Source organism: Gorilla gorilla, chromosome 2, assembly GCF_029281585.2.
Source record: "Gorilla gorilla gorilla isolate KB3781 chromosome 2, NHGRI_mGorGor1-v2.1_pri, whole genome shotgun sequence".
Taxonomy (NCBI): domain Eukaryota; kingdom Metazoa; phylum Chordata; class Mammalia; order Primates; family Hominidae; genus Gorilla; species Gorilla gorilla.
The window spans coordinates 179229684-179301772 of NC_086017.1; positions in this window are offsets into that span (position 1 = coordinate 179229684).

Genomic DNA, 72089 nt, shown 5'->3' on the forward strand with positions numbered 1-72089 from the left:
ACACTTAGGTTGTTTCTATAACTTGGCTATTCTGAATAATGCTGTTATGAACATGGGAGTGTGGATATCACTACAAGGTGCTGATTTCACTTCCTATGGGTATATACACAGCAGAGGGATTGCTTGGTCATGTGATTCTATATTCAATTTTTTGAGGAACTTCTATATTGTTTTCTATAATGGCTGTACCAATTTACATTCACATCAACAGTGCACAGACGTTCCCTTTTTTCCACACCCTTGCCAATATGTATTATCTCTTGTCTTTTTGATCATAGCTATCCTAACAGGTGTGAGGTGATATCTCATTATGATTTTGATTGGCATTCCCTGATGATAAGAGATGTCAAGCACCTTTTTATATGTGTGTTGGCTGTTTTTGCGTCTTTTTTGGGAAAATGTCTTTTCAGGTTCTTTGCATATTAAATTCTATTATCTGTGTGTGTGTGTGTGTGTGTGTGTGTGAGAGAGAGAGAGAGAGAGAGAGAGAGAGAGATTGAGCTGTGTGAATTCCCTATGTCTTTATTAATCTTTTATCAGATATACTGTTTGAAAATAGTTCCTCCTGATCAATAGGCTGACTTTTCCTTTTGTTGATTGTTTCCTTTGCTGTACAGAAGCTTTTCAGTTTGATGTAGTTCAAAGAAGTTTAATGTTCTTTCATGATATAAACTCTAAATAAAATATAGCTAGAAATTTTTTCTTCAACATACTAAAGGCCATTTATGAAAATCACACAGCTAATCTAATCAACAGGAAAAACTGAAAGCTTTTCTTTTAAAATCAGGGACCAGGCAAGGAGGCAAGGGTGCCAATTCTTGCCACTTCTATTCAACAAAGGGCTGAAATATTAGCAAGAACAATAAGACAGGGAAAAAAAAAGACATCCAAATTGGAAAGGAAAAAGTAAAACTATCCCTTTTTGTCAATGACACATGTAGAAAACCCTAAAAGTAGCAGGATGCAGAATCAACATACAAAAAAATTGAATTTCTTTTCATTAATAATAATCTGTCCATAAAATAAATCAAGTAAATAATCTCACTTGCAATAGCATCAAAAAATTAAGATGCTTAGAAATAAATTTAACCAAGGAAGTGCAATATCTGCATGCTAAAAGCTGTAAAATATTGATGAAAGAAGTTTAAGAAGACACACAAAAATAGAAAGATACCCTATGCTCGTGGACAGGAAGTATTAATATTGTTAAAATGTCCATACTACCTAAAGCATTATACAGATTCAAAGCAACCTCTATCAAAATTTCAAGTGCATTTTTCATAGAAATAAAAAAATCAATTCTAAAATTTGTATGAAACCACAAAAGGCCCTGAAAACAATTTCCATGAAGAAAAACAAAGATGGAATCATCATACTTTCTGATTTCAAATTATATTACTAAGCTATAGTAACCAAAACAGTATGATATTGACATTAAAACAGACACACAGACCAAATGGACGGAATAGAGAGGCCGGAAATAAACCCTAGCATACATGGGCAACTAATTTTTGACAAGGTCTGCAAGAAGACAAAATGGGGAAAGAATAATTTTTTCAATAAATGCTGTTTAGAAAACTGGATATTCACATGCAAAAGAAAGAAACTAGACCCTTACCTCACACCATACACAAAAATCAGCCCCAAACAAGTTAAGGACATAAATGTAAGCCCTGAAACCATAAAACTACTAGAAGAAAACATAGGAAAATCTCTGTGATATTGGCCTTGCAACCATGTTTTGGATATTATATTAAAAGTTCAGGCAACAAAAGCAAAAATAAGCAAATGGACTACCTTTTCATGGCTTTTGACTTTCTTCAAGTTTTAAATGCAACCCTGTGTATTATGCCAATGACATGCTCAGGCCTTAGGCTCTATGGAGCTTCTCAAGGTCCTTATTTGATTTTTTTTCTACCTCATGGTCCTTACACAGTCTGCTCTTTTTGCCTAGAACACTCTTTTCTTCTCCTGTTTTCTTTTTTCTTACATTCCTTTCAGGTCTCATTTTAAATTTTATTTGCATTCTGGATGAGTTTGCCTTAGTTCTGAGATATTTATACTCCTCTCATTTTTAGCACGTATTATGTATATATATATATTAATACTTTGTAAAATTATTGGGCTAGTGCCTTACTTTTTTCCTTGGGTGTCGCCGACCTCAATACCTGGTGGACTGAACAAAGGATGATGAATGTGGGAATGAAGATAAAGACAAAAGAGTATATTTGGAAGAAGGGGGTCAGGGAGCTCCTTGCTTCTGGTGAACAAAGGCCCTGAGCTTTTTCAGCCTTCTGTATTTATTAGGTGAAAGAGATAGCAAGAAGGGGGGTGATTGTAGGTCAGCAGTTTGACTAACAGCAGGCTTGCAAGACTGCATTCTTTGAACAATAGGCTCTAGATATCCCAGTAGATAACCTCAAGAAGCATGGCACCAGGGGGTGATTACCTTCAGCAAACCTTCTGGCAGCTGGGGCAGATGTGATTTTGCCCACATCCTCCATTCATAATAAACAGTTTGCTGTTTGATCATATAGACTCCAGTGGAATGTTGAGTTGGTCACGATTCCTTTGCCAGCCCTTTACACTTGGGTACAACTTAATGGAGGCATGTTTGAGAGGTATGGGGGAGGAGTAGAGAGCTGTGGAGCCACTCTAGCACTGTGATCCCATCTCTATTGTCACCCTTATCACAGTATTATAATAGTCTTTTTAACATAATGCTTGTTTACTATTAGATTGTTTGTGTCAAGCACTGAATACTTATATTCCGGCTCTGGCTATTCCCATACTCTAGCAGCTGACAGTCTAGAATCTAGTCATCTATTCACTAAAAGTCATTAACATTTCAAACCAGCATATGCAAAATACCAAACCAATTAACAATTGCCATAGACCTTACTGTCTATTATTGTAGCCATAAGCCACCTGTTGCTATGAGCATTTGAAATGTGACTAGTCTGAATTGAGATTTGTCATAAATACAAAATATACACCAGACATTAGAATGAAAAAAAGATGAGGCCCATTCCAAGATGGCTGAATAGGAAGAGCTCTGGTCTGCAGCTCCCAGGGTGATCGACGCAGAAGATGGGTGATTTCTGCATTTCCAACTGAGGTACCTGGTTCATCTCATTGGGACTTGTCAGAAAGTGGGTGCAGCCCATGGAGGGTGAGCCAAAGGGCGGGGCATCACCTCACTGGGGAAGTGCAAGGGGTCAGGGGATTTCCCTTTCCTAGCCAAGGGAAGCTGTGACAGACCATACCGGGAGAATCAGGACACTGCCACCTAAACACTGCGCTTTTCCAGTGGTCTTAGCAAACAGCACACCAGGAGATTATATCCCACGTATGGCTCAGCAGGCCCCACGCCCATGGAGCCTTGCTCACTGCTAGTCCGAGATCGAACTGCGAGGTGGCAAGCCTGGCTAGGGGAGGGGTGTCTGCCATTGCTGAGGCTTGAGTAGATAAACAAAGCGGCCAGGAAGTTCGAACTGGGTGGAACCCATGGCAGCTCAAGGAGACCCACCTGCCTCTGTAGACTCCACCTCTGGGGGCAGGACATAGCTGAACAAAAGGCAGCAGAATCTTCCACAGACTTAAACGTCCCTGTCTGACAGCTCTGAAGAGAGCAGTGGTTCTCCCAGCATGGTGTTTGAGCTCTGAGAATGGACAGACCACCTCCTCAAGTGGGTCCCTGATCCCTGTGTAGCCTAACTTGGAGATACCTCCCAGTAGGGGCCGACTGACACCTCATACAGCTGGGTGCCCCTCTGAGATGAAGCTTCCAGAGGAAGGATCAGGCAGCAATATTTGCTGTTCTGCAATATTTGCTGTTCTTCAGCCTCTACTGGTGAAACCCAGGAAAACAGGGTCTGGAGTGGACCTCCAACAAACTCCAACAGACATGCAGCTGAGGGACCTGACTGTTAGAAGGAAAACTTACAAACAGAAAGGAATATCATAAACATCAACAAAAAGGACATCCACAACAAAACCTCATCTGTGGGTCACCATCATCAAAGACCAAAGGTAGATAAAACCACAAAGATGGGGAGAAACCGGAGCAGAAAAGCTGAAAATTCTAAAAACCAGAGCACCCTTTCTCCTCCAAAGGATCGCAACTCCTCACCAGCAACAGAACAAAGCAGGACAGAGAATGACTTTGATGAGTTGACAGAAGTAGGCTTCAGAAAGTTGGTAATAACAAATTTCTCTGAGCTAAAGGAGAATGTTCGAACCCATCGCAAGGAAGCTAAAAACCTTGAAAAAAGATTAGATGAAAGGCTAAGTAGAGGCCGGGCACGGTGGCTCACGCCTGTAATCCCAACACTTTGGGAAGCCGAGGCGGGCGGATCACGAGGTCAGGAGATCGAGACCATCCTGGCTAACACGGTGAAACCCCATCTCTACTAAAAATACAAAAAATTAGCCGGGCGTGGTAGTGGGCGCCTGTAGTCCCAGCTACTAGGGAGGCTGAGGCAGGAGAATGGCGTGAACCCGGGAGGTGGAGTTTGCAGTGAGCCGAGATCGCGCCACTGCACTCCAGACTGGGCGACAAAGCAAGACTCTGTCTCAAAAAAAAAAAAAAAAAAAGAAAGGCTAAGTAGAGTGAACAATGTAGAGAAGACCTTAAATGACCTGATGGAGCTGAAAACCATGGCACGAGAACTATGTGACACAGGCACAAGCTTCAGTAGCCGATTCCTTCAAGTGGAAGAAAGAGTATTGGTGATTGAAGTTCAACTTAATGAAATTAAGTGAGAAGAGAAGTTTAGAGAAAAAGGAGTAAAAAGAAACGAACAAAGCCTCCAAGAAATATGGGACTATGTGAAAAGACCAAATCTACATTTTATTGGTGTACCAGAAAGTGTTGGAGAGAATGGAACCAAGCTGGAAAACACTCTTCAGGATATTATCTGGAGAATTTCCCCAACCTAGCAAGGCAGGCCAACATTCAAATTCAGGAAATACAGAGAATGCCACAAAGATACTCATCAAGAAGAGCAACTCCAAGACACATAATTGTCAGATTCACCAAGGTTGAAATGAAGGAAAAAATGCTAAGGGCAGCCAGAGAGAAAGGTGGGGTTACCCGCAAAGGGAAGCCCATCAGACTAACAGCAGATCTCTCAGCAGAAACCCTACAAGCCAGAAGAGAATGGGGGCCAATATTCCACATTCTTAAAGAAAAGAATTTTCAACCCAGAATTTCATATCCAGCCAAACTAAGCTTCATAAGTGAAGGAGAAATAAAATCCTCCACAGACAAGCAAATGCTTAGAGATTTTGTCACCACCAGGCCTGAAGGAAGAGCTCCTGAAGGAAGCACTAGACATGGAAAGGAATAACTGGTACCAGACACTGCAAAAACATGCCAAATTGCAAAGACCATCGATGCGAGGAAGAAACTTCATTAACTAATGAGCAAAATAACCAGCTAACATCATAATGACAGGATCAAATTCACACATAACAATATTAACTTTAAATGTAAATGGGTTAAATGCCCCCAATTTAAAGACACAGACTAGCAAATTGGATAAAGAGTCAAGACTCATCAGTGTGCTGTATTCAGGAGACCCATCTTACGTGCAGAGACACATAGAGGCTCAAAATAAAGGGATGAAGGAAGATTTACCAAGCAAATGGAAAACAAAAAAAAGCAGGGGTTGCATTCCTAGTCTCTGATAAAATAGAGTTTAAGCCAACAAAGATCGAAAGAGACAAAGAAGGCCATTACATGATGGTAAAGGGATCAATTCAACAAGAAGAGCTAACTATCCTAAACATATATGCACCCAATACAGGAGCACCCAGATACATAAAGCAAGTCCTGAGAGACCTGCAGAGACTTAGACTCACACACAATAATAATTGGAGACTTTAACACCCCACTGTCAATATCAGACAGATCAACGAGACAGAAGGCTAATAAGGATATCCAGGACTTGAACTCAGCTCTGCACCAAGCAGACCTAATAGACCTCTACAGAACTCTCCACCCCAAATCAACAGAATATACATTCTTCTCAGCACCACATCGCACTTATTCCAAAGTTGACCACATAGTTGGAAGTAAAGCACTCCTCAGCAAATGTAAAAGAATAGAAATCACAACAAACTGTCTCTCAGACCACAGTGCAATCAAATTAGAACTCAGGATTAAGAAACTCACTCAAAACCGCACAAGTACGTGGAAACTGAACAACCTGCTCCTGAATGACTACTGGGTAAATAAGAAAATGAAGGCAGAAATAAAGATGTTCTTTGAAACCAACGAGAACAAAGACACAATGTACCAGAATCTCTGGGACACATTTAAAGCAGTGTGTAGAGGGAAATTTACAGCACTAAATGCCCACAAGAGAAAGCAGGAAAGATCTAAAATTGACACCCTAAAATCACAATTAAAAGAACTAGAGAAGCAAGAGCAAACACATTCAAAAGCTAGCAGAAGGCAAGAAATAACTAAGATCAGAGCCGAACTGAAGGAGATAGAGACACAAAAATCCCTTCAAAAAATCAGTAAATCCAGGAGCTGGTTTTTGAAAAGATCAACACAATTGATAGACTATTAGCAAGACTAATAAAGAAGAAAAGAGAGAAGAATCAAATAGATGCAATAAAAAATGATAAAGGGGATATCATCACCGATCCCACAGAAACACAAACTACCATCAGAGAATACTCTAAACACCTCTACACAAATAAACTAGAAAATCTAGAAGAAATGGATAAATTCCTGGACACATACACCCTTCCAAGACTAAACCAGGAAGAAGTTGAATCCCTGAGTAGACCAGTAACAGGCTCTGAAATTGAGGCAATAATTAATAGCCTACCAACTAAAAAAAAGTCCAGGACCAGACAGATTCATAGCCAAATTCTACAAGAGGTACAAAGAGGAGCTGGTACCATTCCTTCTGAAACTATTCCAATCAACAGAAAAAGAGAGAATCCTCCCTAACTCATTTTATGAGGCCAGCATCATCCTGATACCAAAGCCTGGCACAGACACAACAGAAAAAGAATTTCAGAACAATATCCCTGATAAACATCAATGCAAAAATCTTCAGTAAAATACTGGCAAACCGAATCCAGCAATACATCAAAAAACTTATCCACCAAGATCAAGATGACTTCATCCCTGGGATGCAAGGCTGGTTCAACATATGCAAATCAATAAACATAATCCATCACATAAACAGAACCAAAGACAAAAACCACATGATTATCTCAATAGATACAGAAAATGCCTTTGACAAAATTCAACAGCCCTTCATGCTAAAAACTCTGAATAAACTAGCTATTGATGGAATGTATCTCCAAATAATAAGAGCTATTTATGATAAACCCACAGCCAGTATCATACTGAATGGGCAAAAAATGGAGGGATTCCCTTTGAAAACTGGCACAAGACAGGGATGCCCTCTCTCACCACTCCTATTCAACATAGTGTTGGAAGTTCTGGCCAGGGCAATCAGGCAAGAGAAAGAAATAAAGGGTATTCAATTAGGAAAAGAGGAAGTCAAATTGTCCCTGTTTGCAGACAACATGATTGTATATTTAGAAAACCCCATCATCTCAGCCCAAAATCTCCTTAAGATGATAAGCAACTTCAACAAAGTCTCAGGATATAAAATCAATGTGCCAAAATCACAAGCATTCTTATACACCAATAACAGACAGAGAGCCAAATCATGAGTGAACTCCCATTCACAATTGCTACAAAGAGAATAAAATACCTAGGAATCCAACTTACAAGGGATGTGAAAGACCTCTTCGAGGAGAACTACAAAACACTTCTCAGCAAAATAAAAGAGGACACAAACAAATGGAAGAAAATTCCATGCTCATAGATAGGAAGAATCAATGTCGTGAAAATGGCCACACTGCCCAAGGTAATTTATGCATTCAATGCCATCCCCATCAAGCTATCAATGGCTTTCTTCACAGAATTGGAAAAAACTACTTTAAAGTTCATATGGAACCAAAAAAGAGCCTGCATTGCCAAGACAATCCTAAGCCAAAAGAACAAAGCTGGAGGCATCACGCTGCCTGACTTCAAACTATACTACAAGGCTACAGTAACCCAAAACAGCATTGTACTGGTACCAAAACAGAGATATAGACCAATGGAACAGAACAGAGGCCTCAGAAATTATGCCACACATCTACATCTACAACCATCTGATCTTTAACAAACCTGACAAAAACAAGCAGTGGGGAAAGGATTCCCTGTTTAATAAATGATGCTGGGAAAACTGGCTAGCCATATGTAGAAAGCTGAAACTGGATCCCTTCCTTACACCTTATACAAAAATTAATTCAAGATGGATTAAAGACTTAAATGTTAGACCTAAAACCATAAAAACCCTGGAAGAAAACCTAGGCAGTACCACTCAGGACATAGGCATGAGCAAAGACTTCATGACTAAAACACCAAAAGCAATGGCAACAAAAGCCAAAATAGGCAAATGGGATCTAGTTAAACTAAAGAGCTTCTGCACAGCAAAAGAAACTACCATCAGAGTGAACAGGCAACCTACAGAATGGGAGAAAATTTTTGCAATCTACCCATCTGACAAAGGGCTAATATCCAGAATCCACAATGAACTTAAACAAATTTACAAGAAAAAATCAAACAACCCCATTACGAAGTGGGCAAAGGATATGAATAGACACTTCTCAAAAGAAGACATTTATGCAGCCAACAGACACATGATAAAATGGTCATCAGAGAAATGCAAATCGAAACCACAATGAGATACCATCTCACACCAGTTAGAATGGCAATCATTAAAAAGTCAGGAAACAACAGGTGCTGGAGAGGATGTGGAGAAATAGGAATGCTTTTACCCTGTTGGTGGGAGTGTAAACTAGTTCAACCATTGTGGAAGACAGTGTGGCGATTCCTCAAGGATCTAGAACTAGAAATACCATTTCACCCAGCAATCCCATTACTGGGTATATACCCAAAGGATTATAAATCATGCTACTATAAAGACACATGCACACATATGTTTATTGTGGCACTATTCGCAATAGCAAAGACTTGGAACCAACCCAAATGTCCATCAATGATAGACTGGATTAACAAAATGTGGCACATATACACCATGGAATACTATGCAGCCATAAAAAAGGATGGGTTCATGTCCTGTGTAGGGACATGGATGAAGCTGGAAACCATCATTCTGAGCAAACTATCGCAAGGACAGAAAACTAAACACTGCATGTTTTCACTCATAGGTGGGAATTGAACATTGAGAACACCTGGACATGGGGTGGGGAACATCACACACCAGGGCCTGTCATGGGGTGGGGGGATTGGGGAGGGATAGCATTAGGAGAAATACTTAATGTAAATGATGAATTAATGAGTGCAGCACACCAACGTGGCACGTGTATACATGTGTAACAAACCTGCACGTTGTGCATATATATCCTAGAACTTAAAGTATAATAAAAAAAGTCGCTCAATAAAAAAGAGATGTAAAAACATCTCATTAATGTTAATTTCATATTTAAATAATATTTTGGGTAAAATATAACCTAAAATTTCATTTATTAAGTTTTACTTTTATAATGTGGTTTCTAAGAGTGTTAAATTCAATTCCTGTTCTACATTTGTGGCTTACATTTTATTTCTATTTAACAGGGCTGCTATAGAATTTCAGAGGAAGTGTTTTTGTGGGTAATGCTTAGGTACTCTTAATGAGTACTGAAGTGAAGCTGAAATGCAGTCACCAAAGAAAGTTGGGAAAAACATTCTAGGCTTGTGTTAATTAGTTAACACAAATCAAACATAGAGATGCTTGAGCCTACAAAAGGAACATTGCATACTTATATGTCCAGTGATGAGGGGTCATGGCCAGAAGAAATTGTCTAGAAAGTTTCTGAGTAAACAGAGAAAGTCTTAGAGTAGATAGTGGAGAAAAGAGTGTGGAAGTTCTGTGGCAAGTTTTAATGTGATATGGTTTGGCTGTGTCCTCACCCAAATCTCATCTTGAATTGTAGCTCCCATAATTTCTACGTGTCATGGGAGGTAATTCAATCATCGGGGTGGGTCTTTCCCATGCCGTTCTTGGGATAGTGAGTAAGTCTCACGAGATCTGATGGTTTTATAAAGGGGAGTTCCCCTGCACACGCTCTCTTTCCTGCCTTCTGCCATAATTGTGTGGCTTCCCAGTCACGTGGAACTGTGAGTCAAAACTCTTTGATTTATAAACTACCCAGTGTTTATAAATGTTCTTCTTTATTACAAAACGTTATGTATTAGTTCATTCTCATGCTGCTAATAAAGAAGAACATTTATTTTCCATGGTTAAAGATAGCAGTCAAGGAGAAAGGCATGAAGAGAAGCAGTTAAAGAGTTGAAATGCAAAGGAATACCAGTATCAACTGTAAGGAGGTTTAATTGCAAGGGTGAAAGCTGCAAGGATGAAAACAGTCCAGAATGAATAAATTGACATGAGTAAGAGAAAGTGATTCAGGACTAAATCTGTAATAGGATCACTTTTATTTAGTGTTAGTTGTGCAGTGTTGATGGAAGATGAGAAAATAGTTGGCTGTGTATGGCTTTCAATGTCAGACTAAAGACTTTGGATATAGAGTGGGGGAATTTGAAGGGTTTGAGTAGAAGAATGTCAAGGGATTTAAAATACCCTTTACAAAGATTCATCTGAAGGTAATGTAAATGAGTCTATTGATCAAGGTGGAGTTAGGGGACAAGAGACAAAATATCAAGTGTTTATGTAATAACTCAAAATTAGATAATATAGATAAGAGACAACTGAAGTAGGAGAAAAAAGAGGTTTATGAGGTAAACTGAAAAAGTTCACGAAGTTTAGGTATGAGATATGTATTGTAAACAGATAAAGGATCAAAGAAGACTGCAAGGTTTTGATCAAAATTTATTGAGAGCACAACAACAGAAACACAGGATTTAGGAGAGAGATCTTTTTTAGAGGAAAAAATAAATTCGTTATTAGACAAGTTGAATTTGAGATACTTGCTCAGGGTGTTCAAATGGAGATTCTCCATGGGCAGTCGGGAATGTCACATAGGATGAAAGTCAACAAAAGAGCAGATTAAAATTTTGAAAGCATCTACAGAGACCTAGTGAAAATGGATGGATCACAGTGAGAGAGAAGTTCAAGAGTGTAGCAGAAGGTCTTAGGTAAAAGCTATAATTATGGAAGCAGAGGAAGTGAGGCTAAAAAGAGAATCCAAAAGGATGGCAAGACAAGGTATCACAGAATGCAGACGATGGGGCTTGCCAGCCTTGAAAGACAGTCAAACTTGAGGTCAATTTATCGCATGTGACCATCACTTTAGAGAGTTTAGTTTCAATACAGTGGAGAGGGGATATCTGGGGGGAAATTTTGATAGTAGCCCCCAAACATCCCCAATTAAAAAATTATTCTGAGTATATCATCCATGATATACTAACTCCTCCATAACTCTATTTATTTATTTATTCCCATAAAGATTTGAGGGAATCCTCTACTTGTAATTTGAATATATACCATCATTGCAGGACATTCAAGGGCAATGTGCATCAATAGGGATGATGCTGGCAGCAAAATGAGATCAGAATTGGGGGTCCAGAGACTGTACTGTAGTCTCAGATCTATCATTAATTGAATAGACGATCTTGAGGAAGCTGCTCAATTTCTCTGGGCCTAAATTTGTTTATCTAAAACAGTGTGGGTTTGGACAGTATGCCAGATTTAGTGCTTCTAAATTTATCTTTAATTTGTTTCTTTATGGTATGCTTTTTTCTTAAAAATTTTGAAAAGCAAATTTTTGTTATTCTAAAAACCTTAAAACCAGGTATATTTTTCAATATTATTATACCTTTCTCAACAAACCCCTCACTGCCTATTTTATATCAAATTCTTTATCCCTATTCCCTGTAAGAGATGGGAAGCCACTTATTTATTTTATTTTTGAGACAGTTTCACTCTTTCGCCCAGGCTGGAGTGCAGTGGCACAATCTCAGATCACTGTAACTTCTGCCTCCTGGGTTCAAGCCATTCTCTTGCCTCAGCCACTCGAGTAGCTGAGATTACAGGTGCCCGCCACCATGCCTGGCTAAGTTTTTGGATTTTTAGTAGAGACAGAGTCTCACCATGTTGGCCAGGCTGGTCTCAAACTCCTGACCTCAGGGGATCCACCTGCCTCAGCCTCCCAAAGTGCTGGGATTACAGGCATGAGCCACCGTGCCCGGCTGGAAGCAACTTATTTTGATAATCATTTTGTGGCCAGAAGAGGTAATGCATGAGAATAAAGGATGGCATACATCTATAAATATAAATTGAAATGCTCCGCCATTTATAAATCATGTCAGAACGAAATTCTGCTTATCGGTTCAAGCAATGCCTCAGAATATTGAAGATGCATATACAGAGTTAAAACTAGAGAGCTGAAATATTGTAACAGGATGTGGAAGAGGAGCAAGACATGTTATTAATAAAAACTCACTATTTTTAGAACTTGCTTAGGGCATAGTCATGTCTCCCAATAATATATAAAAGTTCCTAAAATATTATTAGCTTCTGAATCTTGTAGCATGTGAATGAATTATCCACTTAAAAATAATAAGAACAGAAAATAAAAAGAAAAATATAATATTAGTATGTTTTATTTTTAATTTTTGAATATTAACTAATACAACTTTTCAAGCTGATCATTATATTCTTACAAGATAATTTTTAAAATTATAACCATATTTTAATAAATATATATTTCAAAGTTGGGCTTTAGGAAACCAAGATAGAAATAGGAAGCTTATGTAACAATACAGATGATGGAACCATAGCTAGTACACATGTAAATTATATAGACATCACAGAGAACACAGTTATATAACTACTTCTCGGATAACTGGTGTTATGAAATTCTGCCATGATTCTGCGGCAGTTCTGATTTTTGTCAACATTGTTTTATAATCAAGAAGCTGTAGTTTTTTAACAGTCTTTCCTTTTGATGCATTTTATGTGCAGAATGTTCTTATTATTCCCTACCCTCAAATTAGTTTCCCATCCAATTATTTTTTAATAAAAAGGAAATTAACATTTTAGAAATTTCACTAGGACTAAAATGTTAGGAATGTGTCAGTTTTTATCATGAACCAAATGGATGCACATATTCCAGTCAGTATTTTTACTTCAATGCCTCGTTGGTGTTAATGCATTCAATGAATGCCACCAAGTACATTAGTAAGGTCAATTTATATAACAGCTGTACTTTATAGTCAATAGATCAATATTAGTTACTAGATAAACCTTCCAAGTCCTCAAAATTAAAAAGTTTCCTCTTGTGATATTGCAAAAGCACATTTCTCTCGAGACTCAATGGCTTTAAATAGTTTTAAAAGCTGGGTCTGTTTTTGTTGCTAGTTTATATTTTAAAATTGGTTAATTTCTTAACAATTACAGTTGAGTGGGAAGTTTTCTTTGCTTAAACAGATTGAGAATCGTTTTAAGAGAAGACATTAAGTCTCTTACATTTGCTTTTGCATATTTCAAACATGGCTCTTAATTTGTTTGGCTCCTAACGTCACATGAGGATTTCAGAAAGGAATATGTTTGTTTGCCAAATCTCACTTTTGTAGTGAAAATATGCAGGGAGCAAAATAATTATATACAATTGCACTTTGATTAGCTGCACAGTTGGAAGTTTATGTAAATATAAAAGAGAGGGATATATTTTTAAAAGTGTTCTATGTTAGTTACACATAGTTAGTCAAATATTGTTTATTAGTTCCTCTTTTTTTTTTCCTTTTCCTTTTTGGGACGGAGTTTCACTCTTGTTGCCCAGGCTGGAGTACAGCGGCATGATCTCAGCTCAATGAAATCTCTGCCTCCCAGGTTCAAGCAATTCTCCTGCCTCAGCCTCATGAGTAGCTGGGATTACAGGTGTGCACCACCACTCCCAGCTAATTTTTTGTATTTTTAGTAGAGACAGGGTTTCATTATGTTGACCGGGCTGGTCTTGAACTCCCGACCTCAGGTGATCCACCTGCCTTAGCCTCCCAAAGTGCAGGGATTACAGGCATGAGCCACTGTGCCCAGCCTATTAGTTCCTCTTTAACCTGGCATTCCTCTAAATAAAGATGTCTGTATGTTGGCAGTAGTGAGATAACTCACGTTAAACGATATTTATTGTGCTGACCCCAGAAAACATTTAAGATTTTAAAATACTTTCTTACTTATCAAAGAAAGATTACATTTTATTTTCCAAATCATTTCAGTATTCAGGAAATGCTAATTTTTCGATAATATTTAATCTATATACTCTATCAATGATAATCACTTCTTTATTAAAATACCTTACTCCTAGGCCATGTTAAAAGAAAACATAATTTGCAATCATTTTGCAATTTCAAGTCTTCTTTACAGCATATTTAGAATTTCTTCACATACTAAGACTAGTTATTATAGAATGTGACTTTTAGTTTCCTTTTACTCATATATTCTGTGAAAATATAAAGACAAAATTAAAAAAAATTTAGATAGCTTTCTGTTTAGGAAAGGTCACAATGTTAAAATGTTGCCAAGTTAACTGAACCCCTTAACAGTATCATTATTAAAGATCTTCTTTCTTCTAATACAGGAACTTATAATTAAATAAGAAATAATTGGACATTCTTTGGTGTGAAAAATAGACTCTGAAAATTTAAATAGAGCTATGTTTTTTCCCTTTATAGTCCAATAAGAGGAACATATTGGGTTCAGTATTAAAAGTAGGTGATATAATTAATGAATTTATATAAACTGGGATATAAAAAGAATCTCATAGCATAGTGAGATGTAAATTAAGCCAATAGGCTACATTTTCTATTCTGTTTTGTTTAGAAATGAATAAGTAAATGAGTCGAACTTTAGGTTAACTAAATTTGTTGTATTAAATCAACCATCTTTCAAGACCCTGAATAAATTTTTCCCACTAACCTGCTTCACTTACCAAGTGCTCAGAGTTTCAATGGAATCATGGGTCAAAAGAGTAATGGCAACTCAAGGATTAGAATTTTCAGTGAAGAAGCCAGGGGTAGATCTCAGGCTACTGTAGGTTTTGTACTTTGAGCTACCTAATGGGGCAGACATTCTTCCCCAAATATACAAAAGAAAGGAAAGTACATACCATGTTCCATCTGGCTGGTATCCACGGGAAATGTAAACCAAGCCCACAGGCTAGTAACAAGCCTGACAAACTTGTTTGAGTCCCAGGATTTACTCTTTCAATGAAAACTATTAAACGATGGAATGTATCTTTGGCACAATATATGCATTTCTACTTCATTTTGTTCTGGCTTATTATTTATTATATGACTTTAAGCTTGATTTGAACTTGAACAGGATCAAATCTGGAGGCTCATAACCCATATATTCACCTACTATGTACTCACAAAAATTAAAAATTAAAAAAATAAAATTAGAGTAAAATTATCTCAAAATAAAAATATCTGAAGGTTCTTTCAAAGTTTGAGGAGATGGGACTAACTAGAGTCATATATAATTACATAGTATCACATAGTCATACAGTATCCACTAACAGATTCAAATCCCAGCTCTGTCAAAACTAGGTCTGGCAAGTATAACCTTCTGACTCTCAGGTTCTCATCTGTGAAATGAGATTTGTAACACCTTCCACAGAGTGTTACTGGATATTTACGACTCAAATATATTTGAAACACTTGGCAGATACTAGGAACTCAAAAAGATTTTTTGGGGACATCTTTTATCTTTTTTCCCTTTTTCCTTCTTAAAGTGACACAATACTCCTAATAATGTTAGATTTTCTGGTTTGGGGATTTTTTCTGCTTGCTGATCCTTATCTTTTTCTTCTTTTCTGAAGCTGAGTCCTATACTTGCTATTATTTTAGGTTGGGGCTGTCTTTTCTGCATTCTAACAACTCCCTAGGAGTTTAACATTTGTCACTAAAAAGCAATTGGCTTGCGGAAGAACTGATATGTTAGTGTCAGGAAAGGAGTTCTGCATCCTATTGTTAAAAGTATTTTTTGTATGTGCTAACGTTTATGCTGCACTGAGTTTCAATTCATATATTCTAGCTGGAGTATCTTTTTGTTATGAATTTTAACGCCAGAATTTTACTTTTTCTGAAATGGTACACATACTACGTATTTTCAACGTTATCACAGAGCAGTTGTGACATGCGAAGGTAGGAAAAGATGTTACTAGACAAATGACAAGTTAATTTTTTTCTTTCTTCTAATTTTGTCTCTTGGCTTATGAAACCTACATTTGCTTTCTCAATCTAAGGAAATACATCTTCTCTGTACAATTTTCAAGATTTTTTTTAAAAATTAGGGCTCTTGAACATATGGAACTGATAACCACTAAAACAAGTAGACTTATACAGAGTGAAACTGCAGTATTCATATATATTGCATTTATTATGAGTGCAGCATCATAATAAGGATTGCACATAAATTAACTTGTTCATTTTATGAAAGCCCTGTCGTCGGTCTATTACAGATAAGGAAGTTCAGGTACAAATATGTTAGAAAATGACTTGTCCAATGTCTTAGAAAAGTGTCAGGACCAGGATCTGAACCAGCCAGTCTGATGCTCAGGTTTACATTATCTGCTGTATTAGTCTGTTTTCACACCGCTATAAAGAACTACCTTGAGACTGGGTTATTTATAAAGAAAAGAGGTTTAATTGACTCGCAGTTACGCAGTAGCCTACAAGCTTCCTGTTAAGGTAGGAGACCTAGCTAGGAGGCCTCAGGAAACTCATGGCAGAATGCAAAGGGGAATTGAGCAGGTCTTACCATGGCAGAGCAGGAGAGTGAAGGCGGAAGTGCAACACACTTTCAAACAACCACCAGATCTCGTGATAACTCACTCACTTTCACTATCGTGAGAACAGCAAGGGGGAAGTCTGCCCCATGATTCAATCACCTCCCACCAGGCCCCTCTGTCAACATGTGGGAATTACAATCCAGGATAAAACTTGTGTGTGGATACTGAGCCAAATCATATCTGCCTTATAGTATGTGACACGAGGGCTAGGATCAGTCTCCATCTCCTAAAATTGTGCTGCTCAAAGTGCTGTCCTTGACCAGATGGTACCAGAAAGACCTTGGAGCCTACTAAAAATGCAGAATCTCAGGCCTACTCCAAGAGCTACCAAATCATGATTTGCATTTTAGCAAGATCCCCAGGTGAGAAGCATGAATGTTAATGTTTGGGAAGTACAGACCTAAAGTATTATTTCTGTCATCATATATATAATTTTTATATGATGCAGGGAGACAGAAATCACAGAATTTTAGATTTTAAAGGGATTAAGATTTAGAGACAATATAGTTCATTTTCTTCCTTTTATAAATGTCCAAAACATTTATAAAATGAGCCACATGGGCTGGTTAAATATATATTTAAGAATAAATACATATTTATAAATTCTTAATAATTTAATAAACATTTATTGAGGATTTGTCACCTGTCAGACTATATGCCAAGTGGAATGGGGCTACAAAGACATACAAATCATGCCCTTTGGGACCCCAGTGGAGGAGAAAAATAAGTATATGGAAATTACCAGTGTTATAATAAAATTGTATGCACATAGTGCATAATAGAGCCCACAGGAATGAGGATGGAATGGGTATCATCAAGGACATAATATTAAAGCTGAGTCTTGGAACATCAATAGGTGTTGCCCAAAGGTACTGGAATTTGAGCCTTTTCCCTTACAACTGGGCCAATCAACATGATGAGTTGGGAGAAGGAGCTATTTAGAGGAGTGGATTTCAATCTTGGATTCACATAGAATCACCTGGAGAACAATTAAGTTTGTTACAACTCCCTTGTGCTTTGTTTCCCTCTTACTTGTCTGTATCTCCGACCATTTCGTCCGGTTCCTGGCCTGTTTCTGCCCTGGACTCTAGTCATAAATAATAACTTGTTACCTATTGGATCTTGAACTAAATCTGACAGTAAATGCCTCATTCTTGTAATTCCCATGAGCACAGAGCACTGTTTCTGCAAATCCCAACTAGCTGTAATGAGACAGCTCACAATCAGGTAAGTTAGCATTAGAATAACCTTAGGTTAGGACTTCCTGATCTCTAATTAGTCTGCTGTGCTTTCCAATTTCTCCTTCAAAGTAAATCAAACATCAGAAGATTTTGCTTTATAATTTTGGTGAGCCTGATTTTTAAACTATTTTTCTCCTCTTAAAATTTGCATACGTTTGGGGATACAAGTGTAGTTTAGTTATGCATATATATTGTGTAGCGGTGAAGTCTGGGCTTTTAGTGTAGCCATCACCTGAATAGCGTACATTGTATCCATTAAGTAATTTCTCATCCCTCATCCCCTTCCCACCTTCCTAGCCTTCTCCAGCCTCCAATGTCTATTATTCCACACTACGTCCATGTGTACACATTATCAGCTCCCACTTACAAGAGAGAACAAGCAGCATTTGACTTTGTTTTTGAGTTCTTTCACTTAAGATAATGGCCTCCAGTTTCATCCATGTTGCTGCAAAAGACATGATTTCATTCTTTCTTATGTCTTGGTAGTATTCCATGTGTATTAGTCCATTCTCCTGCTGCTACAAAGAACTGCCTGAGACTGGATAATTTATAAAGGAAAGACGCTGGCCAGGCACGGTGGCTCACACCTGTAATCCCAGCACTTTGGGAGGCCGAGGCAGGCAGATCATGGGGTCAGGAGATTGAGACCATCCTGGCAAACACGGTGAAAACCCGTCTCTACTAAAAATACAAAAAATTACCTGGGCATGGTGGCGGGTGCTTGTAGTCCCAGCTACTCAGGAGGCTGAGGCAGGAGAATGGCGTGAACCCAGGAGGCAGAGCTTGCAGTGAGCCGAGATCGTGCCACTGCACTCCAGCCTGGGCGACAGAGCCCCCCAAAAAAGCAAAGAGGCTTAATTGACTCACAGTTCCACAGGGCTGGTGAGGCCTCAGGAAACTTACAATCGTGGTGGAAGGGGAAGGAAACACATTGCCTTCTTCACATGGTAGCCAGAAGGAGCAAAATGAAAGCCAAGTGAAAAGGGAAGCCCCTTATAAAACCATAAGATCTTGTGAGAACTTACTCACTGTCACAAGAATAGCATGGGGGAAACTGCCCCAATGATTCAATTACCTCCTACCAGGTCCCTCCCATGACATGTGGGGATTATGGGAACTACAATTCATGATGAGATTTGGGTGGGGACACAGCCAAACTATGTCACCATGGTATAAATATATACCACATTTTCTTTAGTTAGTCATTCATTGACGAACACTTAGGTTAAGATCATATCTTTGCCATTGTGAATAGTGCTGTGATACATGTATGAGAGCAGGTGTCTTTTTTACATAATAACTTCTTTTCATTTGGATAGATATCCAGTACTGGGATAGCTGGATCCAATGGTAGTTCTACATTTAGGTTTTTGAGAAGTCTCCATCCTGTTTTCCATAGACATTACGCAAACTTACATTCCTACGAACAGTGTATAAGCATTCACTTTACTCCACATCTTTTCCAATGTCTTTTGTTTTTTGATTTTTTAATAGAAGCCATTTTGACTTATGTAAGATGGTATCTCATTGTGGTTTTAATCTAAATTTCTCCCATGATTAGTAATGTTGAACCTATTTTTCATATGTTCATTGACCAACTGTATGTCTTCTTTTGAGAAATGTCTGTTCATGCTCTTTGCCCACTTTTTAGTGGGACTATTTTATTATTATTGTTATTTTCATTGTTGAGTTGTTTGGGTTTCTTGTAGATTCTGGATATTAGTCCCTTATCAAATGCATGTCTTGCAAATATTTTCTCTCATCTGCAGATTGTCTGTACATTCTGTTGATTGTTTTTTAGATTTGTGGAATTTTTTTAGTTAAGTCCCACTTGAAGTTCCAGTACATGTTGAATAGGAGTGGAGAAAGTAGACCTTTTTGTCTTGTTCTTGTCTTGTTTCAGCTCTTAGGGAGAAACGCTTTCAACTTTTTCCCATTCAGTATATTGTTGCCTGTGGGTTGGTCAAAGACAGGTTTTATTATATTGATGTATGTTCCTTCCATTTCCTTTATTGAGGGTTTTATCATGAAGAGATGCTGAATTTTATCAAATGCTTTTTTACATCTATCGAAATAATCATATAATTTTTGTTTTTAATTTTGTTTATGTGGTGAATCACATTTATTGATTTGGGTACATTGAACCATCCTTGCATCCCTGCAATAAAATCCACTAAATGGTGTTGTCTTATCTTTTTAATGTACTGTTGGATTTGGCTTGCTAGTATTTTTTTTTTTTTTGAGGATTTTTACATCTATGATCATCAGGGATATTGGCCTATGGTTTTATTGTTCTTGTGTTCTTGCCCAGCTTTGGTATCATGGTAATACTGGCTTCGTAGAACTTTAACACTACAAATTTCTCTCTTAGTACTGCTTTTGCTAAGAGAGAGGTTTTGCTGTATCCAGAGGCTTTGTTATGTTGTGCCTCCATTTTTGTTTATTTCAAAAAAAATTTAATTTTTACCTTAATTTCTTCGTGGACCCAAAGATTTTTCAGAAATGTGTTGTTTAATTTCTGAGTATTTGCATACTTTTGAGAGTTCCTCTTGGAATTGATTTCTAGTTTTATTCCACTGTAGTCTGAGAAGTTATTTGATAAAATTTTGATATTTTAAACCTTGTTGAAACTTGTTTTGTGGCCTGACATGTGGCCTATCTTGAAGAATTCTCCATGTGCTGGTGAGAATTATATTCTTTGGTTGTTGTGTAGAATGTACTGTGTATGTTCAGTCCATTTGGTCTAAAGTCCAAGTCTAGTGTTGTCAGTTTGGTGTTGAAGTTATCCACTATTATTGTATTGCTGTCTATCTCTTTTCTTAGGTCTAGTAGTATTTGTTTTATGAATGTGGGTGCTCTGGCGTTGGATGCGTATATATTTAGGATTGTTATATCTTCTTGTTGAATTGATCCCTTTATCATTATATAATTTTTTTTTACTGTTGTTGATTTAAAGTCTGTTTTATCTGATGTAAGAATAGCTGCTTCTGCCAGGCTTTGGTTTCTGTTGTGTGGAATATCTTTTCTCACCCCTTTATCTTCAGTCTGTAAGTGTCTTTACCAGTAAAATGAGTTTCTTGTAAGCAGCATATAGTTAGACCATATTATTTTTAATTTTTAACTTTCATGGGTACCTAGCAGGTGTGTGTGTGTGTGTGTGTGTGTGTATAAAATTTGCTACAGGCATATAATGTGTAATAATCATATTAGGGTAAATGGGGTATCCATCACCTCAAGCATTTATTATTTCATTGTGTTACAAACATTCCAATTATGTTCTTTTAGTTACTTTAAATTATACAATAAATTATTGTTGACTATAGACCCCTTTCTGTGTTATCAAATACTAGATCATATTCATTGTATCTAACTATGTTTTTGTACCTATTAACTATACCCACTTCCCCCCCGACATCATCCTTCTCCACTACTATTCCCAGCCTCTAGCACCATTTTTCTATTCTCTATCTTCATGAGTTTAATTCTTTTAATTTTTAGCTCCTACAAATGAGTGAGAAGATGTAAAGTTTGTCTTTCTGTGCCTTTCTTATTTAACTGGACATAATGTTCTCCTGTCCCAACCATGTTGTTGCAAATGACAGGGTCTCTTTTTTTTATGGCTGAATAGCACTCTGTTATGTATATGTACCATTTTTTCTTTATGCATTTGTATGCTGATGGACATTTGGGTTGCCTCCATATCTTGGCTATTGTGAATAGTGCTGGAATAAACATGGGAGTGTAGATCTCTTTTTGATATACTGATATCCATTATTTTGGGTATATACCTAGCAGTGGGATTGCTAGATTATATGGTAGGTAAATTTTTAGTTTTTTGAGGAATGCTTATACTTTTCTCTATAGTGGCTGTATTAAATTACATTCCTACTAACAGTGTATGAGGGTTCCCTTTTATCCACATCCTCACTAGCATTCATTATTGCCTGTCTTTTGGATAAAAGCCAGTTTAACTGGGGTGAAGTGATATCTTATTGTGGTTCTTATTTGCATTTCTCTGATGATCAATGGTATTGAGCACATTTTCATATACCTGTAGGCCATTTGTATGTCTTCTTTTGAGAAATGTCTATTCACATCTTTGTCTCATTTTAAAAATTGGATTATTGGATTTTTTTCCTATTGAGTTGTTTGAGCTCCTTATGTATTCTAGTTATTAATCTCTTGTAAGTTTAATAGTTTGCAAGTATTTTCTCCCATTCTGTGGGTTGTCTGTTCACTTCGTTGATATTTTCCCTTGTGGTATAGAAGCGTTTTATTTATTTTATTTTATTTATTTATTTTTTGAGATGGAGTCTCACTCTTGTCTCCCAGGCTGGAGTGCAATGGCATGATTTCAGCTCACTGCAACCTCTGCCTCCTGGATTCAAGTGATTATTCTGCCCCAGCCTCCCAAGTAGCTGGGATTACAGGCACTTACCACCATGCCTGGCTAATTTTTGTATTTTTAGTAGAGATGGGGTTTCACCATGTTGGCCAGTCAGGTCACAAACTCTTGACCTCAGGTGATCCACCCACTTCAGCCTCCCAAACTATTGGGATTACAGGCGGGAGCCACCAAACCTGGCCAGCAGCTTTTTAAATTGATGTGATCTAATTTGTCAATTTTTGCTTTGGTTGCCTTTGGTATGAGGTATTACTCAAGAAATCTTTGACCAGACCAATATCATGGAGAGTTCCCCCAATGTTTTTTTGTAGTAGTTTCATGGTTTCAGGTTTTAGATTTAAGTCCTTAATCCATTTTGATTTGATTTTTGAATATGGCAAGAGATAGGGGTTTAGTTTCATTCTTCTGTGTATGGATATCCAGTTTCCCCACCAGCATTTATTAAAGAGACTGTCTTTTCCCCAGTGTATGTTCCTGGCACCTTTGTTGAAAATGAGTTCATTCTGAAGGTATGAATTTGTTTCTGGGTTATCTACTTTGTTCCATTGGTCTGTGTGTCTGTTTTTATGCCAGTAACATGCTGTTTTGGTTACGATAGTTCTGTAGTATAATTTGAAGTCAGGTAATGTGATTCTTTCAGGTTTTATCTTTTTGCTCAGGATGTCTTTGGCTATTTTGGGTCTTTTGTGGTTCCATATAAATATTGGGATTATTTTTTCTGTTTCTGTGAAGAATCTAATTGCTATTTTCATTGGAATTGCATTGAACCTGCAGATTGCTTTCAGTAGCATGGAAATTTTTAGCAATATTGTTTTTTTTAATCTGTGAACATGAAATATCTTTCTTTTTTGCATCCTCTTCAATTTCTTGTTATTGATGTTTCATAGTTTTCATTGTAGGGATCTTTTACTTCTTTAGTTCAGTTAAGGTATTTAACTAGGCATTTTATTTTATTTGTAGCTATTGCAAATGGGATTACTTTCTTGATTTCTTTTTAGATTGTTCACTCTTGTAATATCAAAATGCTACTGATTTTTGCATGTTGATTTTGTATCCTAACACTTCACTGAATTTGTTTATCAATTTTAATAGTTTTTTTGTGGAGTCCCAGATATAACATCATATCATTCACAAACAAGAAAAATCTGACTTCTTCCTTTCCAGCTTGGATACCCTTTATTTCCTTCTCTTGTCTGATTGCTCTAGCTACAACTTTCACTGCTATGTTGAATAACGGTGGTCACAGTGGGCCCTCTTGTCATATTCAAGATCTTAGAGGAAAGGCTTTCAGTTTTTTTCCTATTTAATATAATACTAGCTGTGGGTTTCCATATATGGCTTTTATTATGTTGAGGTGTGTTCATTCTATACCAGTTTTTTCAAATAGTTTTTATTATGAAGCAATCTTGAATTTTATCAAATGCTTTTTCAGCATCAGCCGAAATGATGATATACTTTTTGTTCTTCATTCTGTTGATATTGATATGATGTATCCCATTGATTGACTTTTATGTGTTGAACCATCATTGCATCCCTGTGATAAATCTCACTTGGTCATGATAAATGATCTTTTTAATGTGTTATTGAACTTGAATTGCAAGTATTTTGATGAGAATTTTTGTATCAATGTTCATTAGGAATATTGGCCTGTAATTTGGTTTGTTTTTTAATGTTTTTGTTTAGTTTGAGTATCAGGGTAATACCAGCCTCAAATAATGAGTTTGGAAGTATTCCCTCTGTGTCTATTTTTTTGAATAGTTTGAGTAGGATTGGTATTAAGTCTTTTTTAAACTACTAGTTTGGTAAAATTCAGTAGTGAAGCCATCAGTTGCATTTTTCTCTGCTGGGAGACTTTTTATTATGACTTCAATTGCATTACCTATTATTAGTCTGTTCAGGTTTTTTATTTCTTCATGGTTCAATCTTGGTAGATTGTATGTGTCTAGGAATTCATCTTTTTCTTCTAGGTTTTCTAATTTATTGGCATATAGTTGTTCATGATAGCAATTATTTTTTATATTTTGTGTTGTCAGTTGTAATGTCTCCTTTTTATCTCTGACTTTATTTATTTGGGTCTTCTTTCTTTTTTCTTAAGTTATTCTGTCTAAAGGCTTGACAATTTTGATGATCTTTTCAGCAAACGAAGTTTTATTTTGTTGAACTTTTGTATTTTTTCTCAATTTTATGTCTTTAATATGTATTTAATATGTCTTTCCTACTGATCTTTAATATGTCTGACCTTTAATATGTCTTTCCTACTACTAATTTTGAGTTCAGTTTGTTCTTGCTTTTATAATTCTTTAAGATACATCATTAGTTTGATTATTAGAATTTTTCTGCTTCTCTGAAGTAGGCTTGTATAGCTATAAACTTTCCTGTTATCCCATAAGTTTCACTCTATTCCATAGGTTTTGGTATGTTTTATTTCCATTTTCATTTGTTTGAAGAAATTTTTTAATTTCCCTCTAGGTTTCTTCATCAAACCACCGGTCATTCAGGAGCATACTGTTTAATTTCCATATGTTTGTATAGTTTCCAAAATTCCTCTTGTTATTGATTTCTAGTTTTGTTCCATTGTGATCAGAGAAGACACTTAATGTAATTTCAATTTCTTTGAATTTTTTAAGAGTTGTTTTGTGACCTAACATATGGTCTATCCTTTAAAATGATTCATGTTCTAAGGAGAACAATGTATATTCTGCAGCAGTTGAAGAAAAGTTCTATAAATATGTTTTAGGCCCATTTGGTCTATTGCATAGATTAAGTCCAATGTTTCCTTGTTGATTTTCTGTCTGGATTATCTGTCTAATGCTGAAAATGGGGTGTGTAAGTCTCCAGCAGAAAGGATAATCACTATAGGCTTCCATTCAGCCATGTTGTTTTGCCTACTCTGTAATCTAGATCATATTATTTTACTCATTCCGCCAATCTATATCTTTTTAAATGGTACATTTAATCCACTTACATTTAAAGTTGATATTGATATGTTAGGGTTTGTTTTTCATACCACTAATTTTTATTTAGTTCTTTGCCACTTCATTTTTGTAATTGTTTTATAAGATCTGTAGGTTTTATACTTTTATTTGTTTTTATGATAGCGAGTATTGTCCTTTTGTTTCCATGTTTAGAACAACCTTGAACATTTCTTGTAGGGCCAGTCAAGTGATGATGAATTTCCTGAGCATTTTCTTATCTGAAAAAGGCTGTATTTCTCCTTCATGTATAAAGCTTATTCTAGCAGAATGCAAAATTAAAGGTTGACAGTTTTATACATAAATCATTTTGAACATATAATCCAGTCTCTTCTGGTTTGTAAGATTTCTGCTGAGAAGTCTTTTCTTAGTATAATGGGGTTTCCTTTATAGGTGACTAGATACTTTTGCTGAATTTAGAATTTTTTATTTCATTTTGACCTTAGATAGTGTGATGACTATATGTCATGGTGAGGTCCTTTTGTAATATATTTTTCTGGAGTTTGTTGAGCCTTTTCTATCTAAATGACTAAATATTTTGCTAGACTAGACAAGTTTTCCTCAATATTTCCTCAAATAGGTTTTTCAAGCATTTTACCTTTTCTTGTCCCTTGGGAATACCTGTGATTTTTTTTTTTTTTAAGGTCCAGATGTTTTACATAGTCCCATATTTCTTGAAGCCTTTGTTCATCTTTTAGTTCTTTTTCTTTCTTTTTTTTTTGTCTCACTGGATTCATTCAGAAGAACTGTTTTCAATTTCTGAGATTATTGCTTCTTCTTAGTCTAGTTGACTATTGAAGTTTTCAACTATAGTTTGTAATACCTTCAATGAATGTTTCATTTCCAAAAGTTCTGTTGGTTTGTTTGTTTTTAATAGAAATACCTGCCTTTTGGTAAATTTCTCATTCATATCAGAATTAATTTTCTGATGTCTTTGTATTTGTTTTCAAATTTGTCTTGGATGTCATTGATCTTCTTTAAAATCAGTATTTTGACTTCTTTATCTGGTATTCCAAAAATTTCATTTTGGTTAGGGTCCAATGCTAGAGAGTTAGTGTGATCCTTTTGGGGTGCTGTAACACCCTGTTTTCTTATACTTCCTGATATAGTTTGAATTTTTGTTCCCATCCAAATCTCATGTTTAATTGTAATCCCCAGTGTTGGAAGAGGGGCTGGTAGAAGTTGATTGAATCATGAGGGCAGACCTCTTCCTTGCTGAACACTTGTGAATGAGTTCTCACAAGATCTGATTGTTTAAAAGTGTGTAGCACCTCTATCTTTTCTCTCTTTCTCCTGCTTCAGCTATGTAAGATGTGCCTACTTCCTCTTCATCTTCCACCATGATTAAGTTTCCTGAGGCCACCTCAGCCCTGGTTCCTATACAGCCTGTGGAGCTGTGAGCCAATTAAACCTCTTTTCTTTATTAATTACCCAATCTCAGGTATTTCTTTATAGCAGTGTAAGAATGGACTAATACAGAAAATAGGTATTGAGGAGTTGGGCATTGCTATAAAGATACCTGAAACTGTAGAAACAACTTTGGAACTGGGTAGTGGGCAGAGGTTGGAACAGTTTGGAGGGCTCAGAAGACAGAAAGATGAGGGAAAGTTTGGAGCTTACTAGAGACTTGTTAAATTGATATGACCAAAATGCTGATAGTGATATGAACAATGAGTCCAGGCTGAGATGGTCTCAGATATAGATGAAGAACTTATTGGGAACTAGAGTTCCCAATATAAGTCACTTTTGTTATGCTTTAGTAAAGAGGTTGGAGGCATTGTTCCCCTGCCTTAAGGATCTGTGAAACTTTGACCTTGAGAGTGATGATTTAGCATATCTGGTGGAAAGAATTTCTAAGCAGCAAAGCATTCAAGAAGTGGCCTGGCTGCTTCTAGCAGCATATGCTCATATGTGTGAACAAAGAGATCATCTGAAACTGGAACTTGTATTTAAAAGGGAAGCAGTGCATAGGAGTTTGGAAAATTTGCAGCCTGGCCATGTGGTAGAAAAGAAAAACCAATTTTCAGGAGAGGAATTCAAGAAGGCTGCAGAAATTTGCATAAGTACAGAGGAGTCAAATGTTAAAACCAAGGCAATGGGGAAAATGCCTCTAAGCCATTTCAAAAACCTTCATGGCAGCCCCTCCCAATACAGGCCCAGAGACCTAGGAGGGAAAATGGATTTGTGGGCCAGGCCCAGGACCCTGCTGACCTGCACAGTCTTGAGACACTGCTCCCTGCATCCCAGCTGCTCCAGCTCCAGCCATGGCTAAAAGGGCCCCAGATACATCTCAGGCCTCTGCTCCAGAGGGTGCAAGCCATAAGCTTTGGCAGCTTCCATGTGGTGTTAAGCCTGTGGATGTGCAGAGTACAAGAGCTGAGGCTTGGGAGCCTCTGCCTAGATTTCAGAGGATGTATGAAAACACCTGGATGTCCAGGCAGAAGTCTGCTGCAGGAGCAGAGCCCTCATGGAGAACCTCTATTAGGGCGATGCAGAGGGGAAATGTGGGATTGGAGCCCCTACACAGAATCCTCCCAGGGCACTGCCTATTGAAGCTGTGAGAAGAGGGACATTATCCTCTAGACCCCAGAATGGTAGATCCATTGACAGCTTGCACTGTATTTGTAGAAAAGCTGCAGGCACTCAATACTATCCTGTGAGAGCAGCCATATGAGCTGAGCCCTGGAGAGCCACAGGGGAGGAGCTGCCCAGTGTTTTGGGAGCCCACCCCTTGCATCGCTGTGGCCTGGATATGAGACATGGAGTCAAAGGATATTATTTTAGAGCTTTAAGATTTAATGACTGCCCTGCTGGATTTCAGACTTGCATGGGGCCTGTAGCCCCTTTGTTTCTGCTGATTTTTCCCTTTTGGAACAGGGGTATTTAGCCAATACCTGTACCCCCAATTTTATCTTGCAAGTAACTAACTTGTTTTTGATTTTACAGGCTAGGTGGAAAGGACTTGCCTTGTCTCAGATGACACTTTGGACTGTGAACTTATGAGTTAATGATGAAATGAGTTAAGACTTTGGGGGACTGTTAGGAAGGGATGATTGTATTTTGAAATATGAGAAGGACATGAGATTTGGGAGGGGCCAGGGGCTGAATGATATGGTTTGGATTTGTGTCCCTGCTCCAATCTCATGTCAAATTGTCATCCCCAGTGTCAGAGGAGGGACCTGGTAGGAGGTGATTGGATCATGGAAGCTGACTTCTGCCTTGCTGTTCTCATGATAGTGAGTGAGTACTCCCAAGATCTGGTTGTTTAAAAGTGTGTAGCATCTCCCCCTCCTCTTTCTTCCTACCACACTGACCATGTAAGATGTGCCTCTTTACCTTTGCTTTCCGCCATGGTTGTAAGTTTCCTGAGGCCTCCTCAGCCATGCTTCCTCTACAGTTTGCAGAACCATGAGCTAATTAAACCTCTTTTTTTAATAAATTACCCAGTCTCAGGTATTTCTTTAGAGCACTGTGAGAATGGGCTAATACACTTCCAGAATTTTTACACTGTTCCTTCTCATCTGGAGAAATTATCACTTCTTATCTTTGAATTTACTCCCATTTAGATGGGAATTTTTCCCCTTTGAGCAGTATTACTATAATGAATATTGACTAATTAACTAAGGTCATTTGGCTTTGCTTCCGGGTGCTCTCAGTGGCAAAATCTCTGTATGAATTCCTTGGTTATAGATAACTTTAATGTTGTGGTTTTCTCAAATGCTGGTTGTAGTAGTAGTGTATTGGGCATATGAGTAGGCTCACAGCCTCCTGCAGAAGTGGGGTGGCAGAGATCTCAAGAATCTTATCTTCTTCCCAAGAACTGTGCAATTTATGTCAGAAGAGTTTGTATTCAGTTGTGCAATTTGATTTTCAGGCCAGCAGTCACGGCTTGCTAGTAAGTGCTAGCTGTGGTGGTAGCAATATCATCTATGCTTGATATTTGTTTAGCAGGAGAAACTCTCTTGTGCCTCAGGCAATGGGCTGGCCTGTGGAACACACAGTAGCCTGGGCACCATGCTCAGCTCTGGGTTGGGGAGGGAGCAAAACACAGTGGGTCTGGACCAAACAATCTGCCATTGGGTCCCCCAATGGTAGGCACAAGCATCAGCCATGACAGGGGTCATGGGGGGAGTGGCATAGACTATATGATCTCCTTGGTTATAAATGGCCTTAGTGTGGTGGCTTTCCCAAATGTCAGTTGTAGTAGTAATGTACTGGGCTGGTGAGTGGGCTTCCTAAGTAACTCAGGTAGTGTGGATGATGGTAGCAAAGGTTGTGCAAAGTTTGTCTCTTTCCTGAGCACTTGTATCAGCAGATGTTGTGTAGGCTGACCTCCTAGCAAGTAGGTGGCTCTTGCAGGTGGGAGCCAGCTATAGTTGTGGCAGCAACGCTTATTATGCTTGACTTTCGTTAACCAGGAGAAGTACTCAGATGTTCCAGGGTACGTGCTGGGACGTGACACTCCCAGGGGTCCTAGTCTCATGCTCTGCCTTCTAGGTGGATGAGGAAGAAAATAAATGCCAGGTAGGGCTGGGTTGGGCAAGTCTGTGCTCAGGCTCCCAAAAGCTGAGCACAAGCACTGGGGCCTGAGGGAGTTGGAGTCAGAAGGCAGTTCTCAGGCCACTGAGGCAATGCTTCAGTGAGAAATGGAACAACTTCTTCCTCTCCAAAGAGCGAGTGGGAGAAAGAGGGGTGGCTAGGTTTCCCAGGCAAGCAGGCAGTAGTGGGACCCATACCCCTTCTATGCTCTGAACCTGGTGGGGCTCCCTCCCATGCCCTACTAAAAGCAGCAAGCTGAAACACTCAGCCAAGACTCAAGCAGTCTGTCCTCAGATCATGAAAGTGTCCCAGACCACAAAACTCCCTGCCTGGGATGAAAACCACAGCTCCCAGGCCATACCCCTCCCAGCTCTGTCCCAGGAAGCGGAGGCACCCAACTCTCACACCCATGGCTTAAGCCCTTGCCACAGTCACCTCTCAGATCTGGCCACGTGGGCTCCTCCTCTACTTGAGACTAGATTGCACATCTCTGTCCCTGAGGTTCTCCAAACTAGTGACTGCTGCCCATGCTGACTGGCAGATTTCTGTGTAGCCTGCTATGAGTTAGGATCAGGAACATCCTTCTTTTATGGGTGCCAGGGTCTGGAAGCATGCATAAAGCACTTCCTGCTGCCACTCCTTCTCACAGTCTCCCCACTACTTCCCAAATCAGATCCAGCATTTGGAAGGGTCAAGTAGTTCCTGTGTGGCCTGGATTGCTCAGTTCCCCAGTGAGAAAGTGTATTGCAGAGATACTCTCCCCATCTCATGCACTGGGGACCCAGACACTATTTTCCACTGGACCCACAGCGTAGGACATTGCTCATCGTATTTTTAAAAGTATCTGAAGTTTCTTTCATTTTTATGTTGAACTCCCGTGTTCCTTCTTGGATAAAAGTTTTACAGTGTGAATCTCTTATATTTAGTAAGAGAAGAGGTAAAAATCTTTGTCAATGAGGGAAAAGTCTGATACATTTTGCTGATATGCTGTGGAACAAGTACTGTGCAAAAGAGATAGTGTACATTCTCGAAGCAGGGTTCGTGGATCATCCATGTCAGAATTGCCTGGGAAAGCTAAGTAGAATTCAGATTCTGACTCTTTCTTTAATTCTAATAAATAAGAATCTCTAGAGATGGGCCCCAGGAAGTAAGTGTTTAACACTCACCAGATGTAATTTTAGTGAATATTAGGTTTGAGAATGACTGAACGAGTGTGTTATTTTATCTAAAATCATTTGTTTTATTTGCTAAGTTTATGTTTTTCATTATTCTTTACAGACTAATTATATTCAGAAGAAAATGTATTATAAGCGGTCAATGGAATATTATAAATAAAATAAGAGGTACATTTCAAACCTTTGACTATACATGTATGTTGCTTTTTGCGTCTGGGCACTTTTAAAAATGCAAGTGTTAAGAAATGGACATCGTTTTAGTGTCTGGAGCGTGGATTTATTGATACAATTTTATGTTAAAGCAATGATTTAGTTTTCCAAGGGTACCAACAAAATCAGTAACGAGAAGCGAGCACAGCTCCGGGAATCATTCATGTTAAAAGGCACCACAGGCACTGCCAATGGGCAATGCTGGTGAGTTCTGCTTTAAATGCTAAGATCTGTCAAGAGTATAAAAAATGTCCTTTCCTGTGTGTTTGTCAGGTTATGGAACAGCTGGTCAAATTAGGCAGTCTGGAATTGGAGTCGTGTGAGCTAGGGCAAATGTCTCCTATGACCACTTCCCATTTTTTCTCGGTTCCTCTCTCTCTCATTTGCCCTTTTTACCACCGCTCTTCACTTCTGCTGACAAAGTTTGGACTGTATCATATCTATTCTAGATTATTTCCAAAACTTCTGAACTGACTTCCTGGTCTTCATTCTCTCTCTTCTACCTAAAACCAGATCTCTTTCATTTTTTAACTTAAAATCTTTCAGTGAATGGGCACTCATTACCTGTGTGGGGTCAAGTCCAAAATCCTCACCATCCCAATGAAGATTCTCTGGCTCCTGCCAACCTTTCACCTCCTTTACTTCACTCACATGCAATTTGCAGCATGCATCCATGTTATATCACATTGATTGCAATTCACTGAAGCATTCCTGCACTTTTTTCTCCCTATTTCTTCCTCATAGGTCAAAAGATATGGAATGCAACAAACCAAATCTCATGAAAGTGTACACTGCTGGCCAAGGCTTTCAAAGGACAAAAAAACTTTTCCTTTCATCATCAGCCTGTGAGCTCCCAAATTATATAACTGCTATGGGGAGAGCATACACATCATCTTGTTCTCAAGTCTTTTCACCTTATCCTGTAGAAAGTTGTCCTGGGAAGTCCCTCTGATCTTTTTATGAACTGGTGGCATCTTATGACAGTCCTTTTAGGACTGGGGGGTTTTCCTGAACACCATGGCATTGAAATCCCTTCCCCATATACAGCCTTACCTTATCAGCTCATTATCCACAGCACCTTGTCTTACATCCTATCTATCCTATCAGCTGGGGGAAAGGTGAAGCACCCGAGGCAAAGGGAGAGGGCCATCAAATGGTGTCTCACACAGATAAGAAAACAGGAAGAAGGGCTCTAATGTTGCTTACTCTTGCAGCAGTTATTACTCCAGGCCCTAGTTTTGCCTAAGTTGGGAGTCTAACATACTTATAGTTTTCAATTAGAATATAGGGGAACTTTAATATTCCCTCTCCTGCTTGCTAAAGATTTACCTAGGGTTAAATATTAATGAGATGAAAATTTAATAATTCTCCTCAATTCCTAACATTTTTTCCTTTTCTCCAAAAAAAAAAAAAAAAAGAAAAAAGAAAAAAATCCCCAGCTGTCTGCAGATGCTTGCTCTCCAACAAGATTCCTGGATGCTTTAGGTCAAATATTCTTTCTGTCTTTCAAATAAAAATGATTTTATTAGATGGCTTGATTAAAAAATTGCATGGTAAGCTGTTAGGGGCTGCATGTGTTTGTAAGACAGGCAGAGACAGACCAAGAGCAGAACATGGTTTGAAAGTGATCATAAAACAATTTCATTAAGAATTGTTTGTTCTTCTTTCCTTCCTTCTTTCTTCCCTTCCTCTGTCCCTCCATTTCCTTTTTCTCTCTATTCTCTTTTTTCATTTCTCCACTCTTTCTCTCTGCTGCACTCTTTTCCTTTTCTTTTCCTCTCACTCTTTTTCCTTTTGTTTTTGCCTTTGCTTTCATCCATTTATTGAACAATATATCAAGCTGAACATTAGAGATAAAAAATATGAAAGAAAATTGTTACCGCTTTTAGGGACTACACAAGCTAGTGTTGAGAGAAACATGTGGGTACACAGTTAACCATGAGATTTGGGCTTAAACTGATTTTTTGAAAGGAAGGAAGGCTTTTCTCTCTTCTGTTTCTTCTTGTATTTATTCTTTCATGATGGCAGGATAGTCTGAGAACTGTAAGTCACTCTCTTAAATATCATGTGGACTGAGTTTGAGAATGCTGACAAAAAGGGTCTCATTTCCATATAAAACAGGATAAGGGATTTGACATTTGCCCTGAAGTCCGCGAGAAGCCACTACTAAAAGATTTTAGCAAGGTAACAAGATTATCATGTTATTAGAAAAAATATTTTGATAATAGTGAGAAGGGGAGATAGGTGGTGGAGTTCAGTCTGGGGGCATTAGAAGTAAGGAAATCTTTCAGGAAGATATTGCCATCATCTAGACAATGATAAGGTCCTGGACTAAATCACTGGAAGTCGGGCATCTAGAGGAGATATGAGGTTTTAACCTACAGAAAAGATATGGGTGATTGATGAAAAGGGGGATGTTCTAGATGGCCCCAGTTCTGAGTATTTGGTGCTGTTGACAATGAGGGGAAGGCCGGGCATTGGGATGAAGGAAGGGTGAAGATGGGTTCAATTTTCAATATGTTGGATTTGAAGTCTCTTACTAGATATCCAACATATATTTAGGAGGAAGATGGGTTTGGAACTCAGAAGAGAGATTGGTATTAAAAATGTAGCTTTGGAAGTTGACAGTCTATAGATGGTGGTTGAGAGCATGGCAGTGGGTATAATCACTTGAGGATGGAGTGAAGAGTGAAAAAAATTAAAGGAGAAACACCAGAATCTTGGGCAACACTAATACTTAGGGGAATAAATTGTGGTAACTAAGGAGACGGACTAAATAGTCTGTGAGGTAGAAAGAAGGGCTAAGGCGAGTGATTTCATCGGAACAGGGTAAGACAAATTTCAAGAAATAATAAATGAAGCCCAACAATAAATATGTAGAGATTCCAAGTAATAAAGGGACTGGAGGATAATAAATGAATTTAGCAACGAGGTGTTCACTGGGGATGCGATGTGACAGTAGAGCAGGGTGGGAAGTGGACGGCACATGGTGCAGTTGAGGAGAGGTGGGGAGCACGGAGAAGCTGTATGAGAGCTCATAAGGTGGGGGCTATGATGGGGAGACATTAGCAACACTAAGCTGATGGCAGAGAAGCTGTGAGTCAGGGGCCTCGATGTGTGTACTCTGCTTGTTGGAGGTTGGGGTAAGGGCTGGCTCTTCGGTGGAGACTGAGGGGCCAGAACTGAAGAGGACAAAGATGTGTCAGTGTTATGCCACTGCAGGAGCAGACAGAGGGGCTGTCCAACCTTGGCTGGCTCAGAGCCCACCTTAAGCTGCAGCCCAAGAGCAGGCTGAAATGGCCTTGAGCACCTGGGATGGCTCTGTGAAAACACACGGGGTCAGGAAACTGACCCTACAGTCTCTTCTTTTGTAATTCAATCTCAATACTGTAGAAGGAGGAAAAGAAGGAAAATAAGTACTTGTCCTCTATCTCTGTTCATCTCACTGCCCTGTTCACATCAAATTCCTCCAAAAGAAAATAAAAGAAAAAAAGCTGGTCTCTGCTTTGCCAATCCCACTTACAATACTTAAAGAAGAAAGAAAGATGTGAGCTCATTTTTAGAGGAGGATTCACGTTAGATTTTACTCTGGGAACATTTTTATTAGTTATGTCACTGGGTTAAACGTTTTGTATTTTTTTCTTCTTTAAATTTCTTGTTCTATTATGTTTTAAGAGGGGTTTGAAAGGTTTTAGTGTGTATCCATGCCAAAAAGAAGAAAGTCTTAAAAGAAAGAGGCAGGGGATTTTAGAAAGAAACAAGCTCTGAAGTGATGAGAGGTGTCAGACACAGAATAGTGATGAAGATAGGAGGAGAAAGCCCTTCCGCTGAACTGGGAGACCAGGAAAGAGAACCCAGATCTGAAAAGCCAAGGATGTAACTTCCTGTTCATTGGCCTCTAATTTTTCCATATGAGAAAGACTAATCTTGGACCTGGGGTATGTTCATGGCTGGGCTGCCAGTGTGACTGGGCATAATGGGTGGATTGGAGAAACAGACCCCAGAGCAGCTGGTTATATGATCCAGCTTCCAGGAGAGCTTCTTTGGTGAAATGATGGAGAAGGAAGTTTTAGTTGGGATAAGGGGAGAATAAAGGTGAAGATGGAAAAAATAAATAAGATACATGAATTTATAACCCCTCTGAAATAAGGCCACAAACAAAACGTGAAGGAGCTGTTGTGTGTGAGATATGGAGGCAGCAGCTGGCTCCAGGCTACACAGTTAGTTGAAACACAGGCCTACTTGGCACCTAGAGGACCTCGGCACTTTGGTTCCTTGTACTTAAATGACAGAAGCCTTGGGACCAAAGGGATTCATGGAAAACATGGAGGAACTCAGAGGATGCCCAGTTGAAGATGCTTATTGGCCTCCACATGTCTCAGTGTCTCTCAGTTTGAAGTGGATAATCCATGCAGGTGTCCAGAAAATCATGGGACTGAGGTCCCAAGGGAGCAGGTGAGGGCAAGGGCTATGTTAATTCACATTATATTTTCTAAAAGAAAGAGGCCAGGTTTCTACATCTTGGGGAGAGGAGTAAAGTTTATTAGAGAAGGGTACAGAGTCCTGTCTTGGGACAATGAAAGATTATTATTATTATTTTGAGAGACAGGGCATTGCTCTGTTGTCCAGGTTGGAGTGCAGTGGCAAAATTACACCTCACTATAACCTCAAATTCCTGGGCTCAAGTGATCCTCCCATCTCAGCTTCCCAAGTAGCTAGGACTGTAGGCACGGGTCACCATACCTGGATTTTTATTTTTTTTCATAGAGATGGGGTGTTGCTATATTGCCCAGGCTGGTCTCAAACTCCTGTCCTCAAGTGATCCTTCTGTCTCCCAAAGCAAATGGGAGATTACTGGAGAGTTTGGAGAGCCTAGATGAGAATGGTGAAAATGAGCTTGCAGTGCTATTATTTATCAGCTTTTCCTCAGTGTTTAGCAGCTTGTACTTCAGAATGCAGAAAGCAGGCAGCTAAATTAATTCTGTGTTGAGTCATTTCCAAAAGAAAGTAGAGGGACAAGTTCACATTAAGAGAACCTTAAAGAATTCCCAGGCCGGGCTCCGTGGCTCACGCCTGTAATCCCAGCTCTTTGGGAGGCCAAGGCAGGTGGACCACAAGGTCAGGAGTTTGAGACCAGCCTGGTAAATATAGTGAAACCCCGTCTCTACTAAAAATACAAAAATTAGCTGAGTGTGGTGGCATGTGCCTTAGTCGCAGCTACTCAAGAGGCTGAGGCAGGAGAATCGCTTGAACCTGGGAGGCAGAGGTTGCAGTGAGCCAAGATCGTGCCACTGTACTCCAGCCTGAGCAAGAGAGCGAGACTCCGTCTCAAAAAAAAAAAAAAAAAAAGAAAGAAAGAATTCCCCAGAAAGAGGTGGTGCGGGGAGGGTAACTAGAAGTCCCATGCATTGAATGGGAGAACACGTGTGGTTTAAGAAGCAGAAAGCCCCTGTTTTTAAAGGTTATTGTGGCTGGTGTGGCCTGGGGGAAATCTTTGTTACACTTCTAGTAAGGCAGCCTAAAATCGCATTAGCATTTTTGGCAACTGCATCACACTGTTGGCTTATATTGCGCTTACAGTCAAACAAAATCCCTAAATCTTTCACACTTGCTGTTCTTAAGCCATGTTCCCACTATCTTGAACTTGTGAAATTAATTACTGTTTGGGGTGTAAAAGTAGGGCTATTAAATTTCATCTTGCTAGATTTAGGCCATTGTGTCAGCTTTCACAGAGTATTTTATATACTGATTCAGGTTCTCAACATAATTTTCCGCATAACCTTCGGTAATACAGAACCCAGAGAAATTCTTTATCCACAATCAAAAGTGACATATTCACTCTACCGTTCTGTTTTTGAGCCCACATCTTCATTTTGTTTAAGAGACTTTGTCCTATTTCTTTTTAACATCCTGATTTGCCAAAGTGCATTAGTTAGGATAGTTTTGCTTGCAAGGATGGAATGCTAAATCAACCTGGAGTAAACAATAAGGACATTTATGAGTGCATAGAGGTAGGAAGGGCTCCAAGTATGATACAACCACAGCCATGACTCTGTTTTGCTGTTTGTAATTTGGCTCTGCCTTTTCCCATGTGTTGTCCTCAGGTCAACTTCCTTTGTGGTTGTAAGATGGCTGCCAGTAGCAGGGAGGATAACATGGTTTCTTGTTTTTGTCCAGAGGGAGGGTGACAATGAGAGAAAGTGTAAATGAAAGACTATTCTTTCAACCTTATTAGGACAGCCTCCTAGAGTGGACCATCCTGATTTGCTTAGGAGTGAGAGATTTCTTGGGATGTGGGATGTTCAGCACTAAAACCAAGAAAGTCCTGGGCAAACCCAGATGGTTGGTCACCCAAGCAACTATACCTAGACCAGTAATCATTACCAGGAAAACACCTGAACTAGTTGGCTTAAACCAAGATTCCTGGCAAAGGGATGGGTACTTGCGATTGGTTTGGACACATGTTTCTAGTCTGTCTGTATCAGAGGCAACTGGGGGCAGATTCCCGGACCTCCAGATCTATGGATTCAGACTCTCTGGGCATGAAGATTGGAAATCAATTGTTATCAAGCAGTACAGATGGTAGTCCTACATACTTGTGCTTGGAGAAACACTGATTTAGACCTCAGCTCTGAAGCTGGGGTCAACACCCAAAATGGCATGACTAATACACAGTTGGGCAGGGCTAAGAAGGATATTAGAGAATCACACACCTGTACTCAGCTATTTTATTTCCCTGGTTTTATAGTCAAGTCATCCTGCCTCTCAGAAGGGAAGGAAACTGTTCTTAGAGAAACAAATCATTTTGCATCCTAGTAATGCCCAGTGGTACTTGACTTCTCTTACTAAGTACTCATAAACCATGTCTGAGGTTCGCTCTTACTTTTTCGTCCTGGAATCAGCATCAAACTCACAACCAGTAAGTTTGTAGAAGTCATGATGTTCTTTAAAACAATTTTTTTGAAAGTTAGAGCAGTATTTCATTGTGTTCAGTCTTTGAAGAAGCAGTATAGATATTTGAGGTTAAGAAATTGAACTGGCAAACTAGGTGACGAATCTGAGCCCCTAATTTGCATATAGTGATTTTGCATATATTTGGTAACTTCTTAAAACATATCATCTGCAAAACAGAATAATAATAGAACTTACCTCATTGGACTGTTGAAAGAATTAAATGAAATAATGTTTATAAAGTTTTTAGCACAGTGCTTGTCTCATTAAATAATCAGTAAATTTTGATAATCAATATTCTGCCTCTTCATTCATTCATTGTTTGAGATATTCTGAGCACTGAGTCCCAGGGCTAGGGAGAATGCCTGGCACTAAAGAATGCAAAGATAAGGAGTAGTCCCTGCTGTTAGAAAGCTAACAGTACTGGCATTAAACTATAATGCCATTATAGTAGATTTACATATAATATACCAGGAGGAAGGAATGATTAATTTGGGGGATGATCTGGGTCCTGAAAAATTAGCAGAAGTTTTGTAGATTTCTAGATAAATATGGGAGAAGAGGGAGACAGAAGGATATTCCAGAGAAAGGGTGCAACATGAGCGTTAATAAAGGCATAGGGACACACAAGGGTAGGGCCCCTTTGTGGATGTAAGTAGTTTTGACGGGTGGAATGCAGGGTTCATGTCAGTAGCAGTGGTGGATGATAGAGAAGTACTCAGGGGCTGACTCGGGGTTTTCTGGAAGAGTTTGGACTTTTATTCTAGAGATAGAATAGAGTTTTAAGCAGAGGAATTAGATGCCTGATCACATTTGTGTTCTGGAAAGACCAATCTGGGGACCATGAGGTGATGACTTGGAGGGTGGTGAGGCGATTAAATTTGTTAAGATCCTGAAGCAATTCAGGTGAGAGCTGATTAGGTCTTAAACCAAGAGAGGGATACAGGTTGCACAACCCTAATCTGAAAACCCAAAATCTGAAATGCTCCAAAATTTGAAATGTTTTGAGTGCCAATATGACACAAGTGAAACATTTTACACTTGATCTCATGTAACAGGTTGTGGTCAAAATGCAGGTGCACAACATACAGCTGTGATATATCCTTTCCATCGTGCCCTGAGTACCCCCCACGACAAGTCCACAGAGGGTAATAAAATGTCACATGTGAAGGCCCAATGTGCCAAAGGCAGGTTCTCCATAAAGCCCCACAATTAATAAGAATATTGTATGAAATTACTTTCAGGTTATGTGTATAAGGTGTATAAAAAATGCAGGTGAATTTCATGTTTAGACTTGAATTCCATCCCCAAGGTATTCCATCATGTATATGCAAACATTCCAAAATCTGAAAAAATCCCAAATTTTAAACACGTCTAGTCCCAAGCATTTTGAATAAGTGATACTCAACCTGCATTAGGAATACAGCAGAAGGGATAGAGACAAGAGATACAAGTGACAGGACTGGGTGATGGATTCGGTTTGGGGTGAGGAAAAAGGAAGATTTTGGGGGAATTCCCAGGTTTCTGTCCTGAGTGGATGGTGATATCATTGTTTCAAATAAGGGACCTACAGGGGGTGGTGGTGAAATCAGGCTTTGGACCTCTTGAATTTGGGTTTTCTGGGAGACATCCAGATGGAAATTTATAGCAAGTCACTGGGTCCACAAATCCACACCTGAGGAGTGAGTGAGGCCAGAGCCTCCTGAAGAGATAGGCTGGGAAATCAGCAGGAAAAAGCCTTCCAGTATTGGGATTGGCGCGTGACAAAAACTGCCCGAGATGATGCCTCAGCAGAGTGTGTACACTAGAATGAGGACTAGAAACGCCAGAAAAAACAAAATTCCACAAAGCTCATTGAGGTGATTCAGTGGTGTCCTCTACATGTTTTCTCAGGGCTCAGGTCAGAATGAAACACGTTTAAACTTTTTTTTACTCCCCCCTTTACAGTAGTTTTTACTAATTTTTCTAGTCCCTTCACTATTCACTTTCAAGTAACTGAGATTTTCTTTAAATTTTGTTTTTGAGAGGGTGAGTATATGACAATGTTCTAATTTTTAAATTACATCTTGAGAAGCTTGTTTTCTAAGTAAGTTTTTCTAGTTGTTTTCTTATGTTCAGGCAATTAGAAATTTTTAAAAATAAATTAAAAAGGAGTAATACTTCTCATAGTTAAACAGGGGTGGGGAACATGGAGGAGAGACAGACCTGAGAAATGTTTGCAGAGGGGAGAAAACTCCTGCACAGTCTATGTCCAAAGAACATTTTTAAGAGAGGGAAAGGGACGTGTTTACTGTGGTTGCTCTGGTATTTAAATGAACTGCAGCAATTCTTCCGTCTTTCTTCCCCAGCAGTTACAGAGGCAGCCTGGGAAAGATTGGAGACAAAAATCCCAGTTTCACATATGAAGAAATCAAAAAGATTCCAATAAAATTGTCTGAAAGACCTCTGCCAACTACAAACTAGAATCCATGGGTCACTGGGGAAAATCATCCTGTAACGACACAGAAGTAAAGAACTCCAGCTAATGGTCGCCACCTAGTGGGAAACGACAGGATTTTAGGACTTGGAGATAGCCTAAAATAATTATTAGGAGTTTTGTTCATTCTTTCAATAAACATTCTTTGAGAGCATCCTATGTATCAGACACATTAATAAGTACTGGGAAATATTTAGTAATTGTTTGTAGTTGGGTCTATGAACTCAGACCTCCATTTCATTTGGTGGCAAAAACTCAATCTCAGTCACTTTAGTACCTCTTTTCCCCCTGACCTGGGTAGGTCTGAGTTACAGGGTTTAGTTGTGGTGAGGAATCTGCAGAAGGAAGGGTTCATCTAGCCCTCTGCGTTATTGTCTTCAGCTGAGATTTTTTTCTTCTTCGAACATTGGCCCCCACAGGTCACTGCTGAATCAGCTCTTGTTTCTAAGCAAAGGGTTCTTTTGAGTCTGCCTCTCTCTTAGATATGTCCAATACCTTCTCAAACATTCTGCTGTTTTTGTATGGCTGACTACTGCCCCATCTGCTTAGACACACTGAACATCCATTTTTATGTTAGAGTCTTGATGCTTCCCTTGGCTTCATCTAGGAACTGGGTCACAGTTCTCTGACCTCGAATTCTCGAGATCTGTTTTGGGCTTCTTTTGCCCCATTTTCTACAGGCACAAAAGAGCTTATGTTCAGATAGCCCCATGTAGCTAAATAATAGGCTGTATGCTGGATAGCAAAGGTAGATGAAGCCAATAAGGTAAGCTGAGGACATATAGCTGAAGATGTTTTATGTTATGCTAAAATGTTTTGTATGTATTCATTGCAATGAGAAGGTAATTGCAATGGTTCAGGTAAGGGATAAAATGATATTAACTGGAGCATCAGAGAAGAATTATAAATTTAAAAGACAAATGGGCAGTAGAATTATCTATATTTAGAAACCCCAACCTCCCCAGCTCAAATGGCACCTCTGTGTAAATTAGTCATAAGCAGTTCCTATAGGAGAGACAATCCATGGGTATATAGCTTGGGGAGTAGAGTGTGGTGTGGATTTTATCCCACCCTTTGGCTGAGTGCCTTGGTGCCGTGAACAATCTGCCCAACCAAATGTGGTGACCCTAAATGTAGAAATGGAGAGTGGGAGGAATGATTAAGTCAGTGTCCTTAAAAGTATGTCTGGAAATAGATTTCTATTCACCAGCTTCTTTCCCTTAGGTATTTTAGAGAATGACTATGTAGGGTGAAAAGACACAGTCTGATGAGCCATGTGAGTTTCTTACTTCATTTTTTAACCTCATTAGAATTATGATACCGTCAGCAAAGATAAAAGGTTTAAGAAAGTACCTATCCCAGATAATTCTCAAGAAAAAAATCTTAAAGTTTCTAAAAAGGTTTTATTGGGAATGTCTAAAAAATTGTCACAGCAAAGAAGAAACTAAAAAGACATGACTGGTAAATGTAACGTGATATACTGCATAGGACCCATGTACAGGGAGAAGATGGTAAGTAAAAAATAAAGAACTCTGAAAAAACAATGGACTCTTAGTTAATAATAATGTATCAATATTGGTTCATCAATTGTAACAAGTGTACCATACTAATGTAAGCTGTTAATAACAGAGGAAACTGGGTGGTGGGGATATGAAAACTATCTGTAAGATTATCTCAGTTCTTCTGTAAATATACAATTTTGAAAGAATTGTCTATCTTAAAAAAAGAAATAGAGGGAAGATAAATAAATATGGAAAAAAGAAAAAATTTCCTTGGTTTAGAATAATCAGATTTTACCTTGAACATTAAACAGATGAATTCACTCTAGCAGGCATTATGGGGCATGTTAGGCGTGCAGCCTCACTGGGGAGATGTGCCATACACATGTGCACGAATGGATCACAAACGAATAGTGTACATTAAATACCAAATGAGTGCAGCACAGCAGAGAATCTTGGAATTTACAAGACCAGGAAGTATCGTTGGTGGAAAGAAGAAGGATTGATTAGCGGAAGGGGAAGAGATCAGCAATGTTCTGAGTTTTGTAAATATTTTCTCACATTCTGTGACTTGCTTTTCCATATTTTGCACAATTACCTTCTCTCTTAAACCTATGAAAAGGTGGCCGGGCGCGGTGGCTCATGTCTGTAGTCCCAGAACTTTGGGAGTCCAGGGCCGGCGGAGCACTCCAGGCTAGGCGTTGGAAGTTAGCCTGGCCAACATAGCAAAACTCTGTCTCCACTAAAAATACAAGAAATTACACGGGTGTGGTGGTGCGTGCCTGTAAGCCCAGCTACTCGGGAGGCTGAGGCTGGAGAGTCTCTTGAACCCGGGACGCGGAGGTTGCAGTGAGCTGAGATCGCGCCACTGCACTCCAGCCTGGGCGACACAGCGAGACTCCATCTGAAACAACAACAACAAAAACCTATGAAAAGATGAATTTATTCCAAAAATTGTAAAAGCTCATCTTTTTTTCTCTTTAAAAAAACTTGTGCTCATTTGTGTGTGTGTGTGTATTTAGTTCTATAACATTATAATACATGTGGAGATTCAGGTAGCCTCAGGTATCCCCCACCAGAGTCAAGATACAGAGCACTTTCATCACCACTAGGATTCCTAGTATTGCCCTTTTATAACCACCTACATTTGACTCCCTCTGTCTGACACCTAACGCATGAAAATCACTTAAAATTTGTCATTTAAAAATGGCATATAGATAGAATTATATAATAAGTAATCTTTTGAGATGAACTCAGCATAATTATCTAAACATTATCTAACTACAGTTCCTTCCCTTTTATTGATGAGTAGTATTCTGTGATATATGTACCACAGTTCGTTTAACGATTCACCCATTGAAGGACACCTGGGTTGCTTCCAGTTTTTGGCTATTAGGAATATAGCTGCTGTGAACATTCATACAAATATTGTACAGGTTTTTGTATGAACATAAGTTTTTATTTCTCTGGAATAAATGCCCTAGAGTGCAATTTCTGTAATTATATGTTTAGTTTTATAAGAAACAGCCAAATTACCTTTCAGAATGGTTGCACCATTTTATATTCCCACCTGCAATGCATGAGTGATAACAGTTTCTCTGCATTCTTGCTGCATTTAGTGTTGTCACTATGTTGTATTTTAACCATTCTCATAGACGTGTAGTGATATTGCACTGTGGTTTGTGGTTTTAATGTTTAGTTTCCTGATGGCTAATGATGTTGAACATCTTTTCATGTTTGTATTTGTCATCTGTATATTGTCTTTAGTAAATGTCTGATCATGTCATTTGTTCATTTCTAATTGGATTAGTGGTTTACCATTGAGTTATATATATATATACACACACACATATATATGTATATATATGTGTATATATATACACACACATATATATGTATATATATGTGTATATATACACAAATATATGTATATATATGTGTATATATATACACAAATATATGTATATATATGTGTATATATATACACAAATATATGTATATATGTGTATATATATACACAAATATATGTATATATGTGTATATATATACACAAATATATGTATATATATGTGTATATATATACACAAATATATGTATATATATGTGTATATATACACACATATATGTATATATATGTGTATATATATACACACATATATGTATATATATGTGTATATATATACACACATATATGTATATATATGTGTATATATATACACACATATATGTATATATATGTGTATATATATACACACATATATGTATATATATGTGTATATATATACACACATATATGTATATATATGTGTATATATATACACACATATATGTATATATGTGTATATATACACACACATATATGTATATATGTGTATATATATACACACACATATATGTATATATGTGTATATATACACACATATATGTATATATATGTGTATATATACACACAAATATGTATATATATGTGTATATACACACATATATGTATATATGTGTATATATATACACAAATATATGTATATATATGTGTATATATATACACACAAATATATGTATATATATATACACACATATACATATATACACACACACATATATATATATGAGATACTAGCCCTTTCTAGGCTATATGATTTGCAAATGCTTTTTTCTTGCATTGTAGCTTGTCTTTTCATTCTCTTCACATAGTCTTTTCCAGAGCAAAAATTTTAAATTTTCTTGAAGTCCAACTTACGGATTTTTCCTTTTGGGATTCATTCCTTTGTTGTCAAGTTTAAGAACTCTTTGCTAGTGCTAGATCCCAAAGATTTTCTTCTGTTTATTTTGTAAAACGTAGTTTCTATTATATTAACATATGTAATATATTTTTAAATTATAGTTTTATGTTTTACATTTAAATCGATGCACCATTGTGAGTTAGTTTTTATATGAGCTGTGAGGCTGTTTGAGATTGACTTTTTCCCCTATGGATGTTCAGTTGCTCAAGCACCATTTGGTGAAAAGGCTATGCTTTCAAGATTTAATTGCTTCTGCCCCTTTGTCAAAAATCAGTTAGTTAATCATACATGTATGGGTACTTTTCTGGATTCTCATATAGCATTTTATTGATCTATGTGTCTTTTCCTCCACCAATATTGCATTGTCTTGAGTACTATAGTTATATGGTATACCTTAATATTTGATTGTATGATTCTTCTTATTTTATTCTTTGTCAAGATTGTGTTATCAATTCTAAGGTTGTGCCTTTTCATATAAATTTTAAAATAAGCTTTTATCAGTCTTTTATAAGCTTTTAGTGTAGAGACCGAATGGTCCTGCCTGGACTACCTTATGTAAATGTGCTAGGATTTTGACAGAAATTTCATTAAACCTATAGACAAATTTGAGAAGGGACTTCTATACTATACTGTATTGAATCGTCAAAGTCATGAAAACAGTGTTCTTCTGTTTATTTAATTCTTTGATTTCTTTCATCAGTATTTTGTAATTTTTTAGTATATAGATTATGTGCATGTTTTAAGTACATATCTGTACATATTAGGCTGTTTTTGCATTGCTATAAAGAAATACCTGAGACTAGATAATTTGTAGACAAATGAGGTTTAATTGGCTCATGGTTCTGCAGGCTGTACAGGAAACATGGCTTCTGGTGAGGCCTCAGGAAGCTTTTACTAATGGAAGAAGACAAAGTGGGAACTCACATATCACATGTGGAAAACCAGAGCATGGTGGGGTAGGGGAGGTGCCACACTCTTAAATAACCAGATTTCCTGTGAACTCAGAGTGAGTTCACAAAGGCAGTGACCCAAGCTATTCATGAGGGATTCAACCCCATGATTCAAATACCTCCCACCAGGTCCCACCTCCAACACTGGGGATTACATTTCAACATGAGACTTGGGTGGGGAGAAATTATCCAAACTATATTAATATTTCTAAGTATTACATTTTTTGGAGCAATAATAAATGGCATTGTGGTTTTAATTTTGGTTTTAACATGTTTATTGTTAGAAAGGTAATTGATATTTTTGTGTTTATCTTGCATTCTATGACCTCGCTGAACTCATTTATTAGTTCCAGACAGTCACGTAGATGATCATGTCATCTGCAAATTGAGGCAGTTTAATCTCTTCTTTTCCAATCTGTATGTCTTTTATTTCTTGTTGACTTATTTCAGTGATTCGAACTTCCAGTAATGTTGAAATAGAGTGGTAAGAGTGAACATCCTAGCCTTCTCTACAAGCAGTCTTTCATCAAGTAAGATGTTAGCTGTGGACTATTTGTAGATGCTCTCAGTGAAGTTGAATTAATTCTCCTTTGTCCCTAACTGCATGAGAGTTTTTCAATCTCAAATGCCTTCTCTAAATCAATTAATAAGACTATATATGTTTTTCTTTATACTGTTGATATGATCAGTTGCATTGATTGATTTTCAAACATAGAAGTAAACTTGAGTACCTGGAATCAATTTAATTTCGTCATGGTGAGTAATTCTTTTTATATGTTGTTTTATTCGATTTGCTAATAGGTAGGTAAGGACTTTTTCGTCTAAGTTTATAACAAATTTTGGTCTGTGGTTTTCTTTTTTGTACTTTTTCTGGTTTGAGTATTAAGGTAATATGGGCTTCATAATATAGACTGTTCCCATAATATGGGAAGTGTTCTCTCTTTTCTTGTTTTTTGAAAGAGGTTATGTAAAATTAGCAATAATTCTTTTTGAAATGTTTGATAGAATTCTCTAGTGAAACCATGTGGGCCTGGAGATTTCTTTCTTTGTGAACCTTTTTTTTTTTTTTTTTTTGAGACGGAGTTTTGCTCTTGTTGCCCAGGCTGGAGTGCAATGGCGCTATCTCGGCTCACCGCAACCTCCACCTCCCAGGTTCAAGGAATTCTCCTGCCTTAGCCTCCCGAGTAGCTGGGATTAGAGGCATGCACCACCATGCCCAGCTAATTTTGTAGTTTTAATAGAGACAGGGTTTCTCCATATTGGTCAGGCCGATCTCGAACTCCTGACCTCAGGTGATCTGCCTGCCTCAGCCTCCCAAAGTGCTGGGATTACAGGCATGAGCCACTGCGCCCGGCCTCTTTGTGAACCTTTTAATTACTAATTCATTTCTTTAGTTATAGTACAAATCAAACTATTTCATCTTGGTTGAAGTTTGGCAGCTAGTAACTTTTGAGAAATTGGTCCATTTCTTCTAAATTTTTAAATTTATCAGTGTAAAGTTGTGTGTAGTTTTCCCTTATTGTGTTTTTTAATGGCTTCAGGACCTGTAGTGATATATCTTGTTTCATGCCTCATAGTAGTGATTTGTGTTTTCTCTTTTCATTATTGCTAGTCTCGCTAGAGTTTTATCAATTTTATTGGCTTGTGCTTTACTGAATTTTTTTTCTATTGGTTTTCTATTGCCAATTTTCTTGATTTCTGATCATATCTTTAATATTCCCATCATTTTATCTTTGGGTTTAGTTTGCTTTTGTTTTTCTAATTTCTTTTTAAAATTTTTAATTTTTGTGGGTTTATAGTAGGTGTATAATCTTATGAGGTACATGAGATGTTTTGATACAGACATGCAATTCCTAATAATCACATCATGAAGAATAGGGTATCCATCTCCTCAAGCATTTATCTTTTGGATTACAAACAATCTAAGTATACTATTTAGTTATTTTAAACTGTATAATTAAATTATTATTGAATATAGTCACCTTGTTGTGCTATCAAATAGTAGGTCTTATTCTTTTTAACTATTTTTTTTGAAACCATGTTTTTCTAATTTCTTGAAGTAGAGACTTAGATTAATGATTTGAGACCTTTCCCTATTTCCAGTGTAAATATTTGGGGGAATAAATTTTTCTTTCAACACTGCATTAACTACATTCTACATATTTTGATATGTTACATTTTAATTCAATTCTCTCTCTCTCTCTCTTTTTCTTTTTTAGCAGGCAGTCACCCTGCTTAGGTTCAGTGTGAAGTTTGTGGCCTACTTTTGTGGTCTGTATTTCCAATGGAAGTGTAATTTTTAGAGCCTTTGTGGTGTTATTTTGTTCTTGGTTTGCCTGAGGTTCCCACTGGTCTCTGCTGGTGCTGATGGGGTATAAAAGTTTTCTCATGCTGGGAAGCCTGATGTCTCTTGGTGGAGAAGGGGAGTCTCAGGTCTTTGAGGGCAAAGAGGATTTGGGGGATGAGCAACTGTTGTGGCAGAGGTCTTATTGCTGATGCCACTGCCACTCTGGTATATCTAGTTGTAGGAGGGAAGTCTTGGGCTTGTAAGGGACAGAGAGTGCTTCCCTTGCTGATTGTTTTGAACTGGGCTCTAGGACCCATCCCTTTGCCAGTGGTGCCATGCTTATCTAGTGTCCTCAGAGGACTGCTCTTTTACTGTAGAGATAGAATGGTCCTACCTGGACTACCTTCTGTCACTAGGTTGAGGGTTGGGAAACACCAGGTCTGGGTTGCCTTCTTCTGTTGGGTGAAGGGAGGTAACATGCCCTTCCCTTGTGTCATTATTCTGGTCCTAGGATCTCAAACTAGTTCCTCTTTCGACCTTTTAGATTTTTTGTTTGGTGATCTCTTGTCTCTTGTGGTATTGCAAGGATTATGATTATATTTAGCAGAGGGGAGCAGAGAGAAAGAAGTCTATGCCATTTCATCTGGATGAGAATTTTTTCTTGTTTTTTTAATAAAGCAAAAGTTTTAAATTTTTATTAAGTTTAAATTATTTTTTTGTCTTTTTGGTTTGTGCTTATATTAGTTCATTCTTACACTACTACAAATAAATACCTGAGACTGGGGTAATTTCTAAAGAAAAGAGGTTAACTGGCTCATGGTTCTCCAAGTTCTACAGGAAGCATGGTAGCTTCTGCTTCTGGGGACGCCTCAGGAAATTTACAATCATGGAGGAAGGTGAAGGAGAAGCAGGCTCATATCACATGGTGGGAGCAAGAGGAAGACAGAGCAGGGAGGTGCCACACACTTTTAAACAACCAAATCTCTTGAGAACTCTATCACAAGAACAGCACCAAAGGGATGGTGCTAAACCATTCATGAAAGATCCACTCTCATGATCCAGTCACCTCCCACTAGGTCCCAACTCCAGCACTGGAGATTACATTTGGACATGAGATTTGGGTGGGGACAGAGATCCAGACCATATTCTACCCTGGTCTCTCCCAAATCTCATGGCCTTCTCACATTACAAAATACAATCATGCCTTCCCAACAATCCCAGAAAGTCTTAACTCATTCCAGCATTAACTCAAAAGTCTGTGGTCCAAATTCTCATGTGAGACAAGGCTAGTTCCTTCTGCCTATGAGCCTGTAAAATCAAAAACAAGTTAGCTACTTCCAAGGCACAATGGAGGTATAGGCATTGGGTAAATGCTCCCATTCCAAAAGGGAGAAATTGGCCAAAAGGAAGAGGCTACAGTCTCCGTGCAAGTCCAAAACTCAGAAGAGCAGTCATTAAATCTTAAGGCTCCAAAATAATCTCCTTTGACTCCATGTCTCACATCTAGGCCATACTGGTGCAAGGGATGAACTCCTAAAGCCTTGGACAGCTCCTTCCCTGTGGCTTGACAGTGTTCAGCCCCCATGGCTGCTCTCACAGACTAGTGTTGAGTGTCTGTAGGTTTTCCGGACACATGGTGCAAGCTGTTAGTGGATCTACAATCCTGAGGTCTGGAGGACAGTGGCTGTCTTCTCACAGCTCCACCAGGCAGTGCCCCAGTGGGGACTCTGTATGAGGGCTCCAACCCCACATTTCCCTTCTGCACTGCTTTAGTAGATGTCCTCCATGAGGGCTCTGTCCCTGCAGCAGCTTCTGTCTGGACATCCAAGATTTTCCATACATCCTATGAAATCTAGGCAGAGGCTCCCCAGCTTCAACTCTTGCATTCTGTGTACCCACAGCCTTAACACCACGTGGAAGCCACCAAGGCTTACAGATTGCCCCCTCTGAAAAACCAGCCCATACTGTACCTGGTCCCCTTTTAACCACGGATGGAGCTGGAGCACCTGGGTTGCAGGGAGCAGTGTCCCAAGGATGCTCAGGGTGGTAGGGCCCTGGTCCTGGCCCACAAAACCATTTTTCCTTCCTAGGGCTCCAGGCCTGTTGTGGGAGGGGCTGCTGCAGCGGTTTTTGAAAGCCATCAAGGCCTTTTTCCCATTGTCTTGGCTATCAGCATTTGCCTTCCTTTTAACGATGCAAATTTCTGCAGGCTTCTTGAATTTTTGAAAATGGATTTTTCTACTACATGGCCAGACTGCAAATTTTCCAAATGTTTACACTCTGCTTCCCTTTTAAATATAAGTTCCAGTTTCAGGTTATTTCTTTGCTCAGGCAAATGAGCATAGGTTGTTAGAGGCAGCCAGGCCACATCTTGAAGACTTTGCTGCTTAGAAATTTCTCCTGCCAGATACCCTAAATCATCACTCTCAAATTCAAAGTTCCACAGTTCCCTAGGCCCAGGGCACAATGCAGCCAACCTCTTTGCTAACACATAACAAAAGTGACTTTTGCTCCAGTTCCCAATAAGTTCCTCATCTCCATCTGAAACTTCTTCAGCCTGGACTTCATAGTCTATATCACTATAGCATTTTGGTCATAACAATTTGACAAGTCTCTAGGAAGTTCCAAACTTTCCTTCATCTTCCTGTCTTCTTCTGAGCCCTCCAAACTGTTCCCACCTCTGTTTGTTACCCAGTTCCAAAGCTGCTTCCACATTTTCAGATATCTTTATAGCAATGCCCCACTCCATGGTACCATTTTCTTTATTAGTCCATTCTGTCACTGCTATATAGAAATACCTGAGACTGGGTAATCTATGAAGAAAAGAGGTTTAATTGGCTCATGGTTCTGCAAGCTGTACAGGAAGCATGGTGGCTTCTGCTTCTAGGGAGGCCTTACGAAACTTACAATTATGGTAGAAGGTGAAGGGGAAGTAGGCTTGTCTTACATGATTGGATCAGGAGGAGGATAGAGAGCCGGGAGGTGCCACACTCTTTTAAACAACCAGATCTCATGAGAACTCTATCACAACAACAGCACCAAAGAGATGGTGCTAAACCATTCATGAAGGATCCACCCCCATGATCCAAGCACCCCCGACCCAGCCCCAGGTCCAGCACTGGGAATTACATTTCAACATGAGATTTGGGTGGGAACTCAAATCCAAACCATATCAGTGCTTTTGGTGTCTTAAGTAAAAAATATTTTCCTAAACTAATGCTATAAAAATTTTCTCTCACATTGTCATCTAGAAGTTTGATAGTTTTCTTTCTTAGGTTTAGGTTTGTGATACATGTTTCAGAATAATTTTTGTACATGCTGTGAAGTAATAATCAAGGTTCCTTTTTCACACATAAATTTCTAGTTGTTCAGCACCATTTGTTGAAAATGTTATCCTTTCCCTTTTGAATTGCCTACGTATCTCTGTCAACAATCAATTGTCCATATATGTGTGGTTGTATTTATGGATTTCATCTGTTTTATTGATTTATATTTTTATTTTTATACCAGTGAAAGTTTTCTAACTTTGTTTTTCATTGTGTTTCTATATTAGTTATAGAACCAACCTATCAATTTCAACAACAAAAAGCCTGGTAGGATTTTGTTTGAGGCTGTGTTAAGCTTGTAGGTCAATTTAGGGAGAATCCACACTAATGATATTGAGCTTTCTCAATCTATAAACTTAATACATTTTCCCATTTAAGTAGGGGTTCTTTAATTTCTGTAAGAAATGTTTTGTAATTTTTAAGGTACATGTTTTACACATTATTGTTAAATTTATCCCTAGGTATTTTATCATTTTTGATGCTGTTGCATCAAGAACCTTGTATCAAAGGAAACTAGGTTAATACAGAAATCAATTATTTTATATATATATATATATATATATATATATATGTAAGGTACAATTAGAAATTGAAAATATTTTTAAAATATAATTGCCTTGCCTAGAACTTCAACTACAGTGTGAAATATAAGGATGAGAGTGAATAGCCTTCCTTGTTCCTGATCTTAGGGAAAAAGTATTCAATCTTTCACAATTAAGTATTATGTTAGATTAAGAAAGTTCCCTTTTACTCTGGGCTTGGTAGAAAGTTTTATCAAGAATAGGTTTTAACTTTGTAAAATGCTTTTTCTGTATCTATGAGATGATCATATGGTTGTTCTTAGATTGTTAATATTGTGCATTCCTAAAATAGACACCAGTGGTCAAGATATAGCATCATTTTATATATTGCTTGACTCAATTTGCTAATATTTGTTAAAGGTTTTTACATCTATTTTCATGAAAGATAGCGGTCTGTGACTTTTTTCTATCATGGGTTTGCTTGGTTTTAGGATTAGCATAATGCTGGTCTTCTAAAATGAGTTGAAACATATTTTCTCTTTTATTTCCTGAGAGTTTGTTTAGAACTGACATTATTTGTTCCTTAAACATCAGGTAGAATTCAACTGTGAAGGAATCTGGGCCTGAAGGGTGTCTTTTTCCAGTGGAGGGTGGTAGGAATAGTAAGGCAGACTATTTTTAATTGTTACCTTAATATTTCTATTGTACACCCTGTAGCAACTGTTGATGTTAACATTTTCAAGCCCACTACATTCTTTCAGATTGAGATATTCATAGAATACAATTTTTGCAGATTTTAAATAATTCACTTTGGTCAGCTTTTTTGTTTTCTTTGTAATGCCTTATATATATGGTCTTCCATGTACTACTACATTCAATCTTTTCTTTAAACGAGTCCAGTTTTCCTGCAGCTGTAAAACCATTAAGGTCCAACAAGAAGTTCCCTTAGACAGTTGACTTTTCTCTCTATAACAATGTAGCTAACTAGGTTTCATCACCTTTCCCAATGGGCAATTGAAGCATTTTATGACAATCGCATGGTAAGACCTTATAAAACTCATCTTTCTTGGAAAATAAATTTAATTTATTGGTCAATTGAATATAGCACTTTTTTCTTCTCACTCATTTTTCACTGTTGACCCCTTGGAACTTTGAACTTCTCTCACCATTTTGATTCTTTTGCCCTTTTACATTAAATTAAAAATTGGAATAGACTCTTTCAAGGTTTGATCACCTTGTGTATGAATATACTTTATTTATTATTTATTTATTTATTTGGAGACGGAGACTTGCTCTGTCGCCCAGGCTGGAGTGCAGTGGCGCGATCTGGGCTCACTGCAAGCTCCGCCTCCTGGGTTCACCCGCCATTCTCCTGCCTCAGCTTCCCGAGTAGCTGGGACTAGAGACACCCGCCACCACCCCCGGCTAATTTTTGTATTTTTAGTAGAGACGGGGTTTCACTGTATTAGCCAGGATGGTCTCGATTTCCTGACCTCCTGGTCCGCCCGCCTCGGCCTCCCAAAGTACTGGGATTACAGGCGTGAGCCACCGCGCCCGGTCCAGAATATACTTTAAAAAATAGATGACTTTGAATCACAGATACTTCTCTTCACACTAAAATTGAGACTGGCTTCTATATACACTTTTTAAAACTACAATTTCTTTTCTCTTTCTCTCTCTTGTTTGCAAATACCTAAAAAGAGACTTCAAACAGAGCTGGAAACTATGAGATTAATGCCAGTGACATAGAAGAGTCAAAGTAAAGCATAATTATTTGTTTTGAAGTCAAATTAGACCAAACGAAACAAAAAAAAGTAAGAACTTAAACATTCCTGGAAGTTCATATTAGAATCCTTACATTAAAACTATGTGCCAACTTGTAATCCTTCACTTACGCCTATTTTCCTCAGCTACCAGCATTCAAGACCTAGAAAAAAAGCAATTTGTTATTGAAGTATATTATTTTTAAATTTTGTTTTATTACAAGTGTTGCAAACAGCATTTCTTTCCTCTAATATTAATTACCAATCTGCAGTTTCTAGCTTTCATTATAGACTAAATAAATGCTATAGGCTGACCTAGGAAATTAATTTCTAATGTAGCATTTTTTTCTGTAAGAATTTGCACTTGAAATAATAGTCTCTGTTCTTCATTCGAAATCAGATTTAAGTGTCTAGTCTACCTTTATTACCTCTAGTTACTTACCTTCCATTCTCTCCTCAACTCTTTGCAATCTGGTTCCCATACGATTCCAACCCTAGAATTTACTCTTGTTGAAGGTACCAAGAGCGTCTATTTATCAAAGATAATGCTGTGATGTGTCTTTTCTTTTGATCATATTGACCACCTATTTCTCGGAAGAGTTTTTTGTCTCTGTGATACTATTTCCTTTAACTCTGTTAGTATTCTAACCATTTTCTATAGGTATTCTTGACTACTTTCCCACTTTCTGCCTGTTCAGGGCTGGGTTACTGATTTTCTTACCGGTGAGTATATTCTTGGCTCACATGTGTATTTGGACAGTCTCATGCACTCTCATAAATTCAACTGTCTAGTCTTCCAACCCTTTTCTCTTGAGTTCTAGTCTCATATTTCCAAATCTGAAGTGTAATTCTTCTCTTATTCTTTTCCCCCTTCTTGGCTGGTAGTATCATTCAACATCAACCCAGCCTCTGTTAGTTACCCAAGTATTAGCTAGAGCCATTCAGTGTTGAACTTGAAAGTGACTACAATTAGTGTTAGGGCTGCTGAGGCTTCATATAATATCTTCATTTTATTTTTTTTGCAAATTAGACAAAGTCACCCCCTTACTTCAGCTTCTGTACTTCATAAAAGAACATAAAATAACTTTCCTCATTCAATAATTTATTTATATTGAAGCATTTTATACAAATGTATAATAATTAGGAAGTAAATAACACTCCCTTAGATGTTGTGCTGTCAAGCAGTAAACAACCTATACAAGTATACACAGCAGAATATTTCATATTTCTAAGGCTAAGAAAGAAAAGATTAAGATGGTGTTTATTATTTCTATGAGCTCTATGGAATTTAAAAGATGCCCTAAGGAATCCTAGTGATTCCTGCTGCCTTCCAATGGCTCATGAAAAAAAATGATTAGTGTTATAGATTATTGGGAAAAGCACATTTAAATATATGATATAATTATATCAGGCAATATCTTTGAGGCATGTGAACAAATATCTTGGTGATATAATCTCTATATTGTTTGTTGACCAATACCATATAATATATGAGATTCTCAGTGTCAAGGTAGGTGGTGAGTACAAATCCTGTGGAAATACATATTACAATTTCACTGGCGTGCCTCATAACAAATGTTTGAGAGTTCAAACATTTTGGGGACACAGTGATTTTCTAAACCTTTCAATAGCCTAAACTGTAGGGTCCAGACAACACATCATCATGAAAAAAAAACCATAAAAACAGATATCTAGAAAATTTTAGGGGAGGAAGGACTTAGTTTTGGGGGCTATTGAGGGCTTGTAGGCTTTCCCCAGAACATTAGTTAGCCACCCGAGAATAGTGCCTGATGAAAAGTAGTGGTGACAATTCCTGGCAAAAGATTTTAATGCTCAGTAGGGAAATCCAGAAGAATGAAGCATAGGCTGTAGTTACTTATTACACATACATATAATACATATTTTATATATATATGTTAAATGTAGCTATAAAATTAGATCACACTATATACATTTGCATCATTATATTTCATTTATCATGAGCATTTTGCCTATGTCAATAAATATACATTTTTCAAAAACATCATTTAAAAGTCATTGAAGTAGTTCGTTTTGTGCTATTAACTTATTTGTAATTCTGTTTTTACTGTTTGCTTTTTTACCTTTCTAAATAACATGGAACGCAGAAATATAAGAAGTATAAAAGTGTCTAAAATCTAGGAAATATTTATTTACAAAAAAATTATTTCCTTAGTATCTATTTTGAAGGGAGATTTAGTAGGATGATTGAATAAGGACATTTTTGTGAGCCTTGGTATATACTTCTGAATTGTTTTCCAAAAAGGCTATACAACTTTCGTTTTGTTGACAGACTAGCTTGACTGCCCTTTCAAAGAAAAAATATAGGCATAATGTAGCTGCATATAAACAAGGATTTGATATGGAATTATTTCATCTTTAAAGAAAAATTTGAGAAATATAGGGTAGATAATAGTTCAATAAATTAAATTTGCTGTAGAAAAAGGACCAGATTAATAGAAAAAAAAAAAAAAACAGCCTTAAAGTTTCTAGCAGATTGCCACTGGCTCTTTTCTATGCAGTATTTCCTTTTAAAGCAATGATAGAAATGAAGATACAGAAAATCTGTTTAGAAGATTTGATGATCAAGAAAAATGATATTTAGGAAGTAATTATTTGGTTAAATGTTGGAGGCACCAGAACACAGTAGTTAAATACGTAGGTTTTGGAGACTGATTGGGTTTTAAAACCCAGCTTTCCCACTTGTTCTGTAACTTGGGTCGAGTTACCTAACCTCATTATTCTTTTCGTTACGACCTTCCTATCCATCTCAACCTCATTATTCTTTCCATTATGACCTTCCTATCCGTTCTTTTTCTTATCTATTTGTACACAGTGTGAACACAAGCACATTTTTTAAAAGTTTTTTTATTTCTTTATACATAATTATTTATGCGATTCCATTATGGCAAGATTGCTATTCACCTCCACTAAGAAAACAAACTTCAACTGAAAGACACTTTCCCTGGTGGGGAGTGGGGAATGAAGGAAGCTGGGGACAAATAATCATATTTTTCCTAGGGCTGTCGTGAAAATGAAATGATATAAAATGTGTAAAATGCTTAACACGTTTTCTAGCACATAGGAACTATAAAATAACTTATTATTAATATAAAGAACTATATAATTACTTATATTTGTTATTAATCTAAAAATACTTTGGTAAACTGGAAGCATGAATCAATTAATACAATCAAATATGCTAGTAATAAATATGTTTATTTACCTGGGCCTAAAAATGATGACATGATTGTCAGCTTTAATTATGAAAAGATGATTGATTTAATTAAATATAGGGTTGATAGTATAATGTGTCTATAAATAATTTCCAGCTAAGGATGACTAACGGCTGCATTAGTAGAAGTATAGTGTTTAGAATAAGGGAGATGATAGTCCTGTCTTACTCTGAGTTAATCACACCATGCCAGAAGCATTGTATGAAGTTCTGGATGCCCGATTTTAAGGTTAGAGTTTGGTTTGGGATTAAAGTTTATTTTAAAAAATTTATTTGTTATTGGGATTTTTTCCCTCAAGTAATATTATTTTGAGGAGAGACTGAATAAAGTAAGGATATTTCATGTGAAGAAGGGAAGTTTGGAAGGATATGATAGCTATCCACAAGTATTTGAAAAGATACTACACGGATTAATTAAAGTTCTGCTCAATACAGGTAATAGAAATTAGGAAAATGTGGAAAATTTCATTGGATCTAAGGAAGATCTGAACACTCAGGCATCAGTGAGGCAGCTCCAGGTGTCTCATTCGGCAGCAGATATTGAGGCACCTTCCTCAATCCAGCACTTCTGAGTACTACCATTGATGTGCCTCAGCGCCAACTTCCCAAGTCTCTTCTCAATTCCGTGGAGAGAGAATCAGATTATCCAACATGTATCAGGTTCACTCTTAAATAAGTGGGAATGGAAGTAGTAAGATGGGCTTCAAATTTAGGTTCCTAGGAGTCAAAGCTAAGAATGAACATTCATCATTATTCATAGGTGGGCCTGCCTCCCTTTACTTCTTTTCCTGCCTTCTCTGAAATCTAAGTGGATAGAAAGATTTTTAAAGGAGCTTTATTGACATTCTCATCCATTTCTTTCAGTGTATTGGCCTAAAGTCTATTATATAACAGTTGCTATTTATCGTTACTAAAGATTGAGCATAAGGAAATGTCTTTTATTGAGAGATTTCTTTTCTCCTGAAATTAATGATTAATGTGATGCACCTTAAAAGGTACATAAAAATCTTGTGGAAGACATAGCTGCTAGGTAATCAATTTATTTTAGATTTGGGCCTATAGAAGCTCTCTTTTTAAGAATATTTTAGGGAAGTATTGAACATACAGTGTTTTATTTCTAATAAGAGATGAGCTTTGGCAAATGGAAATTTACAATCTTACCTATCTCTGCTATCCATTAGTACAGAAATATGAAATAAACATTAATGGCAAACATAGCAATATTTATAAATATTTTAAGCAATATCGATGGCTTTTAGTAATTTTGAAAAGTTGTGTGTTTTTCTGAATCAATGAAGGTTTAAAAATCTTTTAGAGGCCCGGTGTGGTGACTCACGTCTGTAATCCCAGCACTTTGGGAGCCCGAGGCGGGAGGATCACGAGGTTAGGAGATCAAAACTATCCTGGCCAACATGGCGAAACCCTGTCTCTACTAAAAATACAAAAATTAGCTGGGAGTGGGGTCGCGCGCCTGTAATCCCAGCTACTCGGAAGGCTGAGGCAGGAGAATGGCTTGAATCTGGGAGGCGGAGGCTGCAGTGAGCCGAGATTGCGCCACTGCACTCCAGACTCCGTTTCAAAAAAAAAGAAAAGAAAAGAAAAAAAAACTTCTAGATACTGTAATGTAACTTAGTGGTTGGCAAATTTTTCTGTAAAGGTGAGGTAGTAGGTATTTTCAGCTTTGCAGGTCGTACAGCCTCTGTAGTAACTATTCAGTTCTGCCATTGTAATGGAGAAGCAGCCATAGACAATATAGAAATGAATGAACATCGCTGTGTTCCAGTAAAAATTTATTTACAAAAACAGGTGACAGAACAGATTTGACCCAAGAGCCATAGTTATTGATCCCTGTTGTAACTAATTACATGTCTGTACTTGTTTTGCCTGTCAGGAAGCTCAGATCCAGCTTTGCACTCTACCTCCATCATGGACCTGCATGCTATATACCACTACATTCATGCTCTCCTTCCTTTATGCCCATGCCCTCAGCCAGCTTTTGAAAGTCCTATTATATTGTGGGTGTCTGAAACCAAGTGAATTCTTTCTTGCACTAAGATTAATATAATTAAATCAAATTAAATTTAAAATAGTTTTTACTTGGGAGACAAATTTTTTTACTTAGGTACTATTCTAAATAATGGCATAAATACGCCAAGTAAATATAGTATCTGTATTTCATATAGTAACCAACTTTTACTATAACTCTTTCTACTCAAAGTCCTCACAGTTGGGTTGATCTTTTTTTATTCTTTGCATTATTCATCTTCATCCTGGATACTAGTGAAATGGTGTCTTTCTCTGTTTACTATCTGTTAGGCTGTGTTCACAGGATTTAACATGAAAAACACAGTGAGAAAAAAACTAAAATCCAGACCCTGCCCCCCAAATCTGGTAGTTACAATAGGTCTTTTTTGTTTGTTTGTTTAATTTTAAGAAACCGGGTCTTGCTCTGTTACCCAGGTTAGAGTGTAGTGATGCAATCACAGCTCACTGTAACCTTGAATTCCTGGTATCAAGTGATCCTCTCTCCCACCTTGATCTCTTAAAGTGCTGGGATTACAGGTGTGAGCCACTGTACCAGGCTGTAACAGGTCTTTAGCCAAGAGCCTCAGAATGTCAACTCCAATGCCCAGTGTCCCTAAGGATTATATGTGTTTAAGGAATTTATCTGCTTTTTTAGTTGAAATTAATTTTCTACAAATTAGTCACTTATATACAACCTTCATAATTTTTGTCATGTTACATAAAATTTTACCATTAATTGTTTTTTGAGTTAAACACTTTTTTCATTTAACTAAATCCACACAAAAAGAAAATTATATATCACATTGTAAATGGAAAATCAGTATTACTTGTCATAGAGTAGTTAAAAACATTAATATATAATGCATATTTGACCTAACTTGATCTGTTTACCACCAGTAGTAAGTGCTATATTTTTGGAAACACTGATTTCAATGGTTTCTACTCCCTTCTCCCCTGTCAAATACTAGCTTAACCAAGCTATCAATCAATTCCAAACTAAGGGTCCACTCTCCATAATTCTGGCCCTACCCCTGCCCAAGCCAATAGGCTTATTAACTTTCTGAGGCCCAGGGTATAGTAGGACCAGGCACAACCCTCACTGCTTACTTCCTAAAATTATTAGATCCAAATTTATCTCAAAGGCTTCAGGTCTTTCTTGTCAATGTCACACTTACTTCCACTCAAGTCAAGGACCATTAATAACCTCAGGGAAAAGACTTCATATGGAAAATCCATTCATTTCATTTTTAGGAGACAAATGTCAGTTTCAGACTTAATTTTCTTTACTTTGATATATTGAGTTCCAAAAAATAAGACTTTTTTCCCCTTGACTAACTCAATTACTTACAGAGACATTTCATTTTTGAAAGGATGTTAAACTTTTTATCATTAATACATACAAAGCTATTGAGAAAATAGTTTTAAGGAATAAAAGATGGTCCTATTCTTCATTAATGTTCACATTGTGCAGAGCTCATTGCCTTTCAAAAATATGGACATTATTTAAGATTATAGAATAGCTAAGACTTGGTCTTATGCGTTTAAGTCTCTTTCTTTATGATGCAAAATTGGGTTTAAATAGACTAAAATGTTGGTTGTGTTATGGAAAGTATTGACTTATTTTTCTCTTACTCTTGAAAGTTGAGTTAATTACTAAAAGTATTTGAAAAAATTATATATAAGCATTGTCAAACCAACAAACCCCTCTGAATCTTCTCCTTCTGCATAGCAAAGATGACTTTATGAAAAAGGTAGAAAAATCTGACCTACTTAGTCTGATACAGAAGTTGTCCTTCTAAATTTAAGATATGTCCATTTGGCAGTGTGACATTGACAGGCTTAATCTCTTCACTAACTGCCATTTTTACAACTAAAAAGGATTACAGAGGGCTACACTGTCCATCTGTCATCCTTTCCAGTGAGTAAATTATTTTAGATTTAATTTAAAGGTCCATGGTCATTCTCCCTAAGCTGGTGGCAATGCTACTTTGTATACTTTTGTAAGACACATCTCTGTCCCTATAAGGGTGTATCCATGAGGAGTTACTAAACCCTTTGAGTATCTGACTTACCTGTGCATTATAGTCCACCTTTACCCAGTAGGAAATAGAAAAGCTGTCCAGAGGGCAAATGTCTTTCCTAAGATTAGTCGTGTAAACCCTGTTGATACTGTTCTCATTATAATAATTCCTACTTAATGAGTTTTATCTTTTTACTAGATATTGTAAAAACAATGTCTATAATTCTAATAACAATCCAGCACAATGGGTGATTATACTTATTTTTCTGATGGAGTAACTGACACTAAAATATTGAGTATCAAAGCAAACCTGTGCATCAAGTTGAACTCCAATTGGTGTCATACCTAACATTTTAATTTTGCCCCACAACTTTCCATTTTTCCTGTATGCTTTTCAAGTCTGGAGTCTACTTGATTGCCCACATTACAGTGCTTTTCTGTATTCTGTAATTTTTAGCACTTTTTGGAATATTGGACTTGGCTTGCCTTTCTAAACCATGTTTTAAGGTGTTCTCTTTACAGGATTCTGTGTTCTCATTTGGATTTATGAATCGATGGTGACCTGCCTCAACTCCTTGATCTCCTACAGAACATCTTTGGCAGGCCCATTTCTCTTAATAAAACTTCTAGCTATGGCCCCTTCTACCACTCTTTGGATCAGGGCAGAGACTATTGGCTAGCAGAAAGTGGGCCATATCCACCCTAAAATGTGTCTATTTAGCTAACTCAGTGTTGTTGTTAATTGTTTTTTAGCATTGTGACCATATTTTAAATGAAGTGATTTCAAAAGCCAGACACAAAAGGTCACATATTGTATGATTCTATTTCTATGAAATATCCAGAATAGGTAAATCCATAGAAATAGAAAGTAGATTGGTAGTTTCCAGAGTGGTTGCCAGAAGAGGGGATGGGGAGGATCTGCTTAGTGAGTATGGGATTTTATTTTGCAGTGGTGGAAATGTTTTGAAACTAGGTGCTGGTGGTGGTTGCACAACGCTGTGAATGTACTAAATGCTGCTGATTTTTCACTTCAAAATGATTAATTTTATGCTATGTGAATTTCACCTGAATAAATGAATGAATAAATAGAGTGATTCAGATTTTCTACCTTTTTTGGGAAACTGCTTTCTCATTCTCACTGTGTAACCATCAGCTAGGGCTAAGTAGCCACTGCTCCTTTAGATGAGGCGATATACTTTAAAGTACCACCATCACTAGCACTCTGTATTGTTTACTTGGCTCTGAGACTAAGAGTCAGTGCCAAGTTTCAACATGCACACACTGTTGACTTTACTGTGGCAGAGAGCTATTTCTCTGCATGTTCTACCAAAAATGGGAAAATGAAAGAATTGCCGAGAGGTCCATACATTTCAGGAGAGAAGTGGGGAGTCAGGGGAGAAGGAAAGGAACATACTTCCTTTCCGGAAAAGAAAGATACTCTTTTATCTTGATATGCAAATAAAGTACGTCAATGTTGAATCAGTGTCAAAGAGAAGCTTCCCTCCTTTACATACCTCCTTGGGCATTTGTACAGGTTGATTCCTAACTTGCAGTGATGTTTTAGTAATCAAATCTAACAGCAGTGGATTGGGGAAGGCAGAGCAGGAGAGAACGGGAATCAAGTGAAATAGAGAGCTATAGTGAGAAACAACAAAAACATAAAATGAATAGTATCTATTCTCCCTTAGCACCTCTGATACTCTGAATGGTGTCAAGAAGACGATGACTGGTTCCCTCCTCTTAAAAATCATGGAATAATGTCTGAAATCAATGGAAAATACTCAGTATGGATGATTTTACTCCTGTAATGATTTCTTCACTTGAAAACCTGTGTAGTAAAGAATTTAACCCTGCCCGAAAGGAAATCTGACTTTTGACCTTGGCTTCTGGGAGGTAATCTTTAATATCAGGCCTGATAGGAAATTCTTTTGCCTGGAATTTCACCCAGCAGATAGTCTAATAGCCTGATGTAGAGTAGGGGCTGGCCACACCAGAAAACCTAGCAATGTGTATATTCACAGTAGGGGTCTTGTGTCATGATATGTAACACAATCTGGAAGCTGAGATCAATCACATGGGCAATGAATCTATCAATCGTGCCTACGTAACAGGACTCCGATCAAAACTGAATAGTGAGGCATGGGTGAATTTCCCTGGTTGGCAATGCTTCACATTTATGTCACACATCAATGCTGGGAAAGTAATGCCTCCTGAATCCATGGGGAGATGACAATTGAGACCCTATATTTGGTATTTCCCTGGACTTTGTCCTATAAGTTTTGTCCCTTGGGTGACTTTAAACTACATATTTTCCTAGTAATAAACCATAACCATGAGTATAATAGCTTTCAGTGAGTTCTTCCAGAGAATTATTGAAACTGAGAGTGGTTTTGGTATCCTTACAGAGTTGGTGTCAAAAGTGAGGGAAGTCTTGTGTGTACTGTGTACCCTCTAATTTTGCGGATGGCTATGCTTTCAGAGCCCTACTCCTGACTTTTTAAAAAACACACATAAGAATGTACATATATACATGCATATCATATCTTGATTACTTCATGGGAATCAAATTGGTGGAGAAATGGACAAATGTCACCTACATTACCCACTTCCATATTGTTTTACATTTTTTAAGTATGCATTACTTTTGTAATAAAAACGTTTAAAAATTTCAAGTCTCATCTTTTTAAGCATTACCTTTTTATAAAGTAAAAAATACTGTGGCAGAATAAGATGGTTTATAAAGATAACAGATATAGTGAATCTGAAAACCAATCACAGAAGGGCATAATTAAGGTGAAATTATGCACTATACATTATAATTTATTATAATCCTTGGCAATGTTTTTAAAAAGTACATTGAATTGGGTATATAATGTGCCTGATTTTGAATAGCAATTAGGTTATTTAAACTGTAATTAGAATTTTTAAAGAAATCATCATAATTTATCTAAATATGCATGCTGAGTCATAATGTTACTTTATGGAAATCACATCTGAGAACTATTTAAATAAAGCAGTGGAAAGTTTTGAAAATTTATTTCTAGTCACATATTGGACAAAATAGAGGTTTTTAGTCTGAAAAAACTCCTCTAAATGCCAATTTTGGAGCTAAAATCAAATAAGTATTTGAAAATAGTACTGGGAGATAGATTTTTAAAAGCATGAGAAATACATAAAATAAAAGAAATTAAAACGGCATTGGTTGATTTCTCCCGCTCCTGTTCCATCTCTATCTTAGGAGCTGGGGTAAGGTGGGGCCCCATACTTAGACCAAAAGTGTAACTAACGGTTTCATGATGTCAAAGGCAAAACTGTGTCAGAGACAAAATTAGCAACAATTGTTTGTTCATAAACTAGGCAAGTGGATCCATCTGTTATCACTTTGCAGCAGGAATTCTAAGGTGGTAGAAAGGAAAGTAAGTTTTATAGGGTAAAAAGAGGAAATACAAAGAATCTCTGATTGGGAAACATTTTATTAAGGTGAGACTTTTGGAAACAGAAGCAACTTTCTCTTTGGTCTTCAGGCACATTTGGCAATCCCTGGTTAGCTTCAAGGGAGCAAGTAAGTGGTTTGGGGCCACTTCAAAAGTGAAAAGAATGTTCAGCAGTAGGGGTGGGGGTTTTCTGTAGCAGATCTTTTCCTGGCATGAATGGTGGTCAATGGGATGCTTTTTGAGGTCAAAGTATTATATGATCCTTATGGGGTAGGGGCAGGGATGGCTACCATGGCAGGCAGTTTCTCAATGAACACGCGGTTGGACATCTATCAACTAACATTCTAGGATGAGTCACTGGCCCTTTCCTCCCCTTCTCCGTTTCTCCCTTTTCTCCTCCCGTTCCCTCCCCTAGATCCCTGCTACATAGAACACTTTGGTCTTCCATCTGATCCTTAAACTCATGGTATCTGTTCCTGTCTTGGAGCCTCTTGTTTCATTCTTTGCCTGGAGTGTTCTTCTCCTAAATCTTCACATGGCTGCATCTTCCTGTTATGCCTTAGAGAGGCCTTGCCTACCTACCCTATTTAAACCAACTATTTGAGGGAAGGGGAGAGGGAGAAAAAAAAGTATCTTTAAATTTGCATATGTATGTACAGAAATACTCTAGAAATATGCCTGAGATCCAACAATAGTGTGGTTACTTCTGGGAAGGAGCGGTGGGAACAAACTGAGAATAGACACGGAGGTTAGCACAAGAGGAGGGGTTTTGCCATATAGCTTTTTAGACATTCTGATTTTCGAACCATGTGAATAAATTACCTATTCAAAATACTTTAAAAACTGAAAATTCATTAAAATAAATCACAGCCACTTAGCCATTGACCATAATTATACCTTACGATATGTACGCCTGCATGCATGTATGGTTTTTTTTTGTCTGAAAAGAACTTATTCTACCTCCACAAAGAGTTAATAATTTGAGTATAGAAGGCTAAGTTGAAAATAATTTTAGGACAGAATTTTGAATACAGTTTTTCTTTATTCTTTTCTAGCATCCAATGTTCCTTTTGAGAAATTGGATGGTTTTGTTGTTGTTGTTGTTTTGTAGGTGATCTTTTTCTCCCCTCCCTATTATGGAAGCTTTAAGAACAATCTCTTTATCTCTAGCATTTTTTCCAGTGTTTTTATTGTGGTCAAATATACATAACACAAAAGTTATCATCTTCACTATTTTTAAGTGTCCAGCTTAGTGGTATTAAGTGCATTGATATTATTGTTCAACTGTCACCACCATCCATCTCCAGAACTCTTCGTCTTGCAAAACTGAAGCTTCATATCCCTTAAACAACTCCTTTGTTTTCCCAAGCCCCTGGCAACCACTATTCTGTTTCTGTCTCTATAAATTTGACTACTCTAGGTACCTCAGGCAAGTGAAACTGTACATTTTTTTATGCCTGTGTTTTCATAGCACTGTTCAACATTTCCTTATGTATTCATTTGTTTATTTTTGTCTCCTCCATTGTGTTTTATGTTCCATGGGAGCGAAGACATTACTTTCCCTCTCATATCTGTATCCTCAATACTGAGAGTAATGCCTGGAATAGGAGGAGGTGAGTTAATGATGTTAACTGGTAACCAACATGGCAGTTCCTCCTGCAGGAGGAGTTTCCTACTCCACCTTCCCAGAAGAGGTGTGAGCCCGACAGACATTAACATGTCAACAACTGCCTGGAATATGGGGCAGGTTTAGGGTTTTGTCTCTATTGCTTGAATTTCTCACTTGTGTCCGTGTGGGATTTAGAATACAGTAACCAAATATGTTTACACTTATTTGGGTCAAACTAATGGAAAAATACTTAAGATGAGAAACAGTTAAGTGAAGTTTCTTAGTTGAACTTTTTTTTTTTTCTTCTATCTTGTCTTGAAATAGAAGAGTAGAAAAAAAAAAAGAACTGGTCTTTTTTTATTTTTTCCTATCTTGTCTTGAAATAGAAGAATATTCCACAGTCATCAAATAAATACCAGCATATTCTCAGCTTGGTAGAACCTTTACTATGATTGTGATGGAATGCTAATCTTCCATTCTTTCTGGGATATGTTTAAGCTAGATAGGGGATGAGCAGCATTTTCTTATTTTAGGTTTCGTGAGCCAAATATGGCTCAACAGAAATATCTGTTGTAACTATTCATCTTGCTGTTGTCATACCAAAGCATACATAGACAATAGACAATATGTAAAGGAATAAGCATGGCTGTGTTCCAATAATACCTTACTTAGGGATACTGAATTGTGCATTTCATGTAATTTTAAGTGTCATGAAATATTTTTCTTCTTCTGATTTTTTTTCTAACAATTTAATAAAGACCATTTAGCCTGAAGGCAGTGGGCCAGATTTGGCCCATGGGCAGGAGTTTGCCCAATCTGGGAATAGACTGTTAACACCTTAAAGGAAAAAGTGCCTGGGAAATGTAACACAATTCCCAGATAGTATAGAGCACACAGAGACAATACATACGAGCTTACCTTTCATTTAATGTAGACGTTTGTGAAACCAATAAGAAGAAAATAACTTTGTTACATTATAGATGATGTTTTAAAAGGGATATCAACAACTTAAGCCATTTGACTTATAGCATTCACTAAATGGTACAGAAAGAAGAAAATGCAAATATAGAGGAAAGAATTAACTCTGACTTGCGATTTACTTCTGAAAGCTTACTATAATAAACATTTTGTATACGAACACACTGGTAAACTAAGCATGCCGCCACTGGATATTAACTTTACCTTCACTCCTAAAATAAATTATTCTAGGACTAAAGTTGACACCAGCTGAAAATCCTACCTTTAGCAAAGTAGAATAAACTATTGCCTTCTTACCAGAAAGCAAAAATACATCACATTGGTTGCACAAAAAGTTTATGCACATATATAAATTATTCTACTGAGTCTTATTATTTCCTCAGTGTTTCTTAGCTTTAATCACTCAGTTTAAATATTAAACTTCAGCATTCAATAAAAGTTTGTGTGTACATGCAACCAGAGTTTAAAGATAAGAGAGCTGAGGCACAACATAGTGAAGAAACTTGCCTAAAGTCACACATCTACCACATGCAGAGCATGACTGAGACCCAGGTGGTATGATCTTAGAACCCACTCTTTTAACCACTGTGCTATTTTTAGCTCATTACACCTTCTAATTTTTATGCTAATAATATTCTTTCTCCCCCAAGAAAACTGTTCTTTTTATAAAGAAGGAGTGAGAGTTTAAACAAATCCACTCAATAAATAAACTACAATACATAAACATTCAAATCTTAAGTACAGGCTATCATAGTATCATCAGCTTTGCAAAGTGAGTCCTACCCAAGACCTACCTAGAAAAACCACCTATATTCTACATATACCCCAAGATAGCCTTTTGTAATGAGTCTTAGCTACACACACACACATATACTGACATACATAAACACATAATCAATTTTTTATAGATATGTTCACTTTGCCAGGTTTCACTACATATGCAAAGCCTAGTTAAATAATTGTTTTGTTTAATTTTTGACAGTGTTATATACTGTGGCATTTGGAGCAATGAAACTATGAAAAGGCAATATCAGAAACCTCACCTACTGATGTTTATTTTAGAAATCAAATCAGTGCTTCTATAATATCTCTTGGACAAAAATGTCTCTATCCCATATAAAACACTAAGCAACAGTACACATTATTTTAAAATACTAATTCTAGAATATACTGCAGATGCCACTGACTCTTTTGGAGGCTGAATGCTAGTCAAATGTCTACTCCAAAATATAACTATAGCGGCTGGCAGGCAAGGCCCTTTGGCGGTTTAGGTGATTTTCTTTTCCTCAAAATTACCTGGGAAACTATATTATAAAGAAATGAGACAATAAAATGATAATGGTTTCATCTTTCTCAGTAGTTAATATATTTTTAATCTCATAATTTATCACTGCCATTGATAAATTTTAAAGAAAGTTGATACAGGTATAGATCGACCTTCAGTAATAAGGATAAAATTAGACAGAAATGATATTTTTGATGAGACAGTTAATGAGTGTTCTTTTTTCTCATTTTTAAAACTACTTTTCTTTTTACTTCTTCAGTAACTTTTATCCCAAAGAAAAAATAAAAATCTTAAACTTATACTGTCTCATATAATTTATGAATTATTTTTACATATATGAGCCAATTGTATCTACACAACCCTGATAGGTGTTCTCACTTTTTTATGGAAGAGGAAATGGAGAAAAACTAGACAAGTTTGCTAGGACAATTTTCTTCCTATTCTCTCATTTTTTAAAAAAATGAATCATTTTTATTACTGAAAGTCTTTTATAAAGACATCGTAGATAAATGAGACTGTTAGGACTTATCCATAATTCTTTCTGGTAAGTGGCTAAAGGTACTTAACTCTGGGAAGGATAGGAGAAAGAAACAGCCATTTTTAAAATTTGTTAACACTATTTGCCACCATTTATTGAGTATTTACTCTGTGGTAGACTTTATAATAAACATTTAATATAGGTTAGCATATTTAAAAATCACATGCTGAGTGGTGGGATAAGTAAACTCAGATATAGAAATGGAGGCTTTAACCAAGGTCATGCATCTAGTAAGTTAATGGCGAAATAGGGCTCAAGCCAGGCCATCCGACCCTAAAACCTGAACTTTTTCTATGTTCTCTAATTCTTTAGAACAGTAATATGACATTCATTCTGTATTTTTCTTTCCTTCTTCCTTTTTTTTTTTTTCAAACGGAGTCTCCCTCTGTCACCCAGGCTGGAGGGCAGTGGCGCGATCTTGGCTCACTGCAACCTCTGCCTCCCGGGTTCACGCCATTCTCCTGCCTCAGCCTCCCGAGTAGCTGGGACTACAGGCGCCCGACACCACGCCCGGCTAATTTTTTGTACTTTTAGTAGAGATGCGGTTTCACCGTGTTAGCCAGGACGGTCTCGATCTCCTGACCTCGTGATCCGCCCTCCTCGGCCTCCCAGAGTACTGGGATTACAGGCGTAAGCCACCGTGCCCGGCCGACATTCTGTATTTTTCTTAGCTCCATTGTATTGTGGGTTTTATATAAGATACAGGAAACTTAGCTTAGGCAACTTGATTTTCCAGTTAATTAAAGGTTAAATAACTTAAAAAATCTAGAACTAGTTGTAGGCTATGGCTTGGTTTGTTTAATTTTTGATAATGTGGCATTGAGAACAATGAGGCTATGAAAAGACAAATATCAGAAGCCTCTCCTACTGCTGTTTATTTTAGGTTATAGGATATGGCGACTGGGAGAAATACAGGATAGATACAATTAGGCAGCTATAAGAGATAACATTGAAAGAATGAACGGGTTCCAATCAATAAAATCTTAGTGAACTTTTTTTTAATGAGCCAGGCTTAAGATGGGACCAGTTTACTTCAATAATGTCTTACACATTACGGGACCATGTGCTCTCTTAAGACTGATCACAATGGCCCCAGATTTTAAGAAGCATGACTGCTGGGCAAGAGTTCCAACAATAGGAACAGATTTGGGCCAATTTTAACCCACCTGGCATATGGCAGAGCTGGGCTTCAAGCATAACTCTTTTGCTCATATGCTTGAAAGTAGTACATTAAATCAATTAGGACCAACTCTAGGCAAATGACAGGGTGCATATTTACAGATTAGCATCCTCACCTCTGGACAGCCCCATGTGCCTAGTCACCAAGCACTCAGGACCCTCAAATCTCCCAGAAATAAGAAGGATTTACTCTTCCACCAGTTTCAGTCCTGCTCATTTGAGCATGACAGTGCACCCCAACCACAGTCTCCTGTTGAGGCTCTTTCTTTTCATGTAGTTCAGCAATTTTTAACAGTACTCATTGCTGATTCTTAACCACAGTAAGTTTGAAGAACTGACACCTAGTATCCCCTACCTATCAGTATTTTAATGTAAAAGGAGAATTAATGATGTTTTGATTAGCAATCCCTTCCCCTGCCCCCACTACAAAAAAAGGAAATTCTGAATGGTGAAATTTCAGCAGTGGTATAAGGCTTAGGGTGATTTAGAGGAGGGAGAAATTATTTTTAGGAGAAAATTTATTTTTAGATAAGAATCCAGCAGAACTTTATTTGAGTTCAGGGTGTGAAAGTTTTTAGACTGTCTGATTATATACAGTGATTTAACTTTACTAATTTCTAGGGGTTTTTTGCTTATCAAATGGGGCTAATGCTGAAATCTACCTCAGGGGGTTGCTATGGAATTATGTGAGCTCAAGGGTAGAAAGCATAGTGTTTGTTGTATAAGAATTGCTCTATAAGCACTAGTCGGTATTTTTGATCTTGGATGGTCAAGACTTGACTAAGGAGCTTGTATTGGGGCTGGTTCAAATATATAACGGACCATAAACAAATGGGTACATTGTAATGGTTAGTGAGCAAATGGTGCCTAACATTAATCTGCAGGTCCGCCTCCTCACATCTGCCTACACACGATTGCTCACAAGCTTTACTATGTTCTCATATGTAGCACTGTGTTCCTTATGGACAACCTGCCGTATAACAATGATGAATAACTGTTCAGTATTTTTCTTACATGTGTGTTTTGAAAATGCAGCTGAACATGAGTTATCACTAATTTTTGTCATCTGTTAGAATATGATTTGAGACAAGCCATTCTAGTCAAGAAATATACTAAATATTCTCTCTTCCAGAGATTATCAGGATTTACTATGCATTACTTGAGAGGTTCTGGTTAAGAGTGCAGTTTTGTGGATAATTCCCACAGAGATTCAGATGCAGAACATAAAGGATGTAGCTCAGATAGCTGTATTTTTAATAAGCACTTCCAGCTGACCTGGTAACAGGTGGTTAGAGATACCCATTTTGAGGAATTTTTTAATTAATATTATTTTTTGTTCTGGAGAGAAACAACTGTTTATCTAGTCTGGGCAAAATTTGGACATGGATATTTACCCAGCCTCCTTTGGCTTTCAATATCCTCAATTCGTGAATGCCCAAAGCAGATGTGCACGTGAAAGGCAAACCTACCCACCTACTCCAGGGACTATCCCTAAACTTTGAAATACTTCAACACTCAAATGTGAATATCAACTGAGACATTTTTTCTCCCTATTCCCAAATTTAAAGTCCTCATATGGTCAGGCATGGTGGCTCACGCCTGTAATCACAGCACTTTGGGAGGGGCTGAGGTGGGTGGATCACAGGGTCAGGAGATCGAGACCATCCTGGCCACATGGTGAAACCCCATCCCTACTAAAAATACAAAAAATTAGCTGGGTGCAGTGGCACGTGCCTGTAATCTCAGCTACTCGGGAAGCTGAGGCACAAGAATTGCTTGAACCTGGGAGGCGGAGGTTGTAGTGAGCCAAGATCGTGCCACTGCACTCCAGCCT